At 45.1% G+C, this 72089-nt stretch overlaps 1 protein-coding gene across 1 annotated transcript; it reads left to right on the top strand.

The window, feature by feature from the left end:
• Nucleotides 1–54421: 54421 nt before the first annotated feature.
• Nucleotides 54422–65468, top strand: LOC139008183 (uncharacterized). The gene is made up of 11 exons (XM_070411539.1): nt 54422–54502; nt 55561–55708; nt 56243–56378; nt 56561–56818; nt 57453–57624; nt 62385–62440; nt 62735–62801; nt 63739–63883; nt 64357–64486; nt 64648–64905; nt 65238–65468. Exons 1-11 carry the CDS (start codon nt 54442–54444, stop codon nt 65397–65399), a joined length of 1593 nt encoding a protein of 530 aa, XP_070267640.1. The 5' UTR covers nt 54422–54441; the 3' UTR covers nt 65400–65468.
• The last annotated feature ends 6621 nt before the right edge of the window (nt 65469–72089 follow it).

Raw genomic sequence — 72089 nt, 5'->3', positions numbered from 1 at the left:
CTTGGAAGTGCGCGAGCACCTTGGAACTGGTCCCATGTAGTGCCCACTTCAGGAGTCCTGGGCTGGGAGCAAAAGCGCGAACACCGGGAATTTGTCCCACGTAGTGCAGGCCCAGGGACCCCGATTCTCTGGGCAGGAGGCAGCACCAAGCACCAGTGATTTGACTGTGTTTCTTATCACCTGTGCCTGAGATCCTTGACTCCCTATGCATTCATACTAAGAGCCAGTGACTCCAATTCTTGGTGCAAGGGCACACAGGGACGCTGATTCTCAATGCGAGGTCCAGCGAAGCAACAGAGACTCTGATACTGGATTCTTGGGGAACTATGACTCCAGGCACATGCTAGGGGGCACTGATTTTCAACACGCTCCAGGGGGGTCTCTGTTTCAGCACGGTGCAAGCAGGGTTTCTGATTCTAAGGGCACACACCAGGCCACATTGAGCGCTGGCAACACTGACTCAGAGCGAGCCTGTTTCCCACCAACCCACAACAACAACACATCTTAGTGTCAGAGCTCTTCAGTGACACTAGGGTGGTGTGAGGCTCCCACTGCACATGGCCCAGGCCCATGCAACTCGACATTTGAACCATCGGGAGATAATCAGACTGAAGAGACGATACAACACCCAGAGGAAAGACAATGAGGAGTCGCCAAGAAAGGAAATTAATGAAGTTGAAGCATGCAACATGACAGAAAAAGAATTCAGAATAATGGTTGTACAATTCATTCACCAGATGGATGAGAAAATCAACAACCTATGCAAGAATTAGGAAGAAATGAAAAGTGATATAGCTACAATCAAAAACACCATGGAAAGTTTCAACAGCAGACTAGAAGAAGCAGAGGACCGAATTAGTGAGTTAGAAGATAAGGCAGAGAAACAAGCTCAATCTGAACAGCAACTGGAGAAAAAAATTAAAAAGTAGGAAGAGAGCCTAAGGGAGCTTTGGGACAACATGAAACGAAGTAACATATGCATAATAGGTCTGCAAGAAGGACAAGAAGAGCAGCAAGGATTAGAAAATCTATTTGAAGAAATAATGACAGAAAACTTCACAGATATGGGGAAGAAAAAAGTTACACAAGTACAGAGAGTCCCAAGCAAGATAAACCCCAAAAGACCCACACCAAGACACGTCATAATAACGATGGCAAATGTACAAGACATAGAGAGAATCTTAAAGGCTGCAAGAGAGAAACAGAGAGTTACCTACAAAGGATCCCCCATCAGATTATCAAATGATTTCTCAACAGAAACACATCAAGCTAGAAGGGAATGGAAGGAGGTATACAAAGTGTTGCAAAGCAAAGGACTGAATCCAAGAATACTATATCCAGCAAGACTATCAATCAAAATTGAAGGGGAAATCAGGAGCTTTGCAGACAAAAAAAAAGGCTAAGGGATTTTATCACTACCAAGCCAGCAATGCAAGAAATGCTAAAAGGAATACTGTAAAAAGAAGAAATATAGAGCGAGGGAGACTCTGTTGCACAGCTGCTCGCCGGCACTGGGGGACACAAAGCCCTGGCAGAGAGTCAAGGGGCCGCGGAGACTCAGCCAGTGCTATTTGCTCCGCCATGGCGACTCCCTGAGTCTCAGCCCTAATCAATTTACATCCCCATCCAAGTTGTGCCAGGTGCACAAAAAGACCCACCTGCGCTTTTGCAGCCTATCCCAACAAATTGCAGACTTCAACTGCTCGCAGCCATGAGAGACACACTCAAGAAGCAGACCCAGGAGAACCAGGATGGCGGCATAAGGAAGAGACCTGTGCGTGCTACCTCACACAACAACATCGAAACTACCAAATATCAGACAAACACCTATCATACAGAACCATGGGAAAGTTGGCCCAGTGGAAGCTCTACAACTGGAAGGAGAGAAAGAACATTGAGACTGAGTAGGATGTGACACCAAGTACAGAGCCCAACCCAACAAACTGCAGATTTCAACTCCTCGCATAGAAAGAAGCGCATTGAGACTGAGTAGGATGTGCAGAGGCACCAAGTACAGAGCCCATCCCAGCAGGCTGCAGATTTCAGCTCCTTGCATCTGGGAGGGACGCAATCGGGGGGCAGAGTCGGGTCCGGGGCCGGCCAGGGCTGGGCCTGACTCGGCTGGCACTGTGGAACTGCTGTACCAGCAAGCGCACAAACATGCCCACTGGTCCCAGTCTCTTGTGGGGCGCTGGGGGACAGCAGACAGGCAGTCTGTGCACTTGGTGGAGGGGAGGAGTGCTGGATGTTCAACCACCAGGAACCCCTGGAGATTTTGTCTAGTGGGGAGCCGCCGGCAGGGGACAGAGGGCCAAACTTCCTGTTTCCCCGGTAAGGCTGGGATGGCCCCGGTGATGTCGGGATGGCCCCGGTGAGGTTGAAACGGTCCCGGTGTGGTAGGGACGACCCCGGTCAGGTCGAAACGGCCCCGGTGTGGTAGGGACGACCCCGGTGAGGTTGAAACAGCCCCCGTGAGGTAGGGACGACCCCAGTCAGGTCGAAACGGCCCCGGTGTGGTAGGGACGACCCAGGTCAGGTTGAAACAGCCCCGGTGTGGTAGGGACAACCCCGGTGAGGTTGAAACGGCCCCCGTGAGGTAGGGACGACCCCGGTGAGGTCGAAACAGCCCCCGTGAGGTTGGGACGACCCCAGTCAGGTCGAAACGGCCCCGGTGTGGTAGGAATGACCCCGGTGAGGTTGAAACGGCCCCCGTGAGGTAGGGACGACCCTGGTCAGGTCGAAACGGCCCCGGTGTGGTAGGGACAACCCGGTCAGGTTGAAACGGCCCCCGTGAGGTAGGGACGACCCCGGTGAGGTTGAAACGGCCCCCGTGAGGTAGGGACAACCCTGGTCAGGTCGAAACGGCCCCGGTGTGGTAGGGACGACCCCGGTGAGGTTGAAACAGCCCCCGTGAGGTAGGGACGACCCCAGTCAGGTCGAAACGGCCCCGGTGTGGTAGGGACGACCCCGGTGAGGTTGAAACGGCCCCCGTGAGGTAGGGGCAACCCTGGTCAGGTCGAAACGGCCCCGGTGTGGTAGGGACGACCCCGGTGAGGTTGAAACAGCCCCCGTGAGGTAGGGACGACCCCAGTCAGGTCGAAACGGCCCCGGTGTGGTAGGGACGACCCCGGTGAGGTTGAAACAGCCCCCGTGAGGTAGGGACGACCCCAGTCAGGTCGAAACGGCCCCGGTGTGGTAGGGACAACCCCGGTCAGGTCGAAACGGCCCCGGTGTGGTAGGGACAACCCCGGTCAGGTTGAAACGGCCCCCGTGAGGTAGGGACGACCCCGGTGAGGTTGAAACGGCCCCCGTGAGGTAGGGACGACCCTGGTCAGGTCGAAACGGCCCCGGTGTGGTAGGGACGACCCCGGTGAGGTTGAAACAGCCCCCGTGAGGTAGGGACGACCCCAGTCAGGTCGAAACGGCCCCGGTGTGGTAGGGACAACCCCGGTGAGGTTGAAACGGCCCCCGTGAGGTAGGGACGACCCTGGTCAGGTCGAAACGGCCCCAGTGTGGTAGGGACAACCCCGGTGAGGTTGAAACGGCCCCCGTGAGGTAGGGACGACCCCAGTCAGGTCGAAACGGCCCCGGTGTGGTAGGGACAACCCCGGTGAGGTTGAAACGGCCCCCGTGAGGTAGGGACGACCCCAGTCAGGTCGAAACGGCCCCGGTGTGGTAGGGACAACCCCGGTCAGGTTGAAACGGCCCCGGTGTGGTAGGGACGACCCCGGTGAGGTTGAAACGGCCCCCGTGAGGTAGGGACGACCCCGGTGAGGTTGAAACGGCCCCCGTGAGGTAGGGACGGCCCCGGTGAGGTTGAAACGGCCCTGGTGAGGCTCAGACGGCCCTGGTGAGGTTGAGACTACTCCAGTGAGGTTGGGACAAATAAAGGAGACCAGTATGGACTGATGAACAGGGGTAGATACAGAAGCAGAGCAACATTGAACAGAATGTTAAACTACAGTGGGAAGCCTGGGGAGGGTTGGGGGGGGGGGATTAAGAGACCAACTGAAGGACTTATATGCATGCATATAAGATTAACCAATGGATACAAGACACGGGGTGGGGGGGGGGCGGGGGGTAGGGGCCGGGGGAATGTCAAGGGGGGGAAAAAAGGAGACATATGTAATACTCTTTGTAATACTTTAAGAAATAAAAATTATTAAAAAAATAAAAAAAAAAAGAAAAGAAAAAAGAAGAAATATAAAGGTAAGAAAGAACACAGGCATGAAAATAGAAATGAATCCAAGCACATACCTTTCAATAATAATTTTAAATGTAAACAGACTAAATGCTCCAATCAAAAGATATCGAGTGGCTGAATGGAAAAAAAGACATGACCCATATATATGCTGTCTACAAGAGACCCACCTCAGAAAAAGGGACTCACACAGACTGAAAGTGAAGGGATGGAAAAATATCTTTCAGGCAAATGGAAATGAAAACAAAGCTGGAGTAGCAATACTTATATCTGACAAAATAGACCCCAAAGTGAAGGCCATAACAAGAGATAAGGAAGGCCACTTCATAATATTAAAGGAATTGATACAACAAGAGGATATAACCCTTATAAACATATATGCACCCAATGCAGGAGCACCCAAATACATAAAAAACCTCCTGGAAAATAACAAGGGAGAGATCAACAACAACACAATCATAGTAGGGGACTTAAACACACCACTGACATCACTGGATAAATTCTCTAGACAAAAAATCAGCAAAGAAACAGCAATCCTAAATGACTCACTAGATCAGATGGACTTAATTGACATCTTCAGAACATTTCACCCCAAAACCACGGAATATACATTCTTCTCAAGTGCACATGGGACATCTTCAAAAATAGACCACATATTGGGTCACAAGCAAAGTCTCCACAAATTCAAGAAGATTGAAATCATACCAAGCATCTTCTCAGATCACAAGGGCATAATATTAGAAATAAACCACAATAAAGACAATCCAAAAAACTCAAACACTTGGAAGCTGAATAGCATGTTACTAAATAATGATTGGGTTACCAGTGAGATCAAAGTAGAAATTAAAAACACCCTGGAAACTAATGACAATAACAGTACAACAACCCAAAATCTATGGGACACAATGAAAGCAGTCCTGAGAGGGAAGTTTATAGCACTACAAGCCTACCTCAAAAAAACAAGAAAAAATGATAGTAAATCATTTAACTCTACAACTCAAAGAATTAGAAAGAGAACAACAAAAAAGCCCAGAGTGAGCAGAAGAAAGGAGATAATAAAGATCAGAGCAGAAATAAATGACATAGAGACCGAAAAAAAAAAAAAAAAACAATACAAAAGATCAACAAAAGCAAGAGCTGGTTCTTTGAAAGGATAAACAAGATTGATGAGCCTCTAGCCAGGCTCACCACGAAGCAAAGAGAGAGGACTCAAATAAACAAAATCAGAAATGAAAGAGGCGAAATAACAACAGACCCCTCAGAAATTCAAAGAATTGTTAAAAAAATACTATGATCAACTCTACTCTAACAAACTAGACAACCTGGAGGAAATGGACATATTCCTAAAAAAAAAAAAAATCTTCCAAAACTCAATCCAGAGGATTCTAAAAATCTCAACAGGCCAATAACGATGGAAGAAATTGAAGCAGTCATCAAAAAGCTCCCAGCAAACAAAAGCCCGGGGCCAGACGGCTTCACAGGGGAGTTTTACCAAACATTCAAGGAAGAACTAAAACATATCCTCCTCAGACTATTCCAAAAAATTCAAGAAGAAGGAACACTTCCCAGCTCATTTTATGAAGCCAGCATCACCCTAATACCAAAACCAGATAGAGACAACACAATGAAAGAGAACTATAGGCCAATATCCCTCATGAACATAGATGCCAAAATACTCAACAAAATTCTAGCAAATCGGATCCAGCAATACATCAGAAAGATCATACACCATGACCAAGTAGGATTCATCCCAGGGATACAAGGATGGTGCAATATCCGCAAATCAATAAACGTGATTCATCACATAAACAAATTGAGAGATAAAAACCACATAGTCATATCAATTGATGCAGAAAAAGCTTTTGACAAAATTCAACACCCTTTCTTGATAAAAACTCTCAGCAAGGTAGGAATAGAAGGATCATACCTCAACATAATAAAAGCCATATATGACAAACCCACAGCAAACATCATAATCAATGGGCAAAAACTAAAACCATTTCCCCTAAAAACAGGAACAAGACAGGGATGCCCCCTCTCACCACTCCTGTTCAACATGGTAATGGAAGTACTAGCCATTGTGATCAGACAAGAAGAAGAAATAAAAGGCATTCAAATTGGAAAAGACGAAGTAAAACTGTCCTTATTTGCAGATGACATGACACTGTACATAGAAAAACCTAAATACTCCATCAAAAAATTATTAGTTAATAAATGAATTCGGCGCCGAAACCGGTTTGGCTCAGTGGATAGAGCGTCGGCCTGCGGCCTGAAAGGTCCCGGGTTCGATTCCGGTCAAGGGCATGTACCTGGGTTGTGGGCACATCCCCAGTAGGAGATGTGCAGGAGGCAGCTGATCGATGTTTCTCTCTCATCGATATTTCTAACTCTCTATCTCTCTCCCCTCCTGTCTGTAAAAAATCAATAAAATATATTAAAAATAAAAAATAAAAAAAATAAATGAATTCGGCAATGTAGCAGGATACAAAATTAATGCCAAGAAATCTAAGGCATTTCTTTACAACAATAGTGAACTTACAGAAAGGGAGAATAAAAAAGCAATCCAATTTACCATCACACCAAAAAAATTAAGATACCTAGGAATAAACTTAACTAAGGAGGTAAAAGACTTATATGCAAAAAACTACAGGACACTGAAAAAAGAGATAGAAGAAGACATAAACAGATGGAAGAACATACCGTGTTCATAGATTGGTAGAATCAACGTCATCAAAATGTCCATACTACCTAAAGCAATCTATAGATTCAATGCAATCCCCATTAAATTACCAACGGCATATTTCACAGATCTAGAACGAACATTCCAAAAATTCATCTGGAATAAAAAAAGACCCCAAATAGCTGCAGCAATCCTGAGAAAGAAAAACAAAGTAGGTGATATCTCAATACCAGATATCAAACTGTATTACAAAGCCACTGTTCTTAAAACAGCTTGGTACTGGCACAAGAACAGACATGTAAATCAATGGAATAGAATAGAGAACCCAGAAATTGACCCAAAGCACTATGCCCAATTAATATTCGACAAAGGAGGCAAGAGCATACAATGGAGTCAAGACAGTCTCTTCAATAAATGGTGTTTGGAAAATTGGACAGATACATGCAAAAAGATGAAACTAGACCACCAACTCACACCATACACAAAAATAAACTCAAAATGGATAAAAGACTTAAACGTAAGATGGGAAACCATAAAAATACTAGAGGAATCCATAGGCAGCGAAATAGCAAACATATGTCGAAGGAATTTCTTCTCTGATAATGCTCCTAGGGCAATGGAAACTAAAGAGAAAATAAACAAATGGGACTACATCAAAATAAAAAGCTTTTGCACAGCAAAGGAAACCATCAACAAAACAACAAGAAGACCCACTGCCTGGGAGAACATATTTGCCAATGATATCACCGATAAGGGTTTAATTTCTAACATTTACAAGGAACGCATGAAACTTAATAATAGGAAGATAAACAATCCAATCAACAAAAGGGCAATGGACCTAGATAGACACTTTTCGAAAGAGGACATACAGAGGGCCGAAAGACATATGAAAACATGCTCAAAGTCACTAATTATAGGAGAGATGCAAATCAAAACAACAATGAGGTACCATCTCACACCTGTCAGAATGGCTATCATCAACAAATCAACAAACAAGAAGTGCTGGAAAGGATGTGGAGAAAAAGGAACCCTTCTGCACTGCTGGTGGGAATGCAGACTGGTGCAGCCACTGTGGAGAACAATATGGAGCTTCCTCAAAAAATTAAAAATGGAACTCCCATTTGACCCTGTGATCCCACTTCTAGGAATATATCCCAAGAAGCCAGAAACACCAATCAGAAAGGATATATGCACCCCTATGTTCATAGCAGCACAATTCACCATAGCTAAGATTTGGAAACAGCCTAAGTGCCCATCAGCAGATGAGTGGATTAAAAAACTGTGGTACATCTACACAATGGAATACTATGCTGCAGTAAAAAAAAAAAAAAAAGGAACTCTTGCCTTTTGCAACAGCATGGATGGAACTGGAGAGCATTATGCTAAGTGAAATAAGCCAGTAAGAGAAAGATAAATACCACATGATCTCACTCATTTGTGAAATATAGAGAACAACATAGACTGATGAACAGTGACAGATCCAAAGACAGAGAAACAGCAATCAGACTATTAATCCCCAGAGGGAAAGTAAGGGAGGGTGGGGGTAAGGGGAAGAGATCAACCAAAGGACTTGTATGCATGCATATAAGCCAAACCAATGGGCATGGCCAACAGGGGGATGAGAGCATGAGTGAAGGGGGTGGGGGGGAGGATAGGGGTTAATGGGTGGGGAATGAGGACCCATTTGCAATTCCTTAACTAATCAAGAATTTAAAGATTAAAAAAAAATAGCCCCAGAGTCATAGAAGCATGAACAGACTGTTGAACCTCAGAGGGCAGGCAGGGGAAAGTGGGTGGGAAGAGATCAACCAATGAACTTGTATGCATATATGCATGACCCATGGACACAGACAATGGGGTGGTGAGGACCTAGATGGGGGAGAGGACGGGAGCGGGCTGAAAGAGGTTAATGGGGGGGGGACCTATGTAATACTTTCAAAAATAAAGATTTTATAAATTGCAAAAACAATGCCATCAATTTCTGGGTGTTAATTTTGTATACTGCTACAATGCCAAACTTATTTATTAAATCAAAGTTTTTTGATGAGTCATTAAGGTTTTCTATGTACAATATCATGACATCTGCAAAAAATGAGAGTTTCACTTCCTCCTTTCCAATTTGGATGCCTTTATTTTTTTCCTCTTGTCTAATCACTGTTGCTAAGACTTCCAGAACTATTTGAATAAGAGTGGTGAAAGCAGACATCCCTATCTTGTTACTATTCTTAGGGGAAAGATTTTAATTTTTGTCCTTTGGGTATGATGTTGACTGTAGATTTGTCATATATGACAAATCTATGTTGAGTTATGATCCCTCTATTCACACTTTTCTAAGAGTTCTTATGAAAAATGGATGTTGTATTTTGTCTAATGCTTTTTCTGTATCTATTGATATCATCATGTGATTTTTGTCATTCAGTTTGCTTCTGTGATATCATATTTATTGATTTGCAAATATTGGAACAGCCTTGCATCCATGAAATAAATCCTACTTGGTCATGGTGTATGATCTTTTCAATATATTGCTGGATCCCATTTGTACCTTGTGGCTTAGCAGTGGGAGTGCAAAATGTGACAGTACCATTGTCACCGAACCAAGCTTGAGAACTTCCACAAACACCTGGTGTGATGACACCCAGCAAAACTAGAGGGGCGCAGTCAAGGAGGTGCGGGAAGTCACTGAGCCACACTCACTGCTCCCCTCAGGGGTTTGTGTCTAGACACAAGCAACACCAGCAGCTCTGACCTGGGCAGGCCTTTGGGGTAGATGCAGCCACTCCTGTTCTTGTTTGTCTTTCTTCTGTCTCCCTCCCTCCTCTAGGCTGGGACTGGTAAGTGACCATCCCCATTCCAAAGGCCTAAGCCCACCCCATCAAACCACCTGTACTTCTGCCCCTTCTGCCCAGCACAGGCAGAATACTATATCTGACATCAAGAATATACTGAAAGGGCCCAGGCAGTGTTGCTCAGTGGTTAAGTGTCAACCTCTGAACCAGGAGGTCTCTCACACAAGAATACAAAACACCTGGTCTTTTCCTCATCTTGAAAGTAAATGCAGGCGATGCCCAGTAGACTGGGATTCTGAGGCTTGAGGTTCAGAGAGGTTCCTGGGATAGAGGAGGACCTAAGAGTACCCACCTTGTCATTAGGGCACCTAGACCACCACCTTAATCATTACCTCCCTAAGCCTTCCCTCCTGGGCACAGACACCCACCTTCAAGCTTTATCCTTCAGAGCAGATCATCAGGGGACATGAAGCCAAGCCCCACTCCCACTCCCACTCCTACATGGCCTACATTCACAGTCAAAATGCAAAGGAGACTAGGTGTGGCAGTTTTCTAGTGAGTGAACTTTGTCCTGACAGCTGGTCACTCCTGACACCATTGCAAGGACCCTGTCTTTCCCCACAGGCTGTAGGCTAGGTCAGCTCCCCAGGCTCCTGGTAACTCAAGCCAATAAGAGCTCATCAGAGAAGCCACCTGAAATCATGACTGGGGCAATGAGAGGATTAAAAATAGTACAAGTAAGATCTGGGTTAAGAGGGTCAGAGGTAACAGCAAGTGACACAGTTGAGAAGAGAGGGAGGAGGTTCCACAATGGCAATAGATTAAGTAGAAGCTACAATGAAACTCTCCCAGTACCAAACTGGAATTACAACTGAAACACTGAAGAACCATCCTGAATAATCAACTGAAGACTAGCTGGAGAAAACCCTGATAGCCAAGTATGAAAAGTGGAGACTGCATAGAGACTGGTAGGAAGTACAACGGCACAAAAGGGTTGGCTGAACTACCACAGACAGGAGCTGAAGTTCTGGACAGATATCTCAGCTGTGGTGGGTGGGGGGTTCCCACTGAGAACTCTGTGGTCTAAACCCCAAGATGGGCCCCTAGTCCAGAGCACCAGAACTGAGAAAGGCTCCCACATAACATCTGGCTGTAAAAAGCAGCAGAGTTGCTGTCTGCTAGCAAGAGAAAGCTGAAAATGCAAGCCAATGCAGAAAGTTTTGTATGGAACCACTCACCGTGGGCTCTGCCAGAAGGAGGACACAGTGGACTAGAGCTGTATGAGCAGAATTCACATTTGGGGCCACTGGAGTTGGAGCTCAGAAAACAGCAACCCCAGGTTCCTGTGCTGAGACATTTCTTCATACTGCAGAGGATCTTTCTCTGGCAGGCATTTACCATCCAGGCAGCTTTTGCCAGGGGTGGGGGGAGTCATAGCTCCACCCTGTTGGACAACCTATTGTCCTATCCTGTGGTCAATAGCCTGAGCCTAATCAAGACTGAATAATAATCAGACTGCAGGCAGAGGTGGAACTCTGGAGGCTTTGAGTCTTGACCTGGTCTCCTTCTTGTCCCAGGGCTAAAAAATACACAGACCTTGATGCACATCTTGGTCCTTTCCAAAAACGCCCAGCGCCAGCAGAGGGAGCCACAAGCTATGGATTGTTGATAGCTCCAAACACCGTACTCAGGGCCAGTCACAAACAGCATCTGACATTGTATTGCACTAGAGATTGAAAGTCATAGCAGATCTACCTAATACAGTGACACAAACCCAAACAGGCAGCCAAAATGGGAAGCCAAAAAACACAACAAGCCCCAGTTGAAGGAACAAGAGAATTTTCCAGAAGAAGAGCTAAATGAAATGGAGATAATAAATTTATCAGATAGAGTTCAGAATAATGATGGCAAGGATGCTCAACAGCAAGGAAAAATATATAGTAACTATGAAAAAAGACCAGTCAGAAATGAAGAATGACATACCAAAAATAAAGAACACATTAGGAAGAATACAGATTAGGGGAAGCCAAGGATAAAATCAGTGAATAGAAGACAGGGTAGAAAAAATCACTCACTCAGAGAATCAGAAAGGAAAAAAAAATAATTATAATACAGGAGGACAGCTTAAGGGAGCTGTGGGACAACATGAAATGTAACAACATTTGCATGATAGGAGTACCAGAAAGTGAAAAACGTGAGCAAGGATATAGAAAGTTTTTGAAGAAATAATGGCAGAAAACTTACCTAATTTGGTGAAGGGAAAAGTCACACAAGTTCAGGAGGTTCTGACAGTCCCAAAAAGAAGAACCCAAATAGGCCTATGTCCAGACACATCATACTTAAAATGCCAAAAATTACAGACAAAGAGAGAATCTTAAAGACAGCAAGAGAAAAAAACAGTTAGTTACCTACAAGGGAGCACCCATACAACTGTCAGCTGATTTCTCAACAGAAACAATACAGACCAGAAGGGTGTGGCAAGAAATATTCAAAGTGATGAATAGCAAGAACCTACAACCAAGATTACTCTACCCAGGAAAGCTATCATTTAGAATTGAAGGTTAGATAAAGAGCTTCACAGACAAGAAAAAGCTAAAGGAGTTCATCATCACCAAACCAGTATTATATGAAATGCTGAAGTGTATTCTTTAAGAAGAGGTAGAAGAAGAAAAAGGTAAAGATAAAAATTATGAACAACAAAGTGACAATAAATACCTATGTATCAAGTGGCATTCACAAAGGGCATTCACACCAGATGACTATTGTGTTGGCTGTTGTCATTTTTTTTAATATAATTTTTATTGATTTCAGAGAGGAAAGAAGAAACAGAGAGAAATGAAACATTAATGATGAGGAAGAATCCTTGATTGGCTGCCTCCTGCATGCTCCACACTGGGGATCAAGTCTGATACCTGGGTATGTGCCCTGAACAGGAGTTGAACCGTGGCCTCTTGGTTCATAAGTCTATGCTCAGTCACTGAGCCACACCAGCAGGTTGTTGTAATTTTTTAATTTGATGATCTAAGGGAAAACAGGTTAGTGCTCCTGACTAAATAGTCTGGTATTGCATGTTTTAAAAGTTCTTGTGGGACATTAGTTGAAAATTGCTGCTTTAGAGAGAGGTGGCCATCTGGTGGGGGAGATAGAATCATCAGGAAGCAGAGCACTGAGTGGGGAGGGCTATGGGAGAGTGAGGCAAGGGGAGGAACAGAGCATCACACCATCTACTACACTGACATAGCAACCCATTCATCATCACAGTTTCCTGGCGAGGGGTTTCATTTACAAATGTTGCATCTGTCTTGTCAACATTTTAAGCAAAAGTACTGTCCTTGACATGTAGTGGCCCAGAGTAAGGAATCATTGTCGCCCTTGCAGTTGAACCCACGGATTGACCAAAGCCTAGGTCATCTTACTTTGGGTTGGCAGTGGCCAGTCCCACCCAAACCAGGGGAACTAGGAGTGGAAAGGGCTGTTTCCCCAAAGGAAGTTCGGGTTACTAAATTGTCCATATCAAATGAAGTGAGAAAGCATGTTTGACAACCAAAAAGCAATAATTGTCCTTTCAGTATCCTCTGTGCTCTGTGCAGAGCCACACTTCTGCTAGAGCAGGCTTGGCACATAACAAGCTCACACTTGCTAAGCAAATTATGCTGATGAGCTCACTACACTATGAAGGACCGTTGCTTCTAAACAGCCTTTGCCCAATTCTATTCAAAGATTGACTAAGCTTCTCTGAGTGGTTAGAGTCTGGTAATTGAAATGTCCACCCTTATGTTTTTTATATTTTACAATTTTTCTATGAGGAACATTATGTATCAAAATACATAATTTCAGTATAAACGTCTTCCTTGTCATAGCACATACGGTAGACTCCAAACCTCTATGTTTTTTGAATTCAGCCTGCCTCATATAGACATTTACAAAATAAACTACCTTTCTGATGACAGTGGTAAATATGCTCATTAAGAAAATTTGGCCTTGTGTCCTACAGAGAGCGCAGGTGTCTGTTAAGGCAGCTTAGGCAGCAGCCTCTGGTCATGTCCTTGTTTCTTCTTTTGTCCAGCTCCCGTTTTGGAATTTTTCTGCTGAGACTAAATCTTCTGCTTCTACTCTCTCAGACCTTAGTTGACACACCAGCAACTGCTTTTTACCAAACTGTTGATCAACAAAAATAAAGGGGGTACAAGATCACTCATTTTTATGCTGTGACCTTTTGGGCTTCTAGCAAAGACTGTTCTGTGTAAATGGACAGTTGACTCTAATTTGGAAATATGAAAATCAGTTCATTGTTGTCATAAATCTTTTTTTCCAATTATAATTATACTAGAGGCCCAATGCACAAAATTTGTGCAAGGGGCTTGGCTCTTGCAGCCGCAGCGGCTGCCTTGACCCTTGCAGCCCTGGCTTCATCTGGAAGGTCGTCCGGAAGGACGTCCGGAAGGTTGTTGGGCTGTCCAGTGTATCTAGCATATTATGCTTTTGTTATTATAGATTGATGTTCATATCATATAAAGTGACTAACTTGATAAAGCAGTACTTTGATTTAAAAAACAAGAAAAATTGGGAAAGTAAAAAAGAAAAATGTCACTCATTTGCCCAACCCCATCTCCCACATATAGTGTTACCATAAGACGTGCATTTTAAGTATGTGGGATCATGCTATATATAAATTGTTATATTTATGTTATATGTACAGTAACACTTTTTTTTATCTTAACTTAACCCTATGATGTAAGAATTTGCCCCATGTTCTTAAAAATCTATTATTCAACTCCTCTGTAGCTTCTGCTTCCTATTATTAAAAAACTAGAGGCCCGGTGCACAAAAATTTGTGCACTCGGGGAGGGGGGGGAGAAGGGGTCCCCCCAGCCCGGCCTATGCCCTCTCTCAGTCTGGGACCCCTCAAGAGATAATGACCTGCTGGCTTAGGCCTGCTCCCGGGTGGCAGAGGGCAGGCCCAATCCCTAGGTGCAGCCCCTGGTAGGGCTCAGAGCAGGGTTGATTGGGAGTTGGGGCGCTGCCCCCTGTCATGCACAAAGCAGGGCAGATCGGGAGGTTGTGATGCCACCCCTAGTCACGCTCAGGGTACAGCCTATTGGGGGGTTGGGGCACCGCCCCCTGTCACACTCAAGGCAGGGTCGATAGGGAAGTTGCGGCACCACCCCCTATCATGCACAGAGCAGGGCCCATCAGGGGGATTGGGGCTCCGTATCCTGTCACACACAGAGCAGGGCCGATCAGGGGGTTGAGGAGCTCCCCCCGTCACGCACAGAGCAGGGCTGATCAGGGGGTTGAGGAGCTCCCCCCTTCCATGCACAGAGTAGGGCCGATAGGGGAGTTGGGGCACCGCCCCCTGTCACACACAGAGCAGGGTGGATCAGGGGGTTGGGGCGCTGCACCCTGTCATGCACAGAGCAGGGCCCATCAGGGGGTTGGGGAGCTCCCCCCTGTCACTCACAGAGTAGGGCCAATAGGGGGGTAGGGGCGCCACCCTCTATCACCCAAAGAGCAGGGCAGATCAGGGGGTTGGGGCACCGCCACTGTCACACTCAGGGCAGGGCCGATGGGGAGGTTATGGCTCTACCCCCTCACACACAGAGCAGGGCCCGTGGGGGGTGGGGGGGGTGGGGGCGCCACCCTCTATCACCCACAGAGCAGGGCCAATCAGGGAGTTGGGGCGCTGCACCCTATCACACACAGAGCCGCAGGGCGATCAGGGGGTTGGGGCGCCGCACCCTATCACACACAGAGCCGCAGGGCGATCAGGGGGTTGGGGCGCCGCACCCTGTCACACACAGAGCCGCAGGGCGATCAGGGGTTTGGGGAATTCCCCCCTATCAGGCACAGAGCAGGGCTGATAAGGGGTTGGGGCGCCTTCCCCTGTCACGAACAGAGCAGGGCGGATAGGGAGGTTGTGCCCCCACCCCCTGTCACACACAGAGCCGCAGGGCGATCAGGGGGTTTGGGCGCTGCCCCCTGTCATGCTGATCCCAGTGCTGGGATGCCTCGCAGCTCTGCTGATCTGGTGCCAGGAGGCATATTACCCTTTTACTATATAGGGTAGAGGCCTGGTGCACGGGTGGGAGCCAGCTGGTTTGCCCTGAAGGCTGTCCTGGATCAGGGTGGGGGTCCCCACTGGAGTGCCTGGCCAGCCTGGATGAGGGGATGATGGCTGTTTGCAGCTTATCATACCCCCTTCAGGGTGGGGGTCCCCACTGGGGTGCCTGGCCAGTCTGGGTGAGGGGCTGAGGGCCATTTTCAGGCTGGCGGGTGACTGAAGCTCCCAACCGCTCCTTTTTTTCTTTTTTATTCTTGGCCAGCTTTAGCTCTGAGGCCTCGGCTGCTGAAAGCAGGTTTCTGGCCTTTGTTTACCTTCTGTATTTGATACAATGTTGCGGTCCGGCTGGCTGAAGCCCGGCTGACTAAATCAAGTTTCTGGGGTTTTTGTTTAGCTTCTATATTTGCAACATATTTGCTTAGAGTTGCAGCTGAGTGGCCGGCAAGTCAGGCGGGGAAGGTTGGAGTCCGCCGTCACTGGAGCAAGCAAGCCTCCCTGTTCGCTTCAAGCTGCCTGGCTGCCAGCCGCCATCTTGGCTGGCAGTTAATTTGCATATCTCACTGATTAGCCAATGGCAATGGTAGCGGCCGTACGGCTAATTACCATGTTTCTCTTTTATTAGATAGGATTTTAACATGCTGTTAATTTTTGAAGTTATTGGAAAATTTTAAAAACAATTTAATCATAAAGAAAACAATCAAAATTACCTGATTTCAGATCGTTCATTGATAATCATCTTCACTGTATTGAGGTATGAACTAACACATTTTACTCTCATGTATAGCTGCACTTTTAAAAACTAAAAGAGGATTATGTTTTTTTTTTGGTTTTTTTTGTTTTTTTTAATCTTTATTGTTCAGATTATTACATTTGTTCCTCTTTTTTCCCCCCATAACTCCCCTCCTTCCAGCTCCCACCCCACCCTCCACCCTCACTCCCCACCCACTGAGTTCATCCATAGGTGCATGATTTTTGTCCAGTCACTTTCCGCATCTCCCACACCCCTTTTCCCCCAAGAATAGTCAGTCCATTCCCTTTCTATGTCCCTGATTCATTATAGTCACCAGTTCATTCTGTACATCAGGTTATTTATTCACTTGATTCTTAGATTCATTTGTTGATAGATGCATATTTGTTGTTCATAATTTGTATCTTTACCTTTTTCTTCTTCTTCCTCTTCTTAAAGGATACCTTTCAGCATTTCATATAATACTTGTTTGGCGGTGATGTACTCCTTTAGTTTTTCCTTATCTGTGAAGCTCTTTATCTGACCTTCAATTCTGAATGATAGCTTTGCTGGATAAAGTAATCTTGGTTGTAGGTTCTTGGTATTCAGCACTTTGAATATTTTTTGCCATTCCCTTCTGGCCTGCAAAGTTTCTGTTGAGAAATCAGCTGACAGTCGTATGGGTATTCCCTTGTAGGTAATTGAGCCTCTTTCTCTTGCTGCTTTTAAGATTTTCTCTTTGTCTTTTGCTCTTGGCATTTTAATGATGATGTGTCTTGGTGTGGTCCTCTTTGGATTCCTTTTGTTTGGGGTTCTCTGCGCTTCTTGGACCTGTAAGTCCATTTCTTTCTCCAGGTGGGGGAAGTTTTCTGCCATTATTTCTTGAAATAGGTTTTCAATATCTTGCTGTCTCTCATCTTCTGGCACTCCAATGACTCTGATATTAGTCCGCTTAAAGCTGTCCCAGAGGCTCCTTACACTATCTTCACACTTTCGGATTCTTTTTTCATTTTGCTTTTCCAATTGGGTGTTTTTTGTCGAATCTTTGGTTTGATTCTTGTGTTCCTCTGGTCTGCTATTGGGTATAATATTCTTTATTTCAGTCCGTGTATGCTTACTTTCTAATTTCTTTATCGTAGCATCGAGGGTCTCATTAGTTTTCGTGAGGCTCTGCACAAATTTATGGCAAGCCCTCAAAATTGCGATTCTTAGCTCCATATCCTCCATTTCTGTCATGTTTTTTTGTCTCCGCATCTTTTATGCTTTCTTGGTGCACCCCCTTGTGGTCTCTGTGCGCAGTCTTGTTCTAGCCAAGCCTTAATTGTTGTAGTTAACACTAGAGGGATTTGACCACCAGGCCGACTGGCGGTGGAAATCAGCTGTGGGAAAACTTCAGTCCTCAGGGGAGGCGCTAGTCCAGCCCTTGCCTGAGGCGATCGGCAAATGGCTGTGCGCAGGGTTTGGGCGGGGCGGGCTCAACAGGACGGGGGGGAAGGAGCAGCTATGGCCGCTCTCAGTCCGTCCCCAGGGGCTCTGCCTCTCTGTCCCAGCAATCGCTGCAAACCTCGGAGGGGCCGTAACCAGACAGTCCCGCTTCTCCCGTTTGAGTCTGGGTCCCTAGAGACTCGCCTGGATCTGTAGCCCAGAGTCTGAGACTCGCTCCTGATTGAAAACGACAATCGCGCCCTCAGCCGCCAGCCCGCTTTGCGCGCGCACCCTCACCACCGCACCGCCGTACCTTTAAATTTTCCACACTGCGCCTCCGCTGAGCGTCGGAATGCTGTTGTTTTTGCTTCTAGTTGAAGAGACTCTCCTCAGCCAGCCTTCCCGTGGTTCTGGTTGATGTCCGCTCCGACTTTTAGTTGTATTTTTGAAGTGGTTGTCCACGGCGGCAGTCTCCGGTGTTTACCTATGCCGCCATCTTCGATTCTCTCTCTAAAAGAGGATTATGTTAAACATAATATTATTTTTATTAAATATTGAGGTGAACGTCACATAACATAAAATTAACTATTTGAAAGTCTACGATTCAGTGGCATTTAAATGTGCAACCACTACCTCTCTCTAGTTTCAAAGCTTTCTCATGACCCCAGCAGAACATTTTATTTATACCCATTAAGTTGTGTGTACCCACAAATTAATTGGTACTTAATCACTTCCTATTCTCCCTCTACCAGCAACACCCTACCCTGACCTCTGGCAACGACTGGTCTTATTCCTGTCTCTGATGGATTTGCATATTCTGGATATTCCATAGGAAAGGAATCATGTAATATGTGAGCTGTTGTGTTTGGCTTCTTTCACTTAGCATGATGATTTTGAGGTTCATCCAAGTTGTAGCATATATCAGTATTATTTTATGGCTAAATAATATTCCGTGTGTGTGTGTGTGTGTGTGTGTGTGTGTATGTATGTATCTCAATTTATTCCTTTATTTCAATAGATATTTGGATTGTTACCACCTTTTGGCTGTAGTTATTAATGCTTCTAAAAATATTTGTGTAAAAACTTCAGTGTTGAGGATATGTTTTTATTTCGCTTAGCTATATACCTCGGAGTGGAATTGCTGGGTCATATTAGGTTTAAATATTAGAGGAATCAGTAAACTGTTTATTGCAATGGTTACACCATTTTACATTCCCACCAACAGCATGTAAATACTTTCATTTCTTCACTTCCTGCCAACACTGGTTATTATTTATTATTATTTATTATAGCCATCTTAGTGGGAATGGGATGGTATCTCATTATAGTTTGGGTTTACATATTTTTAATAACTACTGAGGTTTAGCATCTTCCCTGTGTTTTCTGGGCATGTGCGTGTCTCCTTTGGACCTTTCTCACTATCCTCATTCCTGCCTCCCAAACTATTTGGGTTGGTTTTTCAAGAATTGGTCTGGAATCTTGAACATAGCCACCTTGACATGCTATGCTGATTAGGCTGAAAATGAAAGGATAGCCTTTTCTTTTAACTTCTATGGCTAGCAAATGACCAAGGCAATGTAGGAAAGTTCTCTCAAGTCCAGAAGTAAAAATATGAATTAAGGGAGGGGAAATCTTACTGAGGTGGCAGACATGTGGAAAGAGTGTGAAACAGGTACCTTCCTAAGAAAGAACCCCATCTGGGGAAAGCCCCACTGGAGAGATTAAATTTCTTTCTAAATGTGACCAAAGTTGAATCAAACTAAGAGATAGTGAATTTCATCTGTGACTTGTAATTTTAAGAATCTGTGTCTAAGTATAAATTAATAATAAACATACCTGGAAAATAAGATATAATTAGATAAATATGATATGATTACTATAAATGAGAAAATAATAGCTAACATCTTCACACTAGCTAATATTTATTGATCTCTGACCATAGATCCTAACTGCACCCTTTGAGTTAGCTATTGATATTTCTTACATTTCACAAATGAGCAATCTAAGGCCCTGAGAAGGTAGGGGGCTTGCTCTATATCACTCAGCTCATAAGAGGGGGGCCGAACAGTGCAAGAATGTAGTTTCATATTCTGTGATCTTATCCATAGCTCTACAAACATCATCATTTATTGTATTGTACCAGGAATCTGGGGGAAAATTAAAGAGGTGTTGAAGAATAAAAGTTTTGTCTATATGTCTAATCTGGGGCTCTTGTTCTCTTAGAAGAGGAAGGTATCTCAGTGGCTACCATATTGTGATCGAAAAGTTCATTTGGATCATGTATTCCCTTTGCTCTTATCCTTTATTCCCTGATGTTCTTCCCCAACACGCGGGAGAATGTCATGCCTGGCCCATGATGGGCAATCAACCCCCTTGGGCCTTAGCCTCTCACCAAATCACATCTAGTGCTTATTGCATATGGCGGGGCCATTCCTTGTAGGCAATGACAATGGCACAATGACATGACCTTCCCACACTCACACATGGCATTTGAGGCTGCTGCTATAAACCCATTTCCCTGAGCCTGATCATTCTCAAGTTATGTTGCAATTAGAACCTTCTGGTATAATTGGGCCAGAACTTGGATGATCTTATCTGTCCATGAGACTCCACTGTGTTGTTGAGAACAGATTCCTCCCTCAGTTAGGGTTAGCTCTACATTCCTATTAGAAGGGTGGGATGGCAGTCAGAGTTTCTGGAGTGTTTACATGACATCAAAAACAGTTTTGAGGGAGAGACCGTCAGTGAAGGAGAACCTGGGCTATGTGTTGGAGTGGAGAAGATTGTGCTTCCATCTGGCCCCTGTCGTAGTAATGATGGGGAGAGAGGGCAGGGATGGGGAGAGAAAAACGTCTACAGGACAGACGCACATCTATGAGATTTCTAGACTTTTGGCATCTACTAGAACACTCTTTAATTTTTCCTATGGCCCACCCAGCAACAAAGAGCAAGGTTTGGATGTTGGGTTGGGGATAATTCACTAAAACTCTGGAGTGGGTAAATGTCTGGGGTCTTGAGTAGAGAGGACTACAGAGAAAACGGGAGGAGAAGTGAGCTTGGGTGAAGACAGTGTGCTCATCCTCACCAAACTGGAGTAAGTATAACAATAGAGAGCCCTCCACCCCCAAATCAATTGGTGCTGACTGTTTTCCTGGGTGGGAGAGAGTTGGAATGGAGCCATGTTCTGAGTTGTGATGTTGCCTTTGATGTGACCTTGGATCGCAGCACCTACCCCCTCCAACCCCATGCCCCACCTGAGGACCTTTATCTCCCCAGGAACTTCCCCACCAAGGCCATTTCTTTTCCCCAAAGCATTTAGTTCCCTCAAGGCCTGAGGGTCACACCTCACCCTTCCGGAGTGAATGGGTTCTTTGTCTTCCCATCTCACTCAGGGTGTGCACTTTCTTACCATGTCTATACGTGATGTGACCAATGGTTTGGTTTGGGATAGGTAAGAGGGATGCTACTGAGTCATTTACCAGAATCTCTAATATATGACTGAAAAGCCAGTGGGTCTTTCTCTCTATTTCTCATATCAGGGCAGATATAACAAAGTGTCATGTTTGGAAAATCTAATTCACACCTAAGGATGCATGTGTCACATCCCCATGTGTCCCCCAGTCTTGGCATGACACCTCCTAGTTGTAGATATTCCCCCTGCTGTTAAGTTCCTCTGTTTCTGATCAAATACCAGGGAGCAACACTGGAGCCATAAGTGAACAAAGCAGAAGATCTGGAGCATCCCAGCCAGCCCTTCAGAGTCTGCCCAGAACTCAGGTATTACAGTAACCTTCTGGGCCTCTGAGAGCCATGTACCCGTGGAACTGTGGCAGGAGGATTGACTATGCTAGCAATGAAGTAGGAGGAAGAAATAATAAGAGACAGCAGAAGTTAATGAAGCAAGTAAACATACAACAGAGAGTTTTAATAACGCAAAAATTATTTGAAAAGGCTAATAAAATTGACAAATGTCTGGAGAATATAATCAAGAAAAAAAGAGAGAAGGTACATGCCGGGAGCCGGTCCATCCTTGCTGTTTCAAGGGACCTGGCATATATGGCATACTGTTCTTAATATGTTTGCTCACCTTCTTGGTGCTATGTGTTTTAACCAAAGTCACCTCTCCGAGAAAGGTTGTTTCCCCAGGTGGGGATTTTTCCCTGAGGTTAGGGAGGGGATACTTAATTAAGTGCCAGGCGGGTAGTTAAGCTACATAATCTTTACTCCCTGGAATGGAGATGAGAAACGCCCTAACCTTTGTAATAGAAATTGACAGGATTAAAATCGGCTGATATAAATACAGATGTAACAAGACAATAAACATCAGATCCTAACCAGAACCTAGCCAGAGAACATGGCAAAAGATCCTGGACAGAACCTGGCTACAGAACTTCACTGAAGAACCTAGACAGAGAACCTAAAGACAGAACCTATCGAGAGAACATGGCAAAAGATCCTGGACAGAACCTGGCTACAGATCTTGGCTGGAGAACCTAGACAGAACTTGGCGACCGAACCTGGCTAGAGAACCTGGCTAGAACCTGGCTAGGATGCTGATCAACTGAATGCTGTCTCCATGTCATTCCTTCTTGGCTGACTCTGTCCACACCTTTGGGGACCCCTGGACCTGCTGGGGATGGACCCCAGCATCTGGCGCCCAATGTGGGGCCCTTAGGTAAGCCCCCAATTCCCCTAGGTAAGCCCCACTCTCGGGACGGATAGGACTCCACCGTAGAAAGAGGGTGGATAGTCTTCGCTGACTCCGTCCACACCTTTGGGAACCCCTGGAACAGGATTCCCCTAGGTAAGCCCCCACCCACATTGAGAACCCCCACACTTGGGACGGATAGGACTCCACCAGGGTGCTACAGACCCCCCTATAGAGGATAAGTAGGGTAAGAAGGTGGATAGTACAGAACTTAGATTGAGAAGATGTGCCATACTGAGTCCAAAGAAAGAAGACTCTGTATTGTTCTTTAGATTAAGAAGATGTGCCATACTGAGTCTAAAGAAAAAAGACTCTGTATTGATCTTTCAACACATATGCTTGCTAGCAGAGAAGTTAAGGTTACTCCCAGTCAGACGGAATGTTTTATACAAGAAGTATGTCCATGCTTTTCTGAGGAAGGAAAGGTGCCGGAAAGGTAAATGTAGAGGCATGGGAGAAGATAGGCCCAAGGAGCCTTATCCTTAACTCCACTGCAGCCTTTCCACCCCGGAAAAGTGCAGGATTGGAAAGCTCTCCCTGGGGTGATAGATCAGCACTCAGGTAATAGAAGAAAGTGCCAATCCTACTCTCAAAATGGATACAAGAGAGCATTTGGGGTTTTTCTTTTTAATGCCTGCCTTGGATTGAGTAAATGCATTACATGCATCACCACAATGGACCCAGAGAAGCTCCTTGTCCCATCGTTCCAAAGACTTAGAGTTGCCCCGATGACTGAAAAACAGAAAAAAGAAGAAAAGAAAGCTATGGAAGGGACTGAGGTGCCAACATGGGGTCAGCTGAAGAAGTTAACAACTGAGGCCCAACAGATGGTAGAAAATCAAGAAGTGGAAGCTACTCTCTCAGCTAAGTCCGAGGACTCTGAGTAAATCAGCAAAAGAAACTTTCATTTAGCAGAAACTCACTTATTTCATCAAATGGAAACACTTACTTACTGGAGCCTGAAAGGGACCTGATGTACTTTTAACCTGGGGGAGAGGAGATGCTTGTATATTTCCATAGGATGCAGACTCATCTGTGTGGATTCCAGACTGTCTAATCTGACCTTATGTCACACCACCCTCCATCTCCGCCTCATCCTCCTCCCCGGTATCATCCATATGGTCCGACCCAGAGACCACAGCTGACTCCTCCCTGGACACCAACACCACCATCAAGCACGGCCCTGATGGACCCTTTGATGTAGCCCTTCAACTCGCTGACACTTCGGGAAGCCCGTCACCAATGACGTTACCCGCTAGCCAGATCAACAAGGACAACCAAACCACCAACTTGAGGACAGCTGAAATCCCTTGACTAAAAAGGTCAGCAACCTTCTACAGGAACAAGGCTCCTTGTGCGCTCCATCCACTGTGTTTATAGCTATGCTCGCTATCATTGCTTGTCAGTCTTCTTCCGAGTCTTAAACAACCCAATCCGAGAGGTGGCTGCTGATTTACATGTGCTATCATTTAAAAAATAAAAAAGGGGGAATTGCTGGGAGCCGGTACATCCTTGCTGCTTGACACAGTCGCTGCAGGGAAGAAACATCTGCACAGCATATGTTTCAAGGGATCTGGCGTATATGGTATATTGTTCTTAATATGTTTGCTCTCCTTAGCACCATGTGTTTTAACCAAGGTCACCTCTCTGAGAAAGGTTGTTTCCCCAGGTGGGGATTTTTCCCTGAGGTTAGGGAGGAGATACAACCCCTTAATTAAGTGCCAGGCGGGTAGTTAAGCTACATAATCTTTACTCCCTGGAATGGAGATAAGAAACACCCTAACCTTTGTAATAGAAATTGAGAGGATTAAAATCGGCTGGTATAAATACGGATGTAACAAGACAATAAACATCAGATCCTCATCAGTTCCTAACCAGAGCTCCGACCAGAACTTTGGCTGGAGATCCTGGCTATAGGTCCTGACTAGGCTGCTGATCAACTAAAGGCTGTCTTCGTGTCATTCCTTCTTCACCGACTCCGTCCACACCTTTGGGGACCCCTGGACCCGCTGGGATTGGACCCCAGCAGGTACAAATATTTATTATAAGGAACTAATAAGGGAATATTTTTTATAAATACTGTAGGCCAGTGGTCAGCAAACTGCGGCTCGCAAGCCACATGTGGCTCTTTGGCCCCTTGAGTGTGGCTCTTCCACAAAATACCACGTGCAGGCGCGTATGTACAGTGCAATTGAAACTTCGTGGCCCATGCGAAGAAGTCGCAGTTTGCCGACCACTGTGTAGGCCATTAAAAGCTAAGCCAAGAATATTATAAAAAACTTATACTAATACATTTAAAATTTAATCAAAACAGAAACATTGCTGACTAACACCTACACAGAAAAAATTGCAAACTTAGATAACACTAGAACCATCAATGAAATTGCATCAACAATCAATAAGTTTCCACATAGAGAACTGACCTTGATGGCTTTACTGTTAATTTCTACTGAAATTCAAGAAAGGAAAACATTTCAGCTGTAACATCTTGCAGAAAAGAGAAAAAGAAGGAACACTATCTCATTTTATAAGGCTGGTGTAACCTTGATACAAACAACAGAATAAGAAAGGAGATTTATAGCCCAATCTTATCACAATTTATAATCACAAACAGCCTACACAAAGTATCAACTGTCAAAATTAGCTCATCAATATATAAAAAGTTAATACAATATGAGCAACTAAGGATGTAGATATCATTTGACCTTAGAAAGGTCAAGTAACAAAATTTGCTACACAAATTGGAGAAAAATCTTATTATCTCAATAAGAGAAATATAAGAGAGAAAACTTATCTCAATAAACATTGGATAAAATTCAACATTCACTGGGGGGATAAGGACACATATCTAATAACTGAATCAATAAAGAAAAAAATTCAACATTCACACATGATAACAAACATAACCTTTTGGCAGAACAAAAGGGGAAGAAATTTCCTTAATATAATGCACATTATCTATATAACCCTGGCAGGGTTGTTCAGTTGGTTAGAGCGTCGACTCAAACATCAGAGTGTGTTTCATCCCTGTTCAGGACCCAAACGTAGGTTGGGGGTTCCATCTTCCCGGAACATCACAGAGGCAACTAATAGATGTTTCTCTCTCTACCCTTCAGCCCCCCACCATTCATCTCTCTCTAAAATCATTAACATATTCTCAGGTGAGGATTTTAAAAAAAAGACTGCATAAGCTACAAAAATTATTTAATGAAGCCCTCATCTAGAAAGAAAACCAAGGTTTCCATGTTTTTCAGGAGAAAGTTAGAAAGCCCTTCTCTCCAGGTGCCTTACACACGAAGTGTGTGATACAGAGTCTCCTCCCAGCTCTCCTCCTTGGGAGGCTTGTGTTTGGAAATGACCCGAAATGGGATCCTTTCAGGGATGTCTACACAGATGAAAGGGGGAGATGATGAGGAGTAGATCTGAGGGGGAACCCAGGTCTGGGCAGAGATGGAGAGGGTTTGCAGGTCTATGGGCACTTTTCTATCTTTAATAGCAGGCCCCTGGACAAGGTACTCTAACTGTGCTGTCTGCCTCTGTGTTTGAGGCCCTAGGGTTCTCTTGTCCAGGGGAGATCATCAGGGCACAGAGGCCAGGCTGCAGTTTTGCCCTGATAGGCACTCCTGCAAATTGCTGTTCCATGGTGGGTCCAGGTGCAAGAGAGGTTGTGATGACCCCTCACTGAGCTGGATGGTGAAAAATATTTGTTTTCTTCCCCATGTTTTGGGCAACCAGAATCAGAAATTTATGGAGCCAGTATGGAGGTAGCAGTTTGGGCTCAAAGGATCTATTTATTTTTTAAGAAAAACTGAAAAAGAAGATGCTATTCTGGGATGTTATTACCTGTTGATAATTTCTTCTTGGTCCTCTTACTAGGTAAAGTTTGTGCCTTATCCTTGCTGTGCATAGCCAGGTTCTCCAGCTCACCCCTCCAAGAGCCCCCCCCACCCACCACCACCACAAACCTTTTTTTGTTTTGTTAATCCTCACCCGAGGATATTTTTTCATTGATTTTCAGAGAGAGTGGATGGGAAGGAGGGAGAAAGTGTGTGCATGAGAGAGAGAGAGAGAGAGAGAAAGAGAGAGAGAGGAGAAATATTGATGTGAGAGAGACACATTGATTGGTTGCCTCCTGCACCCATGCTGACAAGAAATGGGGATTGAACCAGCAACTCAAATACTGTCCTTATGTGCTCTTGACTGGGAATTGAACCCATGACCCTTTGGTGCAGTGCAGATACACTAACCACTCAGCACACAGGTCAGGGCTACATGTCCCTTTTTAAAGTCCTCACCCAAGGATATATTTAGTGATTTGAGAGAGAAAGAGGAATGAGGAGGAAAGGAGGAAGGGAGGTAAGAAGGGAGAGAAAAAGAGAGAGATGGGAGGGGAGAGTGAGAGAGAGAGAGAGAAATGTGAAAGAAAAACATCAATTGATTGCCTCCCAACATGCCCCTACTGGGGATTAAACCAGCAACTTACTTATGTCCCCTGACCTGAAATCCAACGCACAAACATTTTGGTGTACCAAGCGACACTCCAACCAACTGAGCCCCCTGCGGGGGCTCCACGTCCCTTTTTATGACTAAACAAGTTGGGCTGCTTCTCTCTCTCTCTCTCTCTCTCTCTCTCTACTAGCTATTCTAGTTCCCCCTTCATTGGCTTTCTGGGGGGTAAGGACAGCAGCCAAATAGCTATAATTTCCTGCTGGAGCCCATTCATGGTCTTCACTAGCTGAGTTTAGACAGAGACCCCCCAAAAGCTAGTAGCCATTGAAAGTCCTAGCAAAGGTCAGGGCTGTGCACCACCCAGTTAATCTAGGAACCACCCAGTTAATTTAGGTAATAATAGTTGAAGCATCCCCACCTTAGTTCCCATAATTCCTTAGATACTTATGTAGATCCTTGTTGATTATTATTAATCAGATACTCCCGGAAATCTATTGATGAGTTAATCAGATACTTTTGTCTACTCCTGAAAATTGTCTGCTAATCTGTGTGTCAGTGAAACTTCCTTACCCTAAGGGCTACTCCAGATCAATAAAAGATTGGAGCAGCCTGAGCATGGGTGGAAGTCCTTCGGGACTTGCCCGCCTGGTCCCCCAATATTGCAAAATTATCTCGTGTCTTTTTCTCTCATTTGTTGTGCGGCTCCACTTTCAGATACCAAACCCTACTCCACGCAGAACGTGGAGGGAGTGTTACTCGACAATTTCCCACAATCCCACAGCTAAAATTCAGTCAGTCCCCAAACATTCCTATATCTGAACATCCATGAAATTCTGGACTTCCCATTTCCCAGATCCTGTATAAGATTAGCTTTTGCTGGGTTCAGAGACACTGTTCTTCACAAGTACAACTCTCTCCTACCTCCTACTTAGCAAGCAATACATTCAGATTTTAGTCTCAGACACCAAGTGTTCTCCCTTTCCTGTGACACTCCTCCCCTTTCCTGTGACACTCCTCACAATGGCTCTGGAGAAGTCTCATATACTGAGTGACCAAGCTTGCTGAGCAACTTGCCTTGCTCTTACCAACTTGCTGTGAAGTAGTGACCAGCTGTGGTAATATCACTATCTTGTGCACTGCATCTGACCCTGACCCATTCTCTGTCCTCCCTGTCACTGCCTGGGCTTGCACCTCCTAAATAAATGGTTGCCACTGTTATCCTTGCTCAGGCTCTGTTTCTATAGGGGTCAGGACAGGTCAGAGCAGGGAAGTACGATTTGGGATATTTTCTCCTTGTATCTCAGGCTAGAAGTCATGTTCAGAGAATCTTCTCAGAAATTATAAACAAGATACCCCCGCCCCCCTGGATATTTGTCCATTGAAATATTTTCTTCTCATAGTATCCCCTCCTGGCAATGTTTGGATATTTCTCCCCTCAGTTTAACCAAGGTTTATGATGCACTTTCTTCTTGCTTTTTACAATGAGTTTCTGGGGGACTTACCAGGAATTTCACCTAAATACTGTCTGCTGGTAAAGCTGGCATGGCAGCCTTATCAGGAGCAATCTGAGATTCTCTGCGCCCCTGAGGGTAGGAGGCTTATCCTGTGCTTCTAAAGGCAAAGCATCTCATGGGGAAAATGGGATGTGCACATGGCAGATACTTTAGTAACAAAGGAAGAGCTGGGGCTCAGTCTTACAAAGTCCCCAAGAAAAACTGCTGACCTCAGAAGAGGTGGTAATTTCCTTCACTCTTCCACATTTGTCCTGTTTTACTGTTGTGTGGTGATCGAACCAGACAGTGACACAGCCAATGAAGAATTGAATGTGCACTATCCTGTGCTCAGTGGCAGCCTTGGGGACAATGCGCACACAGAGCTTCATTTCATGCTGTCAGGGAGTGATGGGGATGATAAGACATGGTGCAAAATAGAGAAAGTGTGGTCTTTAGGGAAAGGATGAACATGAAGGTATAAGGAGAGGCATAGTGAGATGTAATAGCTCATAAATTCCTTAGTAGATAGGAGACTGTTGAAGAATCAAGGATAGAAAAGAAATGGCTTTTCAAGAGCTTCTTGAGATCCCCAGGGAATGGGGTTTGGAGGAATTTTTTAGAGCTGATCAGTTGTCACCAAGTACATTTTTCTCAATCCAACAAAAAGCTTTATCTCTTCCTTTTTCTGTCCCTGTATTTCATTTCTGACCTTTGATCTCATCCCCTTTGCCATTTAAAAATTACTTTTAAGTGCTGTTATATGTAGCCCCCTTCCTGCATATCACTACCTTTCCCCCATTAAGTAACCTTTCTAGGAACATGACATTCTAAAAGTGGACAACAAAGTAGGATTTTCAGTGTTGCCTTTTCATATGGAGAATGAATTTCATTTTTCTCACTAGACTCTAGGATTTGCATTTAGTTTTCCATCATTATATAAAACTAGTGGTCCAGTGCATGAAATTTGTGCACATTGAAAGGGAATTAATTAGAGGAAATATTTTAATATTACTATTTGCCCTTTCTCTATAATAAAAGTGTGAGAGATACAAGGAAATGAGTACAATGTATATGAAAATAATACATAATTTTATTAATAAATAAACAATAATAAAATGATATAACAACAACAAACTCATGATATAAAAACAACACTGATGCAAGTAATGACTGATAAAGTGATTAAACTTATTCTAATATCTCCCTGAATACCACATTAAGAGTAAAAACACCTTCTGAGTGCTTGAATAATTTCCCTTGGGATAAAGTATCTACAACTTTAACTTTAACATCACACGCTCTTCAAACTCCAGAGAAAGGAACATATAACCGACCATGTGCAAAAACGGGTTCAGGTAGGAATATTCCTACTCTGTCTAGAGTTTGTTCTTGTGATTTATTAATAGTCATTGCAAATGCTGGCATCACAGGAAACTGTCGTCGAATTAATTTAAATGGGAGACCAGTGTCAGATGGGGACAAATCAATTCTTGGAATCAGAACAACCTCTCCCTCTGCAGATCCAGTTAATACTTCAGCTTTGATAATGTTAGGTAGTAATCTTTGGATAATAAATCTGGTACCATTACAAAGACCCCATTTACTTTTGAGATTTCTCAATAGCATGATGGTTGCACCCACTTTCAATTTTAATTTATGACACAGCATTCCCGAAGGAGTAAGACTATTAAGAAATTCAATGGGAAAATTTTCCTTTTCAGCATCATCTGTTGAGTCAACGGAATCATCACTCAAATATGTGTGAAACTCTCCATCTAGTATATCCAAAATTTCTTCATTTAAGTTTTGAACATGCTCATTTTTTTGGACAAAGAATTGCATGTTTAGATATATTTTTAATATTATCTATAGATATACTATTTCCAAAGGTGGCTTCAATAATAGATCTGTTATAAATCATTTCACTGGGGGATTTCAATGATATCCATTCCTAAATGAAAACTGCTATCAAGTTTGCCATCCCAAAGTTTTACTAACCATTCATTAAAAGCAGAATCCTCTGATCTCATATTTGTTTTAAGAGACAACTTTCTGAAACATCCCCAAACACTGCAGTACTTTAAACTCATTTGTACTATGGCCGATCGCATAGCATGCGGTACAATACTGAGACATTGTCGAAAATCCCCTCCAAGAAGGAGAACTTTCCCACCAAATGCAACATTCAAATTCATAATTTCTCTTAGTAATCTATCTATGGCGTTTATAGCATGACTGGATGCCATGGTGCATTCATCAATAATAAGAAGTTGGGCCTTTTTAATGATTTTAGCAACTTCGCTCTTTATATCAAGTCTAGAAATTGAAGTTTCATTTAATGGAATTGGTAATTTATATTGGGAATGAAAGGTTCTTCCACCAAGAAGTAAATTTGCAGCAATTCCTGTATACGCTGTGGGTAAAACAGTACCACCATGACCTCTAATATAATGTGTTAAAACTTTATACAGATATGTTTTTCCACTACCACCTGGACCATCCAAGAAAAAGCATTTGGAGTGTACGGTTTGATTTTCGATGGCTGAAGTTATAGTCTGAAAGGCTGCCAACTGTTCATCATTCAGAGAATTTATCAAAACCTCTGCCCTTTGTTGCTCATACAATTGATCACATGTATTTGCATTCGTTAATAAAGGATAGTCTGGAAGTTTGAAATGTGAACATTTCATTCCATGCAATGTGAATACCTCCTGAATTTCATTAAGGGCATGCGTTTCACAGTTTACACAGGCACCTTCTCTTCGGTGTAATTTCCAACAGAACTCTTCAATAAAATGAGATTTATTCTCATCCCATAATTTGTCTGCAGCAGAAGGATATCCAAACACACATATATATGCAAAAAGTTGCCGTAGTTGTTTGGGCATATTAAGGATGATTGCATCGTCAATTGTATCTTTCCAGATAGTGTCATCAAGTAATAATCCCCGGTGTTTAGCAGCTTCACGAAATGTATCATAAGTTACACCTCCTACAGTTCGCAGATCCTCAAAACTTACCTCACCTTTTACATGCAGAAGCAAAAGTCTAAGGTAATATCGTTCTGGTTCTCTAAAGCTCACAGTAAACAGTCTACCTAATACTTTATTCCCACCCTTTCGGCGTTTTTTCCACAAAGAATTATTAAACACGCGCCCTGACCGGTTTGGCTCAGTGGATGGAGCGTCGGCCTGCGGACTGAAAGGTCCCAGGTTCGATTCTGGTCAAAGGCATGTACCTTGGTTGCGGGCACATCCCTGGTAGCGGGTGTGCAGGAGGCAGCTGATCGATGTTTCTCTCTCATCGATGTTTCTAACTTTCTATCCCTCTCCCTTCCTCTCTGTAAAAAAATCAATAAAAATATTTTTAAAAAAAGATTATCTTAAAAAAAATTAAAATAAAAATGAACACGTAATGCTGTGGAATCTCCCAATAATAATAATTACGTGCATCAGAGTCTTCTCTATTCAATAAGAACCAAGCCATCAAAGTTGAGTTATGCCTTTTAGCCCTATCTAAAACTTCAGTAAAATCATCTGCATGAAAATACAAATTCTGATCGTTTGGCAAATAAATAGCTAATCTTGTGATTGCATGAGATTGGTCATGCATTCGCATTCCAAAAAATCTCCAAACAGCCTCAGGAGCGCTCACATACCTGGAGTCAATGAAGTCCTGTACTTCGTCATGATTGATAATATTTTTTTCAGAAATTTAAATATTTGCACAGTCATGTCCTTTAAAGATGTATTTAAATAAATATTTGACACTTCTAATTAATGCACAGACTTCAACATTTATATGACAGTTATACTTGAGGCACAAATACGGGTTATAAGGGACAATCCAAGTATTATCGACAATTTTATTTCCAATAGAAATGGTGCTACCAGATCTTCGTTTGTATTTGAGATATCCATCAATATTTGCAATGGTCGCATTTTGAAATTCTTTTGGATATCCCTTTGAACATTTTCCATTTTCCATACATGGACTACTTGGATTTTGCATTCCACATGGTCCATGTACCATATTTGATTTTACAGTTTGAAAAAGTCGAGGACACTGGTTCTCATCTGGAATTTCTGCCTTAACTATACGGTCAATGTCATCTTCTGAACGTAATTTGGACTCATTATCTAATATCAATAATATGTGAGCGTGAGGCAGTCCGCGTTTCTGAAATTCAATGACATGAATCTTAGCTATTACTTTGCCAAATAAATGGAATTTACATATATCATTTAAAAGAGCATTCAGCTTACTATTAAAAACTCTGGCTACCAAGTCAGGTCTGTTTTCAACTTTTTGCCAGCGTTGTAAATTGTTTGTAATATCTGCCCATTTGGGGTTGCATGTCATGGTTATAAATAAATCGGTCTTGCCATACTTCGTTACAATTGCCATAGCATCCTGATATCGCTGCTGCATATTTCTGGGACTACCCTCAAAAGATGATGGAAGTATTATCATTTTACCAATCGGCACATTGTCATTTTCAGATCTACATTTGAGATAATCCATCAAACCACTATATTTTTCAACTCTCAACTTAGATTGGTTTGCTTTGATGAAATTTATCCGATTGGCCTCCATTTTTGAATACAAATCCACAATAAACTGTTGAGTTAATTTTCCTGCATTTAAAATAGGATTAAACGTGTCCCTCACAGAGAGATGAAATCCATAATACTGCATTTGTGTGACTCGTGTCCTTACGTTTTGTCTAGTATTATTGTTGACTACACTGGTGTCTCTGAGTCTTAATGCAATATCTGTTCCCCAGCCTTTTTCACCATGTGGAAAAGCAATAGGATATGTCATTGCATCTAATGTAGGAAACAGGATACTGATTTGTTTCATTTTAGTGGCACATGGATTATTAGGATATGGTTTACAATGAATGAACAAAAGTCCCTTTCAAAAGGAAATTCTCCATCTTCGTTTCTGAATATGACAACAACTACAGTTACACGGGAAGAATTATATCTACCTGGGTCACTGTTACGATCGTATTTAATTGCCATTGTTACCTCTGTGGGAGCAATACCTTTTGCTGCTGCTTCAGATTGGGCTTCCTTTTCTACCTCATGTAGCATCTTGTACGATTTTGTTAATTCATTGATTTCATGCATGAGGTTGTTGATGTTGATCATGAGTCTTTCTGGGCAGCCCTGGTTTTCTGGCATTGCTAATCTTTTACTTGTAGCTTCAGCTGTATCCAAAATATAGAGTTGAGCAAACTTCCGAGAAACACCATCCGAAGGACGTATAGTTCCAGTACGGTGATAAACTTGTCCGTATATTCTAAAACAGTATGGCCCATATCCTGATCTCAATGCAATATTAAAACCCATGGAAGCAAAAGCAAAAGAACTATTTATGGATCGACTATTTTCCATGAAATTTTTACTGTCAGAATCTTCGTTTGTCATTAATCTTTGTAAATACGCCGGGTAATCTGGAAAATGTATCTCATTTGGACAGACCTCCCCTTTGCTACATCAAGTAAATTTCCCATCAGATGGTTTTTCATCTGAGAAATTTAGGGATAGGCAAAATTCACATCAAACAGTCATTCCACCACAACTATGCTCGAGAATTGCATCCTCATGTACTCCATTTTCTCTGAGAAAGCAGTTCCTACCGGTATTGGTAGTACTTGTTGATGACTGTTCTCTAGACATATTCTGTCATCGCCACCGCCTTCTTTCAATTTCAAAGGCACATTTGTCTTTAGACATTTTTTGTCCAAGACGCCTCTGTTTTTTGGCTTCAGAGCGACGTTTTTCCAGTAGCTGCTCTTCCGATACATTTTGTTGCAGGCACCGCCTTCTTTCAAGATCAGATGCACGTTGCTCTGCAGACATTTTCTGTCGATAGCGCCAGCATCTTTCGGCTGCAGAGCTACCTTGTACCAACCGTTTTTCTTTGGACATACTCCTACCTCTCTACTGACACGGTCTGAGATGCAGGTGAATGAGAGTCCTGCCTGTCAGGCCACTGAGAGCTGTGTGACTAACAGCTGATTCTGGATGAGTCTGTGGGGGTGGGACTTCCTCCTCCCTGCTGTCAGTTTCCACAGCTGTGATGAGGAAGCTGGGGTGATAGAGGAGTCATGCTGCACCGGCTGCCTGGGTCAAAAGAGGGAGGGTCAGATGGAGGCCAGGAGTGTGGCAGATCCGCAGTCCCGCCCGCCACCCCGGGTGCAGATAGCAGGCCTGGATGGCGGCGACGGGGCAGGCAGGAAGGCACTGTCCCACCTTGCCTGCAGTATGCAAATTAGCCGCCATCTTTGTTGGTGGTTAATTTGCAAATTGTGCTGATTAGCCAATCGGAGGCCGTAGCGAAGGTACAGTCAATTACCCTGTTTGTCTATTATTAGATAGGATGAGAGTGAACCACATACCAGATGCTGCACACCAATATTATCATCTCACATCTCACCTCCAACCCAAACTGCAGCCAGACTGAGAGGAGGAGGGTACACACGATGTACTCAGGGAACCTAGGACAGGCGTACAATGGGAGCACTAGGGGTGGATCAAATGTGATAAACCTGTGCCATGGCTTCCTGATGGGAAGTAGACATTCCAACTTGACTTAGTCACAGTATAACCTTGACAATCCTTTCATTGCCTTAAATTGAATAAAAATAAAATAGTCTGTCATAGAAGAAAGAAGGGAAATGCTTGGGGGATGAGTTAAGGCTGAGAACTCATTTTGATTAGTCAATAACCACAGCCTTGCAATTAACTGCTCTCGCCACAAACCAACTTTCCGTGGTTCACTGTTTCTCAAGAGCAGTTGACTCCTTAGTCATTTAGCCACGTGAGAACCTCACTGAGAGATGACTGTGCCCCTGAGATTAAAGTCGGAAATGTTATTTTCTGAAAATGCTGAGACTCTTCATTGTTTCAACTGACATGAGGGAGCCAAATCATAGGAACACTAGAGAAAAAGGCCCCAAGGGAAGGGTTTTTACATACTAGAGATGGAGATGGAAAGTCCATGCCTGGGCAATTGTTTCATTCAAAAAGGATGTGTTAAGCACTTCCTCTGTGTGTGACATTCTACCAAATAAATGGTGAGAAATAACAGATTTAGTTTCACATCTTGAGGAGTGAGACATACATTAGCCAAATAAACACACAGGCATGAATGGTATCACGTATACTGTAGGAAAAAATTATGAGAGGATGTGACCAGTTAACCTGACCTTTTATAGGGTTGGGGGAAGACTTTTCTGAGGAAGCAACACTTGCAACACATCATGCAAACATACAGTTGAAGATGGAAATGTTTCCTGATATGTTCAGGAATTTATTTTAAGGTAATTACACACCTGGAGGTTCTGGAGTTCCTGAGCATTATGAGAAATAATGAGAAATTTTGCCAACAATTAGTTTTTTTTTCTACTTTTCAGAAAACATGCAGAATTCCAAGACAATAGGCAGAAATTGGTAGTTTGGAGTCTTTGAAAATTTAAAGCTTCTATTTAACCAAAGGCCTCATAACAGTGATGCAAAAAACTTGGATTGGTAGATGATATTTACAATAACCTGCTGAAAAATTGGCATCTAAAATATATAAAGAAGTCTTTGAAAACCTTAAGGAAAATAAATCAAATGTAAATGTACAAGGAATGTGGCAGACATTCTCAGAAGAGCAATCTCAAATGACTAATAAGTATCTGAAAGTATAAAGGACCTCACCAGTAGTTAGGGAAATGGTAATAAAAAGCACTATGGCTGAAACCGGTTTGGCTCAGTGGATAGAGCATCGGCCTGTGGACTGAAAGGTCCCAGGTTCGATTCTGGTCAAGGGCATGTACCTTGGTTGCGGGCACATTCCCGGTGGGAGATGTGCAGGAGGCAGCTGATCGATGTTTCTCTCTCATTGATGTTTCTAACTCTCTATCTCTCTCCTTTCCTCTCTGTAAAAAATCAATAAAATATTTAAAAAAATAAAAAATAAAAAAAATAAACAGCACTATGATTTACCACTTCACACCAACTAGACTGACAAAAATTATTAAATTTTACAATACTAAGCATTGTTGGAAGTATTAATTGGAACGAAAACTTTGTCAAGCAATAGAACAATACCAAAGACAGCTGAAGGCATGTATATTCTATAACATGGCCATTCCACTTTAAGGACATACCCAGCCAACATTCCTGTACAAGTAAACATAGAAGCATGATAAAGAATGTTCACTAGAATTGTTTTTTATTATAAAAAAAAATTGCGAACTACCTAAATATTCTGAGAATGGATAAATTGTGTTATTTGTATACATTGGTATGTTGTGCACCCATTAAAATGAATGAACTATTCGTACATGTATTAACAGATAAATTTCAAAAATATATCATTGATTTGTTTCTTCCAGGGAGGGAAACAGGATGACTAGGAGTCAGAATTAAGAGCAGTATTTTAGGGGTTTTTTTATGCTTTTGGAACCTAAATTTTCATCAAGTAAATCTATTAAAAAACACAATTTTTAAAATGTTGAATAATAAATGGTGAAAAATAAAAATGTTGCAGAGGGCTGGTATATAACTTTTTATAAGTTTTAATGCAGACCAGATAAAAAGCTACCACATCACTACTGCTTCCCTCATCGTTTATACCACCAAACTCTCCTAGTTTAACTCAGATAGAGTCCAGACTCCTCCCATGGCTTCTCAGCCTGGCCACTGCACTGCCTGGGAAACAAAGCTCTTGGTTTCTTCCATTATTTGCTTCTGACAATAGAGACAATAGGGGAAGAACAATACAGCAAGGAGCAGTGAGGTGTCAGAACCTATACAGCTGGGAGAGGCGATGGGCACCAAGCTGTCACTCTCCCTCCACCTCTGGGGATAAACCCGCATGTGCAGAGCAGCCCCTGCCCTGGGCAGCCTTCTTGGGAAGCCCAGCTCCTCTGGCTCATCTTGTCAGCTGTTCTTCCTTCATCAAAATAGTTTTCTTCCTTCTGTCAGAAAATTATCACACTGTGTGTGTTAAGTTAGATCAAGGTACTTTGCTGAAATCCGTTGTATACATTGTCAGAATAAATATGTAACTTGGCTGATGACTACCATGTGACTCGCTCAGATTTGTAAGTCCTGGTGACTCTGAGTTCAGCTCTCTGATGAGGGGGAGCTGACCCTTCCCTTGTTCCCCTTCAGCTGGATGCCAAGGACTAAGCTTTAATGCTCAGTTGACAGTGTCTCAGATCACTAGTTCAATCTCTTCTCTCTTCATTAAGTTCCTCTACTTGGCCTCCGACTAGCCTAGATTTTCCCTGTCTTTGGAGACTGACCCAATCTTCAAACTTCTTAGAAAAGCTAATGGAGAAGAATATTGTCCTTTTCTTAACTCACTGAAAGCTTGTTGCATATCTAGACCTTCTGCTGATATCTGGTGATCCTTAAGGCCCTGGGCCACTCTATCCGGACCTCCCAGGTCAGACAGGTGAGCCTTGTTCGTAGGTTCCCCATGGCCTACTCATAGGTCTTCCTGCTCAGGAACTTGTTCTTGCTTCTATCAAGGCCTAGGTGCCTTCTAATTGGGCTGATGTTTATGTTTGAGTGATTTTGAGAGTCTGAGTGATTTTGAACCCAATACAGAGAAGGACTAGTGAGGTATCCCAAACTCAACTCTCCAGGTGACTTTGAGCTGTCCCTGCCTCACATTTCTCCTCAGCTCCATTTAAAAGCTTTGTTATTATCACTTCTGGAGTTTGTGATATTTGTGGTAGGCAGAATCCTAAAAGGCATCCCAGTGAGCCTCACCATTGTATAGTCTCCTCCTCTTGGATTGTAGTTGTGTTAGAGTAGGCAGATAGAAAGAAATGGTCAGGGAGAGCTGCGGGGCGCGGGTGAGGCAGCTGGGGCTTGTAGGAAATAAGTGCGAGATGTGACAATCTGAAAATAGTCAATGGACATGTAGGCTCTGAGGAAAGATTCAGAGCCCTCCAGAATGTGGTCTAACTAGTGTCATAACACATAGATGAAAGAACCTGATAGCTTATTATTATTATTATTATTATTATTATTATTTTATAGAGAGAGAAGTGAGAGGGATAGAGAGATAGAAGCATCGATGAGAGAGGAACATCATCAATAGGCCGTATCCTGAACACCCCCTACTGGGGATTGAGCCAGCAACTGGGGCACACATCCTGATCGGGAATTGATCCAGGGACCTCCTGGTTCTTGGGATGATACTCAACTTCTGAGCCACACCAGCTGGGATAAAGATGTATTTTTTGAGACAAGAAGAGGGGGTGACTTGCTCCTTGCCTAGGGTTTTTTCAGGCTAAGCGTAGAAATCCTCTAAACTCCCAAATACCAGCGCACTTGGTTCAGTCTCAGCCAGATGAACTGCCTGCGCAGGGTGCACTGTTCGGTTTTGGATGGCTGAGTTGCCTGCGCAGGTCCTATGTCTTTCCTACAAATAAATCCTCACCTGCTTTTGCTGCCATTTGTAATCTCTTGTTTGAATTCATTCCTACAAGCCAGACAAGCACTGTGGGCATAGAGTACTGTCTCTGGCCAGAGATTATTCCCGGCCAGAGACCCCCATTGCAAACTGTTCTCATTAGGTGCCGTGGCTCAGCTTTCAGATTTCAAAACTGTAAGTCCTCTGATCACAAGGTCAGAGAAGAGGCGATTTTGCTCTGCTTTATGTCCAAGATTGTTAGGGCAAGGCAGTAATTGTGGTTAACTGGGGAGAAAGGACTGTGAGTGAAAAACCAAAGCAACACTGAGCATCTGATGATGAACTAGTGCTGAAGACAAGAGGCACAGCTTCCTTCTGATCTGTGCAGAGGACACCCTCAGGTCCCCCTTGAGATTTGTCAGGGCCATATAAGGGCTCCAGAATACACTTGTACTTAAACTTTGATCCAGCTTGCGGGGGGGGGGCGGGGGGGGGGGGGGTGCATATGAAGGTTGGCCACCTAGCACTCTGGGTCCTCACAGTTGCTTTAGACAGCCAGTGAGAGAAACCGAGACACGTAAGAGGAGTGAGGATGACCAGCCTTTGGGACCCCCTTCCATAACCAGCACACTTTGACCCACTGCAGTGACCTCTTAGGGATTCTGCTCACAATCATGACTTCCTCACACCCACACTCTGGATCATTTTTTTGTCACACCTGCCTTCTTATGATTTAATGTACCTTGCCAGCTCACCTGGTCTTCTGGATCTACATTCTGACCATCCTGCCAATGGAGCCCCTTTGTTCACACTATCTCTGGGCTGCATGGGACTCGGGTCTCCATTATTCCACCCTATAGGTTACTGATCCCTGACTTTCACACTCTTAAGAGCTTTTCCTGATATCTAGAAAAGGCAGATGGGGGCAGTAAGAGATCCTTAATTTGCAACTGTAGGGAAATCTTTGGAGTCACTCCTGAGTCTAGGCTCCCTACCCTTCTTTTGAGTAAACATGGCCTCCTTCATTTCTTTAGGCATTTAACATGCATGAGACCAGTGAGGCCCAGAAATAAAAGTACAGGGGAAATAATTCAGACTAAGTGGCAAGTTTCTCTTTCCTTCAGTGCCCACAACTAATGGGTTACATTACTTTCCTCTCATTATAAAACCTACTGGGAAGCATGATCAAACCCATCTTTAAGCCAATTAGCTGGAATAGCCATCCTTCCATTTTTACAAGATCATGGGCTCTGGCAAGCCCAGAAAGCATATTTGAGGGAACAGTACCAGGCCTGCAAGAATAGGGGTATATCCCACAGGAGTCCACTTTAGAGAGATACAAAATTATGGAGATGCCATCATAGGAAAAATAGAGAAGGCCTCCTTGTAGGTCAGCACATGGACCATGAGGTAAGGCATACTAGTCTGAGGTCTAGGGTGGCTAGGAGGTAGGGATGCCTACTCCTCAGCAGAGAAGAAAAAGTCCCCTGCCTGACAGAGTAATCCATACTCTCCATAACTAGTCAAATGGAGATCGTTGGTAAGCCTGCCCTCATAATACAGACAGGGTACACAGACGCATGGTAAGGCTAGCTAGTCTGAGGTCTGGAGTTAACTAGTACTTTTCTTGTTTAACCTCATACAGATGGGAAATACCACCTCTATTCTCTAAGACTTGCCTTTGTGATGCATTTTGAAAAAAATGGGATAAATTTGACCCCTGAACTCTAAAAAGAAATAGATTCATCTTTTTCTGCCACACAGTTTGGCTCATAAATTAGAGGATCATGAAAAAGACAGTCTAAATTACAGTACAATTTTACACTTGATTTATTTTGCTGCTGACCGAGCAAGTGGACAGTAGTGCCCTATGTCCATACTTTCATGGCTCTACAAAATGACCCAAGCATATGTAAGGGTCTCAAACTAGATGCTGCCATGCTTGCTGTAATGACTCATGGTCCCAAACCCCACCTACTCTTCAGGGAGCCCAGCCCCTCCATACCCAGGAATCTCACCCAAGGATCTCTTCCCATTACTAGAGGCCATGGGACCTCGGGATGTAATTAGAGCACAAGTTCCCTATACTATGCAAGATTTAATGACAATCAAGAAAAAAGTAGAAAGTTTCACAGATGACCCTGACAAGTTTATAAATGAATAGAGAAAAATCACCCTCAATTTCAATCTAACTTAGACATTAATCTCTTTCCAAATGAGTCATTAACTGGCTCTGAGAAAGATATGGTTTGCAGAATTGGAAAGGAATATGCTACTGGATTAAATGCTGAAAATCCAAACTACCCCTTAGGAAATGAGGTTATCCCTTGGGATGACCCAAACTGGGGCTATGATTCTGAAAAAGACATACAGTCTCAGGACCATATGTTACATTGTTTACTTCGGTGACTGAAGGGAGCAAAGGAAAAACCAGTCAATTATAATACATTGGCTATGATTGACCAGGAACATCAGGAAAATCCTACAGCCATTTTTAGAAAGAGAGAGAGGCAATTGTTAAATTCACTGACCTGGATCCCAATGACCCTGTGGCACGGTCCATAGTGCTAAAGGACAGATTTATAACCCCATCCACCTCAGACACAAGGAGGAAACTACAGAAATTAGGCATGGGCTCGTCCACTCCCCTTGCTGATATTTTAACAGCCAGCACGGTCTTTTACAGTGGAGACTAAGAGGAGGAGGAGAGCGCCCAGACAAAGGAGGAAAGTGAGGAGGAAAAACAGGCACAATTATTAGCTGTATTATAAGAATACCGGCCACTGCAAGGAAAGCTCCGCCAATGCTCAGGCCAGAGACAAAAGGCCCTCCTGGCCCTCCTGGTGTTTGTCACCAATGCGGAAGCCTGGGCACTGGAAATGAGAATGCCCACAGAAGGGCTCCTGTGGGCCTTGCCCTCTATTATCACATGATAGGCCATTGGAAATGGGACTGCCCCGAGGGCTGGAAGGCCTGAGGGTCAGATCCCCACTCCTTAATGACCTTGAATTGATGGGGCCCTCATTAACTGTTAGCTCCTGCTGAAACCATGGACATTACCTGGATGGAGCCAAGGGTCACCTTAGATGTGACAGGTTGGCCTGTTAATTTCCTTCTTCATATGGAACCGCTTAGTCTCTCCTAACTTCCTACTCTGGGAAACTTTTCTCACAAACTAGACAGGTAATGGGAATGGAGGAAAAACCATCTTCATATATTCATTTCTAACAATACCTGAATGCCTCACCCCTTTGTTGGGGAGGGGCATATTAACCAAAATGAGAACTAGTATAATCTTTTCTGGTCCTGAAGAAACAGTAAGCCTCTTAATGTTAGAATCAACAATTAAGATAAGCTATGAGGAAAAGCCTAGACTTAGACATAGATCCACAGGTTTGGGCTGCAGGCACACTGAGTCAGGATACATATTACAATTGGTCATGATTAGATTAAAAGATCCTACAAAATTTCCTCAAGAAGCAGTGTCCCATTAATTCAAAGGCAAGCACAGGCCAACGAGAAATTATATCCAGATCTAGAGGCTGGTGCACAAAAATTTGTGCACTCAGGGGGTCCCTCAGCCCTGCCTATGCCCTCTTACAGTCTGGAACACCTCGGAGGATGTCCATCTGCTGGCTTAGGCCCGCTCCCTGGGGGATCGGGCCCAAGCTGGCAGTCAGACATCCCTCTGGCAGCCCGGCAGCCCTCGGGGGATGTCCACTTACCAGCAGGGAGCAGACCTAAGCTGCAGTTGGACATCCTTAGTGCAGCTGAGGAGGCAAGAGAGGCTCCCGCCACCTCCGCTGTGCTGGCAGCCATCAGCTTGGCTTGTGGCTGAGCAGAGCTCCCCCTGTGGGAACGCACTGACCACCAGGGGACAGCTCCTGCATTGAGCATCTGCCCCCTGGTGGTCAGTGTGTGTCATAGTGACCAGTCATTCCCAGTCGTTCTACTGTTAGGGTCAATTTGCATATTACCCTTCTATTATATAGGATAGAGGCCTTGTGCACAGGTAGGGGCCAGCTGGTTTGCCTTGAAGGGTGTCCCAGATCAGGGTGGGGGTCCCCACTGGGGTGCCTGGCCAGCCTGGGTGAGTGGTTGATGGCTGTTTTCAGGCTGGCCACACCCCCTTTAGGATGGGGGTTCTCCACTGGGGTGCCTGGCCAGTCTGAGTGAGGGACTGAGAACCATTTTCAGGCTGGCCAAGCCCCCCAGCGATGGAGGCTCCCAGCCTCTCCTTTTTTTCTTTTTTTTTAATTCTGGGATTTATTTACCTTTTATAATTGAAACTTTGTAGCCTTTAGTGGAGCTCAGAGCTCACCAGGGCAGGCGGGAAGCTTGGCTTCCTCCATCACCAGGGGAAACCCAAGCCTCCTGCTTGCTCTAGCTCCGTGGCCATGGCCGGCTGAAAGCAGGTATCTAGGGTTTATTTATCTTCTATAATTGAAACTTTGTTGCCTTGAGTGGAGCTCAGAGCCTGCCACAGCAGGCAGGAAGCTTTGCTTCCTCCATCACTGAAGCAACCAAACCTCCTGCTTGCTCCAGCTTTGTGGCTGCCAGCAGCCATCTTTGTTGGGTTAATTTGCATATAGTTGCTCTGATTGGCTGGTGGGAGTGGCTTAAGGCATAGCGAAGGTATGGTCAATTTGCATGTTTGTCTTTTATTAGTGTGGATTCCTTGAACATGGCCTTTTAATCCCCTGCAATTCTCTCCATAACACTCTTATTCTACTGATAAAGAGAAAAGATGGGAACTGTTGATTTGTTTGGGACTTAAGAGTAATTAATGAGGCAGTAGTTCCTATCCACTTTCTTGTTCTAAATCCCTATTCTATTCTCAGCAGAATACCATGAGGAAATAATGGTTTTCAGTGCGAGATTTAAAAGATGCCTTTTTCTGTATGCCATTAGACCCAGCCTGCCAATTTTCATTTGTCTTTGAATGGACATACACACAAGGGTTTCAACAACAACTTACTTGGACCGTCCTTCCTCAAGGCTTCAGAGATAGCCCCCTTGTCTTTGGGCAAGCCTTAGCAGAGGATTTAAAGGACCTATCTCTTAAGGGGGGGCATGGGTGGACAGATCTTGCAATATGTTGATGAACTTATCTGTTCCCCCAGTGAAGAATTAAGCAGGAACATTTAATCCAGACTTTAAATTTTTTGGCAGAAAGGAGATATAAAATCTTTAAGGAAAAGGCACAGCTCTTAAAACAAAAGGTAAATTACTTAGGCTTATTTCTCATACCCAGAGAAAGAATTTTATCTCAAGAGAGAGTACAAATAATATAAATATACCTGGACCCATCATGGCTAGACAACTAAGGGCCTTTTGGGAGACTAATAGGACAATATAGGCTTTGGAAGTTGGAGAATGACGAAAAGGCCAAACCCCTGCATAATACTCTCTAGGAAACATAATTTGGGGGTGGGGGGGGGAAAGGAAAGGGCCGTATACTGGTACTTTTGTGCTTTCTACTTCAACAGCCATTAAAGTTCTGGGCACTGACAGTTGGATACCCCACACTCCAGTAAAGATGTATTCCAACCCAGATAAAGAACAAACCATAGAATCATCCTCCAAAACCTGGACAATAGAGCCATTAGAAGATTTAAAACTACCCTTAAAAAAAGAAGTTACCTTTCAAGAAAATTTCACAAAAGATACGGATTAATAACAGGATTTTAAAGCAGCCTCTATTCTAGCTTGTTGCTTTTATAGGTTTGTTTTATAGTGTTTGACCCATGCATGTAGCTTTGTACTTTTCCTTCAGGCTGGAACTAGAATTCTCTTAAATGGCTATATAATCATTCCCCTCATTCGCTTGTTCATCTACACACCACCAGCCACCCCATTTGAGGCTTGCTTTAACCCTTTCTATACTTTATGTTAATCAATCCCTTCAGGTACAAGATAACATCAGAAGCCCCATCACATAAGACAAGGACTTCAAAAACAGATAGAAAACCCCTGTTGGTGGAATCCCCTCACTTCCACCATCCTCCAATGGACAACTCCTTTTATCCTAATACTATTGGGACTCTTAGTAACCCTAATTTTATACCCTGAATTCTAAACACCCTTGTCTCCTTTGTTTCAGAATGACTTCAATTATATTGGCTCAACGATTTCACCCAGGCCCAGGAATACACCTATCCTCTTTCAATTAGCCCATGCCACCAAACCCACCAAGTCAGGCTGCGTAACGCTTCTACTCCACCCTAACCAGCCACTCCCAGACAGAGAGTTAGGGGTATCTGGCCAACTCACCTTTATGTCTAGATTCAGTGGGGAGCAGCTCCAGAAGTCAGAACTATGCCCTTCAGCCTCCCAAATGAAGTTGGCCTATGTCTCTTGAGGGGGAAAAGCCTGGGAGAAGCAGCTGGGGCTTGGAGGACATAAATGAAAAAATGTGACAAACTGAAAATGGACAAAGTAGGTGAACAGGAAAGATTCAGGGTCCTCTATATGAGCAGGAAAGATTCTGAGTCCCCCAGGTTGTGGCCTAACAGGTGGCATAGCACCTAGATGCAGGAGCCTTATAGTTTAAAGAAATATTTTTTGAGACATGAGGGAGGGGGTCACTTGCTCCCTGCCTAGGGGCATTCCAGCCCACAGGTATAAATCCTCTAAATTCCCAAATATTAGTGCACTGGGTTGGTTTCAGCCATCTGAGCTGCCTGCTCAGGGTGCTCAGTTTGGTTTTGGCCAGCTGAGTTGCCCACTCAGGTCTTATCTGAGTGTATCTCTTTCCTACAAATAAATCCACCTGCTTTTGCTGCCATATGTAGTCTCTTGTTTGAATTCCTTCCTACAACAAGACAAGAACTGTGCAACAGGGTACTGTCCTTGTCGACGGCTGACAGTTGGAATCTGTGAATATAATGAGATAGCACTTCTGTGATTACTTTAGAGTGTATGGCAAAAGGGAGATGATCCAAGTGGGCCCAACCTCACCACATGAGCCCTTCAAAAGCAGAGAGTTTTCTCCTGCTGGTTGCAGAAGATGAAGTCATAGGAAACCCAAGCATGGAGAGGAAATGCCCCATTGCTGGCTAAACGATTGAGGGGGCTGTGTGGCAAGGAGTGAGGGCAGCGTTCAGGAGCTGAGAGCTGCCACCTCCACCACATGACAGACAGCAAGGAGATGGGGCCCTACAACTGCCAAGAACTAAGTCCGGCCAACATCCTGAATAAGGGTGGCAGCCAATTCTCTTCCAAATCCTCCAGATGAAAGCCTAGGCTGGGTGAAACCTTGATTTTTGCCTTCAGACACCCTGAACAAAGAACCCAGTTGAGCCTGCACAGACTTCTTATAGAACTATGAGATAACAGTTATTTTAAGCTGCTAAATGACTTAAATTATATTTTCTGTTACCCAGTAATAGAAAATAAATAGAGCATTTGTCAGAGATAATCCACTTGACATCTTTTTTTAATGCTCACCTGAGGATATGTTTTTATTGATTTGAGAGAGAGAGAGAGAGAGAGAGAGAGAGAGAGAGAGAGAGAAACATCAGTGTGAGAGGGAAACATCAAACCGTTGCCTCCCATATGTGCTCTGACTGGGGATGTAACTGCAGCTTCAACCAACTGAACCACCTGCCAGGGCTGTAAGTTTTTCATTTCAAACGGCAAAGCTGCACAAATGGCATGACTATGTATTTGGCTGTCCCTTTGCTCCTTTCCAGTTATTCATAACTGGCTTCATTACAATGGTATAACCCTCCCCCACCCCTGAGAAAAAAATTGCCAGGAAGCTGAAGTTTAGATGAATGCCCTGTAGTCTGGTGAAATGAGGACATGTCTGTCAGTGACACCTGGGAACAGGTCATTGGCCAGAGTAGGCATGACCACTGCAAGTGTGGGAAGATTTCTGACACATAAGGTCCTAAACAAAGGAGTTCCCTCTCTTGGCCCTTGTTCTCTTGGGACTCTTGTTGCAGGGGGTGCACACTCTGGCTGCTGCATTTGCCCACACAGCCCACAGTCATGTGGACCCCACACACAATGGACTAATGGACTGCAGCTAGCCTGCTGCTGTATCAGACCCAGCTGCATCAGGGAATGGAAACTCTGAACTATGGCTCTGTTTTCGCTCTGTCGAATCCTCAGCGGCAGATATTCAGGACTGTATTAAGGGGGAGGGTCTTAAACACCAAGGGATGTAATTCCATGAAAATAAACTTTCTACCACATCTCATTCCCTCATGGGGCCTCCAGAAATGCTTATTCCACCAGCACCACAAGAACTCCACTCACACTAACATGGAGAAAGGCCATCCATGCATTTCTCCAATAACAGATGGATCTGAAAGAATGCATGTGGGGCTGGCGCTTAGCATGGAGAAGGAACCCATTAACCAAAGTGGGTGCCAGCTCTGAGGAGCCACCAGGTACAACTACTGCACAAGCAAGCAACAATTTTCTAACCACTGGACCCCAGCATGGGCTGGAGTGTTGCAAATTCAACCTCTGGAGGAGCACTGTGTTTACAGTGACCATAGGCCCTTGTAGGCTCTCAGAAATGCTATTTCTTCCAGCTCTGGCAGCTCCCCTCTTTTCTTCCTGGGAAGAAATATCACAGCCTAGAGCAAGCATGTCAAACTTTCTGCCCACAAAGAATATTTTTGCTGCCCAGCCAATATAACGGTATGTAAGAAATGTTTTAGTAAAAATTTCATAACTTGATTTTTACAATATCCTGTTATACATAACTAGAGGCCCGGTGCATGAATTTGTGCATGGGTGAGGTTCCTCGACCTGACCAGCAATCAGGACCAATGAGGGCTGGGCTGACTGGGGCCTGCCAGCTGGAGGGGAGGAACAGGGTACGGGAGGTTGGCCACTGGCCCCTGGGAAAGGGGACTCATCCACCACCACCCATCCCTGGTTCCCTTTCCCAGCCTAGGGCCCGAAGGCTGCCATGGGGTTGGGAGAAGAGGTGACGGTTGCCGGGTTGGGCACGGAAGGAATAACACTGGATGCTGCTGTCTGGCCATGGGAGGTTGGCTGTGGGAGCACACTGACCACCAGGGGGCAGCTCCTGTGTTGAACATCTGCTCCCTGGTGGTTAGTGCACATCATAGGGACCGGTCGTTCTGATCATTCTGGTCTTTCCGGTCGTTTGGTCGTATTGGTTGCTTAGGCTTTTATGTATAAACCAGCATTGGGACAACCCTCTTGCAATCCGGGACCGCTGGCTCCTAACTGCTCACCTGCCTGCCTGCCTGATTGCCCCTAACCACTCTGCCTGCTGTCCTGCTTATCCCCAACTGCCCCCCCTGCCAGCCTGTTTGCCCCCAACTGCCCCCCCTGCCAGATTGATCACCCCCAACTGCCCCCACTTGCCAGCCTGCTCACCCCCACTGCCCTTTCCTATGCCCTGCTCACCCCCAACTTCCCCCCAAGCCTGCCTGCATGCCCCCAACTGGCCCCCCTTGCTGGCCTGCTCAACCCCAACTGCCCCTTCATCAGCCTGCTCACCCCCGCTGCCCTCCCCTGCCAGCCTGATTGTCCCAACTGCCCCACCTTGCCGGCCAGGTTGCCTCTAACTGCCCACACTGCTGACCTTCTCGCCCCCAGCAACACCCCTTTGCCCCCAACTGCCCCCCTGTTGGCCTGATCACCCCTAACTGCCTCTGCTTTGTCCCCGCCACCATGGCTTTGTCTAGAAGGACTCCATAAGGTCTCCTGGAAGGTCTCCCTGTCTAATTAGCATACTACCTTTTTATTAGTATAGATTATTAATAATGAACTACTACATTCACTAATGACTGATTACTATAATCGTGTTGCATTCACTTCCCTTATGCGCCTTATGCGCAGGCACACCATTTCTCTCCACTAATACTAGCAGCAAATATTTTAGCAGCTGATAGCCACATCATTAGTCTTGGACTGACTTGTTTGATGTGTGCAACAGGAAATATTTCGCTTTCAGAGAACAAGATAAATAGGTTTATTTGCGTTGTGCTTATTTATTTGTGCAGTTATTCAGAGTCTGGTAAGTTAATGTTCAAGAAAAAATATTAATTTTTAATGAAATGTTCTATTATTTTATGTTAACAATGACTCATTTATTTCAGCCCTTTGTATTCAGTATGTGTTTATCGAAATAAACCTACGTTTCTATGAAAATTGAAGCTTTTGTTTTTTTGCAGCCCACATAAACTTAAACCTTGTTTATTTGGCCCGTGTTAGCCATTGAGTTTAACATGCTTGGCCTAGAGAGTGAAGGAGCCCCCTCCTGCCTGGGTCTCCAAGTCCCAATTCTTTTTATTTTATTTTATTTTTTTAATACATTTTTATTGATTTCAGAGAGGAAGGGAGAGAAAGAGAGAGATAGAAACATCAATGATGAGAATCATTGATCAGCTGCCTCCTGCATGCCCCCTACTAGGGATTGAGCCGGCAATCTGGGCATGTGCCCTTGACTGGAGTTGAACCTGGGACCCTTCAGTCCACAAGCTGACACTCTATCCATTGATCCAGACCACCTAGAGCTCCAAGTCCCAATTCTTACCCAAACACCCATGTCCTCACAGCCAAGCTGGGAAAAAACTCAGTATCACCTGCAAGGAAATTTCTTTTCTTCCGGGTTTCCCCTACACAGTTGAATGGCCCAGTAGTAACAATGGCACAAGTGGCATTCACACTCTGTGTCTCTGGATCTATTCTTGTTCATCAGTTTATTTTGTTCATTAGATTCCACATATGAGGGAGATCATGTGATACTTGTCTGTCTCTGACTGGCTTATTTCGCTCAACATAATACTCTCCAGTTCCATCCATGCTATTGAAAATGGTAAGAGGTCTTTCTTTTTTGTTGCTATGTAGTATTCCATGGTATAAATGTACCACGGTTTGGGGTTTTTTTATCTACTCATCTACTGATGGGCTCTTGGGCTGTTTCCAGATCTTAGCTATTATAGATTGTGCTGCTATGAACATAAGGGTGCATACATTCTTTCTGATTGCTGTTTTGGGTTTCTTAGGATATATCCCTAGAAGTGGATCACTGAGTCAAATGGCAGTTCCATATTTTATTTTTCTGAGAAAACTCTGTACTGTTTTCAGTAATGCTGTGCCAGTCTGCATTCCCACCAGCAGTGTAGTAGGGTTCCCTTTTCTCCACATCCTTGCCAGCAATTGTCATTTGTTGATTTGTTGATGGTAGCCATTCTGACAGGTGTGTGGTGATACCTCATTGTTGTTTTGATTTGCATCTCTCAGATGATCAGTGACTTTGAGCATTTTTCATATGTCTCTTGGCCATCTATATGTACACTTTGGAGAAGTGTCTATTTAGGTCCTTTGCCCATTTTTTAATTGGATTGTTTGTCTTCCTTTTGTTAAGTTGTATGAGTTCCTTATTTATTTTGAATATTAACCCTTTATCAGATGTATCATTGGCAAATATGTTCTCCTCTACAGTGGGCTCAATTTTCATTTGGTCGATGGTTTCTTTTGCTACACAGAAGCTTTTTATTTTGGTAGTCCCATTTGTTTATTTTCTTCTTAGTCACCTTTGCCCTACGAGATGTATCCAAAAACATATTGCTACAAGAGATGTCTGAGATTTTGCCGCTTATGGTTTCTTCCAGGATTTTTATGGCTTCATGGCTTACATTTAAGTCTTTTTTTACCCATTTTGAATTTATTCTTGTGTGTGGTGTAATTTGGTTGTATAGTTTCATTTTTTGCATGTACCTGTCCAATTTTCCCAACACCATTTATTGAACGGACTGTCTTTATTTAATTGTATTAATATTAATTGAGCATAATGGCTTGTGCCAATTTCTGTAGTCTCTATTCTGTTCCATTGATCTATATGCCTGTTCTTGTGGTGGTTTTGAATACAGTGGCTTTGTAGTATAACTTGATGTCTGGTATTTTGATCCCTCCAGCTTTGTTCTTTCTCAAAATTGCTGCAGCTATTTGGGGTCCTTTTTGGTTCCACATAAATTTTTGCAGTATTTGTTCTAGGTCTGTGAATTATGCCATTGGTATTTTAATAGGGTTTGCACTGAATCTACAGATTGCTTTGGGTGGTATGGACATTATATTGATGTTAATTCCACCAAGAACATAGTATGTTCTTCCAATTGTTTTTAATTGATGTTAATTCCACCAAGAACATAGTATGTTCTTCCAATTGTTTATATCTTCTTCTTTCTCTTTTTTCAGTGTCCCATACTTTTCTGAGTACAAATCTTTTACCTCCTTGGTTAACATATTCCTAAGTATCTAACTTTTTATTTTTTTGCAATGGTAAATGGGATTGTTACTTTAGTTTCTCTTTCTGAGAATTCATTATTGGTGTATAACAATACCATAGATTTCTGGGTGTTAATTTTGTATCCTGCTACATTGCCAAATGTGTTTTTTTAAATCTGGTAGTTTTTGTGGGGTCTCTAGGGTTTTTATGTTCAATATCATATCATCTGCAAATAATGAGTTGTACTTCCTTCTTTCCAATTTGGATACCTTTTGTTTTTTCTTCTTGTCTGATCATTCTGGTTAGGACTCCCAGTACTTTGTTGAATAAGATTGGTCAAAGGGAACATCCCTGTCATTTTCCTCTTCTTAGGGGAAATGTTTTAGTTTTTGCCCATTGAGTATGATGTTCGCTGTATGTTTGTCATATATGGATTTTATTATGTTGAGGTATGCCCTCTATTCCCACTTTGCTGAGAGTTTTTATCAGAAATGGGTGTTGGAGTCCTAACTGGTTTGGCTAAGTAGATAGAGCGTTGGCCTGTAGTCTCAAAGGTCCTAGGTTCGATTCCAGTCAAGGGCATGTACCTTGGTTGTGGGCACATACCCAGTAGGGAGTGTGCAGGAGGCAGCTGATTAATATTTCTCTCTCATCAATGTTTCTAACTCTCTATCCCTCTCCCTTCCTCTCTGCAAAAAAAATCAATAAAATATATTTTTTTTAAAAAGAAAAAGTAATGGATGTTGGATATAGAATGCTTTTTCTACATCTATTGATATGATCATGTGATTTTTGTCTTTCAATTTATTTAGGTGATGTATCACATTTATTGACTTGCGAATTTTACCAGCCTTCCATCAGTGATATAAATCCTACTTGGTCATGGTGTATGAACTTTTTAAAAAAATGCTGGGTCCCTTTTTCTAATATTTTGCTGAGGATTTTAGCATTTATGTTTATCAGGGTTATTAGGCTATAATTCTCTTTTTTTTTGTAGTATCTTTATCTGGTTTTGGAATTAGGATAATGCTGGCTTCATAAAAAGAGCTTGGAAGTGTTCCTTCTCTTGTATTTTTTGGAATAGTTTGAGGAGTATAGGTCTTATTTCTTCTTGTAATGTTTATTCACACTCCCTGGTAAAGCTGTCCAGATAGGGCTTTTGTTTGTTGGAAGTTTTTTTATTACTACTTCAATTTTATCAATTGTTATTAGCCTATTTTGATTTTCTGATTCTTCCTGATTCAGTTTGAAAAGATTGTATTTTTCTAGGGATTTTTCCATTTCATCCACATTGTCCAGCTTGTTGGCATATAGTTGTTCATAGCATTTGCTTACAATCCTTTGTATTTCTGTGGTGTCAGTTTTACTTCACCTCTTTTGTTTCTGATTTTATTTATTTTGGTCCTATCTCTTTGTTTCTTGATGAGTCTCATTAAAGGTTCATCAATCTTGTTTATTTTTTTCAAAGAACCAGGACTTAGTTTCTTTGATCTCTTGCATTGTCTTTTTAGTCTCTCTGTCATTTATTTCTGCTGTAAACTTTATTATTTCTTTCCTTTTAGTTACTTTGGGCTTTCATTGTTGTTCTCTTTCTAATTCTTTAAGTTGTACAAATAAATATTTCGTTTATTATTAATTTTCCGTGTGTGTGTGTGTGTGTGTGTGTGTGTGTGTTGAGGTAGGCCTGTAATGCTATGAACTTCCCTCTCAGGACTGCTTTTGCTGTGTCCCAGAGATTTGGGGTTTTGTGTGTTCATTTTCATTTGTTTCCAGGAAGTTTTTTATTTCTTTCTTGATCTCATTGGTAATTTCTTCATTGTTTTAATAACAGTATGGAGTTTCCTCAAAAAACTAAAAATGGAACTTCCATTTGACCCAGTGATCCCACTTCTAGGAATATATCCCAAGAAACTAGAAACACCAATCAGAAAGGATATATGCACCCCTATGTTCATAGCAGCACAATTCACCATAGCAAGATTTGGAAACAGCCTAAGTGCCCATCAGCAGACAAGTGGATTAGAAAACTGTGGTACATCTACACAATAGAATACTACACAGCGGTAAAAAAGAAGGAATTCTTACCATTTGCAACAGCATGGATGGAACTGGAGAGCATTGTGCTAAGGGAAATAAGCCTGTCAGAGAAAGATAAAAATCACATGATCTCACTCATTTGTGGAATATAATGAACAACATAAACTGATGAACAAAAACAGATCCAGAGACACAACAATCAGGCTGTCAAACCTCAGAGGGAAGGTAGGGGAGGGTGGGAGTAAGGGGGAGAGATCAACCAAAGGACTTATATGCAAGCATATAGGCTTAACCAATGGACACAGACAACAGGGGGGTGAGGGCATGAGTGTGGGTGAGGGGGCAATGGGGAGATAAGGACACATATGTAATAACTTAATCAATAAAAAAATTTAAAAACAAAATGACAACAGCCAACACAACAATAGTCATCTGGTGTGAATGCCCTTTAGGAACCATAAATAAATAGGTCCTATAATAGAATTGCATTTTATTGGTCATGGTGCATAATATTGTTGTGTCTGATTGTTTAATCATATATACAAGTACAGGCACCTGATATTTTTCTAAGTCACTTTGGAACAAAAAGGGTAGTTAATTACTTTTTTTGCAAAAAAAATCAAAAGTATACCTATTTTTTGTGAGATATACAAAAAATACATTTTTTAGTGTGCCACAGAATTTTAGTAGTTTATGTGCCATGAGAAGAATAAGGTTGAAAATCACTGCTCTAAAAACAGGAGACATATCTCCACTATGTTTGTCCATAGGACAGAGATGGACCTAAACAGACACATGCAAGAGAAATTACCCTGATGGACTTAGTAGCATGGAGATGAGGCACTGGGGGTTCTCTCACTGGGGACTCAGGTTTCTGGGCTCCGGTACCTCTGTTGGTCAATACCACATTCCACAGGCCCCACCTTGTAACCTTGGGTTCCTGCTCAGGGCTGGAGTCTGCTTAGGGTCTGCTCTGAGTCATCAGCTGTGGGTACTGATGAGGTCACTGCATACTGTTCACACAACCACCCAGAGACCATCATCAGGCAGGAGCTGTGGGGGCAGAGATGCTTCATAGAAAGCCTTCTGGGATGAAGCTCTACAAAACCAGAGGGGGACTCAGGTCACAGAGCCCACCCACACTTCCTTCCTCTTCTGGGCGTGAAAACAGAGCAAAGAGAAACACCAGCAGCTCCGACCTGAGCAGCCTTCCTGGGAAGATGCAGCCACCCCTGCTCGTGCTCCTGCTGGCCTTTTTCCTGCTCCCCTCGGCAGAGGCAGGTGAGTGACCATCCCCACCCTCACAGGCCCAACCCATCCACAGTGGGCACAGACCTCCTGGCCCTTCTGCACAGCCCAGATCCAGCTCTCCACCAGGAATGCTCTGAACTCCAGCTCCCATCCCATCTCAGACCCACACACATGATGCTGGATGAGCTACACACAGAAATGACAGGACAGAAGCCTATTCTCAAGAAAAGCCAATGGGTACAATGCCCTCCCCAGGCCCTACCTGTGCCAGGTGGAGAGTGGAACTTCCTAGAAGTGCACGGCAGAGGCTGGGAAACTGCAGAGGGCAGAGCAGTCCTGGCTTCCATGTCTGTGATGAGACAGGTGTTGTCCTCAGGGTCTGCTTAGGATAGAAGCCCAGAGCTCAGCAGACCTCACAGTTGGTGGGGTCACTGTCCCCAGAAGACCGCTGTTTCCTCTGCTCCATCTCAAGGCCCCTCAGTCCCTTTCTCCAGCTCTGCTTTTCTTCCCAGGCCTTTAGCAGGTCCTCTCCTTAAAGGATGAGCCAGTGAGGTTGGCAACCCCAGTCTCCTCTGCTTTCCAGAATCCCACAGCACTGGCATTACCAACCCAACTCCAGAGGCCCATTGGGGGCCAACATTTCAGGCAGTCAACAAACACTGGCAACTCCCCACCTGTCAGGCCCTGGGACAGCTCTGCAACACCTAGATCCCTGAACCTAAATCTTGGACACTGCAAAGTGCACTGCCTGGACATCACAGCACCTCAGAGGCTTCAGAAGCTCACCCAACACCAAGCGAAGTCAGAAGAGGAATATTTAGGAACCTCCAGATCTTCTCTATCACTAAGACCATATTCTCACCTGCAACTATGTGGCAGGCCAAGTCACAGACCCAGCCTGTTACTCTTCCCTTTTCCAGAAGAGAAAGTTGAGTCTCCCACTCCCCCGACGCCCTCCCAGATCTATGCCACCCTAGGCCCCCAGGTGCCCAGCCGCATGAGTCATCAAGCTGATGCCTGCCTGGTGCACGGGGTGGGGGGGACGGGGGCGGGGGCGGGCACACAAACACAACAGAATTTTCCTTCAGGGGAGATCATCGGGGGACATGAAGCCAAGCCCCACTCCAGACCCTACATGGCCTTCCTTCGAATTGAAGATGAGGAGGAGGAGTCCATGTGTGGCGGTGTCCTTGTGCAAAAGAAATATGTTCTGACAGCTGCTCACTGCAATGGAAGGTGAGAGGCTGCAGCCAGGCTACACCTGCTGAGACCCCTATAGGGACCCTGTCCTCCATCCCAGGAGCTGCAGTCCAGGGCAGCTCCCCAGGCTCCTGGTAACTCAAGCCCGTGAGATCTCATCAGAGGAGCCATCAGGGATCATGACGGAGCAATGAGAGGCTGGGAAATAGGACAGGTAAGCTTTGGGCCCTGAGAGTCAGAAGTGACAGCGAGTAACCGTGGAAAAGAGAAGTACCACAATGGCCAAATAAAGCAGCGGTGGACCATGAACACATGCATTAGGGTCAAAATGGAAACGCATGCAATTTTATGATATTTCCTAAAGGCAAGAGAGAGCTCCCACAAGCCCTACACTCCATGTCAGTGGGATCCAGAGTCACTCAGCCCCTGGACCCTGTGACCTGGATATCCCTAGTCTGTAGCCCTGCTCTGCTCCAGCTGTCAATAGCTCTTCATGGCTCCTGGGACGTATCTCCTGTGACTCTACCTACCCCACCCCACACACACTCATCCACTCTGTTCTCTGTGCAGGTCAATCAGTGTCACCCTGGGGGCCCACAACATCAAAAAGCAGGAGAAGACCCAACAGGTCGTCCTGGTGAAAAGAGCCATCCAGCACCCAAAGTATAATAAGAGGAAAGGCTCCTATGACATCATGTTACTGCAGGTGAGGAAACCTCCTGCTGCTCTTGCAGTTTGGGATCTCATTGTATCTCCTCTCACTGTGAACCATCCCGTCCTTTCCTCCCATTCTGGCCACCTAACCAGTCCTAGTGACTCAAGTGTCCCTCAGTGTCCAGGCTCAGAGACCACTGGCTGACCTGGGCTCCCTTGCCTCCTCCCCACCAGCTGGAGAGAAACATCAAGCAAACTGATGCTGTGAAGCCCCTCCCACTGCCCAGGAGCAAGAACACGTTGAGGCCAGGACAGAAGTGCACTGTGGCTGGCTGGGGGCAGGTCACACAGAGGGGCCCTGGCTCAGACACTCTGCAGGAGATAGAGCTGACCCTGCAGGCGGATTTGAAGTGTAAAAGGCGCTTTAACCATTACAACAAGAACATTGAACTGTGTGTGGGGAACCCAGGAGAAAATAAGACTACCTTTCAGGTGATACTGAACATCTGCCTGGCTTGGTTCTGGGGAGAAGGGTGTTTGGGTAGAGAGTAGGACCTGGGGACCCAGGCAGGGGGTGGAATCCTTCACCCTCTAGGTTGTAATTTTTCTCCCCAGAAATCAAAGAGGGGAGCCACCAGAGCAGGGAAGAATAGGGCCTCCAAGAGCCTACAAGGGCCTCTGGTCACTCCAAACACGGTGTGGATATCCCTAGTCTGTAGCCCTGCCCTGGGGAGGGGGATGTGTAACACTGTGGCCCAAGCTGGGGCAATGCAGTTAGATCACTATCCCCTGGGTGTGCAGAAGTTACACCTGGTGCCTCCTCAGAGCTGGTTAATGGTGTCAGCCCCACCTGCCTGTTCTCGGGTCCTTACACAGTAGGCTGCAGCCACAGTCCTGCAGCACCTTCATAGCCAGAGGATCAGGGACCTGGGGGAGCAGAGGGAGCCACCACTGGGGGTGAAGTGAAGCAGTGACAATGTCCAGGCTGAGAGGACCACTGGGGACCCGCCTGCCTGCTTATCTCCAACTGAACACCATGCAAGGCAGCCTTCTCCGACGGGCTTGGGGTGGCAAGGAGGGCAGGGCCAGGAGAACTGGCTCAGTTCTTCCCTCTCTCTGTCCACAGGGGGACTCCGGGGGGCCTCTCCTGTGTAGAAATGGGATCCAGGGCATTGTCTCCTATGGAAGCAAGTATGGGGAACCCCCAGTGGTCTACACCAAAGTCACCAGTTTCCTTCCCTGGATAAGAGAGACCATGAAAAGCCTCCAACTGCAGGACCCAGACCATCTTCTCTGGAGCTAATCCAGGACCGCACTGCGGGGAGGGAGGTGGTGCCAGCAACTGAATAAATGTCTCTTAGCTGATGGGAAGAGCTGGGTTTTTGTTTATTCTTTGACCCTCATTCACGGGCACCAGCTCTGTGCTCAGAAGGCCAGTAGCACAATTTTTCTCTGTTCTACTTCCTCCTCTTCCCCTTCCACCAGGACTCCGCCCCCTCCCCTACCCCTGCTCCCCGCTCCCAAACCCCATGCAAAGCTGTTACCAGCTCCTTCTTAGCCACACCTGCACCCACAGGACCCGCCCTTCTGCCAGGGCAGAGAGGAGCACCATTAGCAAAAAACATGAAACTCTCAGGTCCTGGGCTCAGTGTGAAGGTCTTACTTCCTCCTCTGTGTTACGAGCTGAGAGGAAAGGACTAGCACGTGGGTGCTGGACACCAAGCAGGCACAGCCTGGGCTGCAGCTCAGGAGGCCCCACCGCACAGGGGAGAGGAGGGCCCTCCTGAGCAGGACATTGTTCTCCAGCAACCAGGGGGTGGCAGGGTTGGGGTCTGGGGGCTGGTGAGGAGAGACGGGGGTGGAGGAGGGAGGGAAGTCCTGAGAAGCTCCTCATTCCCTCCTGGTCTGAATTTCTCTCCCTGCCCTTTTCTGCCCTCCTCTGAGCTCAGGGCCTAGCTTGGCCTCCAGTCTCCTGGCTGCCCCTCCTTCTCATCCCTGCTGACCACTGAGCATCCTCAGAATCCACCAACCCTGCGCCCCACAGACCACACTGGTCTGAGCTCCCACTTCTGCATATCCCTCCCACCGAGGACACCCAGAGTGCCCAGGTTCCAGCTGGGCCTGGTCACTGAGCTGCCACCCAGCTTATGCCCTGGCAGAGGGTTACCCCATGTGTTGGCCCCAGGCAGGGCCCCGGAGGACAAGGCAGCAGGGTGTCTGCAGAACACCTGGCCCCATCTCTCACTGGGCAGAGCCACCTCTACCCTCACAGCCAGCCCAGTGTCCCCACCATGTGCTCAGAGTCCACTGACTGCTGGTCACTCAGGAGCCTTAGTCCCCTGCAGCCTGTTCCTCACTGCTGGCCTCAAGGCTCAGGCTGCGTGCTGGCCACCATGAGCTCTACCTGCCTTTTGAGTTAGAAAGGGCTGCTCTCTGCAGTAGGACTGGAAAGCAGTTTTTCCATCAATCAGTGAACAAATGCTAATTGTGCACCTACTAAGTGCCAGGCATTGGTAATGTACAGTGAACATAATACAGGTTCTGACACCTGAACACAAGTGAAACTGACAGTGTTGACTTTTATCTGAATGGAATTTCCTCTCCCTCCTTCACATGAACCCACAGAGCTCAGATCCCACAGGAGTATTTGTGTTTTATTTTTATTGCTCATTACACTCTGCTTTAATTGTATCACTTGAGACTCTAGAACAGCATTGTGTGGGCTTTGGAAATGACTTTATTTCTTTCGTTTCTAGACGTGCAGCCCCCAAACTGTTCACTGACTCATCCTCTTCACCTCGGGGAGAGGGCAGCAGGTGGGGAGCAGGCAGGACGGCAGCCTCATTTCCATGAGCCATAACAGTAGCAGATACAATTGGTGACAGCATGGATGGACCTAGAGGGTATTATACTCAGGGAAATAAGTCAGACTGAGAAAGACCAATACCATATGATTTCACTTATATGTGGAATCTAAAGAACAAGTTAATGAGCAAGCAAAATTGAAACAGACTCATAAATAAAAAGAACAGACTGATGGTTGCCAGAGGGGAAGGTGCTAGGGGGACCAGGCAAAAAAAAGTGAAAAGATTAATAAGTACAAACTGGTAGTTAGAAAATAGTGAGTAGGATGCAAAGTACAGCAAAGGGAATACAGTCAATAATATTGTCATAACTATGCGTGGTGCAGGAGGGTACTGGAAACATCGGGAGAAACACTTTGTACAGTATATAATTTATCTAATCACTATGCTGTACACCTGAAACTAATACAAAATAATATTGAAAGTGGATTGTAATTGGAAAATACAATTTAAAATACAGTAAAAGTAGCAGGCATGAATGTCACTGTGATACTGTTATAATTATCCCAGTTGTTAATTAATTGACAGGAACAAAGCAAAAGGAAGGCCTGATAATATAGGCATGACATTTGTGCCAGAAACTGCAGTTTCACACTCTCCAGGTCTGTTCCCCACAGATCCTGGGGGAAGGGAGTGGACAAAGTGAGAATAGAAGCATACCCAGTAAGTCTGAATGCCATAGGAGAGGTGGTTACTTGTCAGTCATACCTGGGAGCAGGTCATTGGCCAGAATAGACGAGGCCCCTGCAATGGCACCAAATCTGAGCTACATAAGCTCCAGGAAAAACAGAGTTCCCTCTCTGGGCCTCTTGCGCTCCTGGCTCTCTTATGGCAGAGGGCCTGCTCCCCTGCATTGGCCCACATGGCCCACACTCAGTGAACTAATGGATTACAACCAGCCCGATGCTCTGCAGGACTTACTCCATCGTGGAATGCAACCTCTGGACACTGGCTTTGCCTCTAGCTCTGCTGAATCCCCAGCTGCACCTTTCCCAGATCCAGTTTAAAGGACATGAGAATTTTGCAACTGAGGGACATAACTCCATGCAAATAAAATTCACTCATTCTCCTGTATAAGTCTTAGAAAATTCCTTTTCTAAAGCTATCATAAGAACCCTACCCCCAGCACCCAATTGGGAAAGGCATCCCCCACTTCCACCATTGGGCACCCCATTTTCACCCATTAACAATTGTACAGAATCAAATGGCAGGACAATCCTACAATGTATCTGCTAATGGCAGTTAGAATCTACCTCTGAGCACCATTCAATTGGACATGGTCCCTCTCATTACCAAAAGCTCCTGCCTGTGCACAATCCAATTCAAATTAGGGAGGCTCCCGTGGTCAGGAAAGTGGAGACTTGTAAAACTTATTTTTTATATATCAAAATGTATTTATCAATCACTTCTTTTAAAGTTTTTGTATTTAGAATCATTGCTAGAAAGGCTTTACCCCCTTCTAAGTTTATATAGAAATTCATCCATGTTTATTCATAGTGCATGTATGGTTTTTTTTTGTACTAGAGGCCCGAAGCATGAAATTCACGCAAGGGGCTTGGCCCTCGAAGCCCCAGCTTCATCCAGAATGTCCTCCGGATGGTTGTTCTGCTGTTCAGTCTAATTAGCATATTAGCTCTTTATTATATAGGATATGTAAGTGTCTTACCTATTTGCATTTCATTCTGGTGGTTTATATGAAATATGACTCCAACTTAATATCTTTTAAAAGTGACTTTGTCAACTCTGATTGGAAAATAAAACAAAGAAAAAATATTTTCTAGTTGTTCCAATATCATTTATTAGAAAGTCTATCTTTTTCCCAATAATTTGAAATGCCACCTTATGATAAATTACATATCTTTATGTACTTGGGAAAGTTTCTAGGTTTTCTATTCTTTTTAAAGGGCCTCTGTCTACTCATGAACCAGGAAGGAAGTTTTATGTAATGTTTTTAATATCTGATAAGGCTTACCCTCTCCCTTACTGTCTTTTTTTATTTTGTCAAAATTTTCAGAGCTATTCTAGCATGCTTATTTTCCACATATATTTTAGAAATTGTCTAGAACTTGTGTAACACTGGAAGAAAAATGATATTTTTATTGGAATCAAATTAAATACATATATTAGCTTGGTATAAAGATATCCGAAATGATATAGTCATCTGGACTGTGCTGGGAGAATATTATTTGGCTTCCTTGTATTCTTTCCCACTTCACAAAAGAGTAACTGTTGGGACAGTCAACCCTCTTCCATTCTCATACACGTGGTTTGGACAGAGCAGACCCCAACCTCTCCAAAGGCTGTGGCCGAGGCTTATAGGGGTCCATGGTTTCAGCTCCTCTCACTGACTCTACATGTACCTCAGCAGGGGGCCGATTGTGCGCTGCTTTGACTCCCACCATGTATCTCCCATCCACAGGCTCTATTACATGACTGCAATGCTCTTTCCTTTTTCAATCTGGGTGAGGGCTTTTGATTGCCCCCACAGGGTAGACTAAGGTAGAAAGGATACCATATGGCTACAAGGCCTAGGGGGGGAAAAGAATACGTCTGCCAGGGTTGATTTGGAAGGACAGGTAAGCTTTGCAGGTAAGCTTCTTTGTGTGAGCTGCCGGCTGGGGGCAGGTCACACAGAGGGGCCCTGGCTCAGACACTCTGCAGGAGGTAGAGCTGAACCTGCAGGCGGATTTGAAGTGTAAAAGGCGCTTTAACCGTTACAACAAGAACATTGAACTGTGTGTGGGGAACCCAGGAGAAAATAAGACTACCTTTCAGGTGATACTGAACATCTGCCTGGCTTGGTTCTGGGAAGAAGGCTGCCAGTGCACATTAAAAGAATACGTCTGCCAGTGTCACTCTGCAGAAGCCACCATCATGCTGAAAAGAAGACTGAACAATCCCATGCAGAGACTACATGACAGACCCTCACAGAGGGGAACAGAAATGCCCACCGACATCTGGCTTCAAGCCTCCTCTGCCATCAAGGGGAGCTGAGGGGAGATATCCACACTAAACCCAGTCCAAATGCAGATTCCTGAGCAAAATAAATGTTAGTTTGTTAGTTTTGTTAAGCCATCAGCTCTTTTGTCACTAGAACAAGCCCTCTTCGGCATCACTGCCACACCGTTTGTCCATCCCTCCACCCACAGCCCTCACTATCATTACCTGATCACTGATGGCTTTGTCTCCTCCAGCAGAAGCAAGAAATCTCATCTCCAATATTGCTGACTCTCACAAAAAGGGGACCTCAGTAAACAATCACCCGAACTGTCAAGAGAGAACCAAGGAAAGGCGGGGTCCTTGTGTGTGTTATGAGATTCGGGTTCCTGGGGCTCGGGAACCTGCTACTGGTTGATGCAGCATCACGAACCGCCCTATCTATAGCCTGTGGTTCCTGTTTTCAGCTCGAATAGTCACCACTGAGTCAATGGCTGCCGGTGCTTATGTGGTTACTGAGAGGGCCATGGGTGATAAAGGCCACAACACTGAAGAACCCTGGGCTCAGAAGACCAGGAGGAAGCACTGGCAGCTCTGACCTGGGCAGCTTCCTGAGGAGATGCAGCCACTTCTGCTCCTGCTGGCCTTTCTTCTGGCTCCCAAGGCGCAGGCAGGTGAGTGACTGACCCCCACCAGAAGCCCAACGCCCTGTGGCACTCGCACAGCCCTGCTCACATGCTACACTCAGACACATCCTGGCTCTGGTCCATCCCCAGGCCTTTCTCAACTCTAGATCCCACCTCCCTCGAAGACCAGCAAGACTAATGCTGAATTAAAACTCAACAGGAATGGGAGGGCACAGGGCTGCTCCTGAGGAGGGCCCATGGGTGCTCTCCCCATCCCTTGCCATCTGGAAAGTGGGCTCTTTTTCAAGGACATTTGAAAGAAGGTTGTACACTTGAAATGAGAAATAATTCCACAGAAAATCACAACTTGGCGAAGGGACAGGCTTCCGTAATTGAAGCAAGGCCCACTAATGTTCTAACGCAATGTCTTAAAATCTATCCTCAATCTCCACCCCCTTCTCCAAGCTTTGTAAAGGAGCTGGGGATCCAGTTGATCCCAGAGTTGGTAGCATCCTGGTCCCCTGAGGCTGCTTTGATCTCAAATTCTCTCTGGTAATTTTTCAGTCCCAATGTTCTGAATAGTACAAACCAGCAATGGCTCTGAGTTTGGGAAAAAGAAGGGAGAGAGGACCAAGGAACATGGGAGGAAGGATTTTCCAGGCTCTACAGGCACTAAATTGCTTGTTCCAGATACAAACCCCATTGCCCACACGCATAGCTGCAACAGGAATGAAGGGATTAGGATTGCTCTTCTCTTTGTCAGAGGGAGTATCTCAGTCTTGTGGGTCGGGTCAGGAATGTTGGGTAGCAAGCCAGGAATGTTGCCCAAGGAACTTGCAGGACGTCTTCTTGGTTATGGCTGATGACTACAGACATCACTATCTGCCACCCAAGTCCTCCCCGTTTGCCCCTGTCTATCCCAGTCTTCTCCTCTCTAGCCTCTGGCTCCATGGGCACAGCAGGCACAGTAGAATTTTTCTTGCAGTGAAAATCATCGGGGGTCATGAGGTCAAGCCTCACTCTCGTCCCTACATGGCATTTCTTCGGATCAGGACTTCAGACAGAAAAAGATGTGGGGGTTTCCTTGTGCGCGAGGACTTTGTGCTGACAGCAGCTCACTGCTGGGGAAGGTAAGGAGCACAGCCTGGGCCCCACCCTTCTGCAGGCACCTCACAGGGAACCCTCTTCTCAGGGGCTGCAGACCTAGGGGCACAGAGGAGCACTTCAGAGCACAGGTCAGCTTTGGGGAGAGAGGGACAGGTCGATGCAAGTGGCCTGTTGAAGACTGGAGGGACTGATCAAAGGGGCTTAGGAAAGAGGCCAAGGTTGTGCCCTGAAGACCAGGGTACAAATGTGAGAAATTCACAGTTTTGCTTAGAGAAAGGCAAGCTCAGGGTGTGACTGAGCACCCAAGAACCGCTCCAGGAAATGACACCTAGCCTGAGCTGGCAACAGCACAGGGCACAGGCATGCTCAGTGCCCAGCCCCAGCCCTTAGAATTCCTCCCCACTCCAATCCTGCACTGCCCCCAGCTGTCCTCTTTTCTTCCTGGCCCCTGGGCTGTATCTGCTGTGCCTCCACATCCCTGGCTGTCTCTGTGCAGATCCATCACAGTCATCCTGGGCGCCCACAACATCAGGAAGCATGAAAGGACCCAGCAGGTCATCCCGGTGAAAACAGCCATCCGCCACCCAAACTATCACCCCAAAGTCAATGACATCATGTTGCTGCAGGTAGGGCTCATCGCTCCCCTGGCTCTTGAACACCTTAAGCCTGGGGTTTCTCATCTCATGAGTCCTTCCTCCCAGTGTGACCCTTTCCTCGTCCCAGGGCTATGACTGTCCTGGAGTCCCTGGGCCCTTGCTCAATGAGAACTCCTGTCCTCTGCCTTCAGCTGCAGAGGAAGGCCACCCTGACGGCCGCCGTGAGCCTCCTCAGGCTGCCCAGGAGGGGAGAGCAGGTGAAGCCAGGGATGGTGTGCAGAGTGGCCGGCTGGGGGCGACTCGACCTGAACACCAGCACAGCCACACTACATGAGGTAGAGCTGGAAATCCAACGAGATGAGCAGTGCATCTCTTGCTACAGACGCCGTTACAACAGAACCACAGAGATCTGTGTGGGGGACCCAGAAATGAATCAGTCTACTTTTAAGGTGAGATCCCCAGCATCATACAGGCCCAGCCCTGGGCACACCCAAGCTTGCAAGCAACCTGGCGCAGTGGGAACTAGCCATATCCCTATGTCCAATCTCTGGTCCAGTCTCTCCGGGGAGCAGAGAGGCTGTCCCATAGCCACTAGCGGGCAAAGGCTTCCTAGAGGGGGAGAAAGACCATCAGAGTCAAATGGAAAACCCCTAGGGAGGAGACAAGGCTTGCCCTGACCCTGATCTCCCTGCAGCTCCTAACAGGGACCACACACCCCAGGGCAACGAGGAGGGCAGGGCAGGGGAAGGCCCAGCTCAGTGTTTCCTCTCTCTGCCCACAGGGAGACTCTGGGGGCCCCCTCGTGTGTGACCACATGGCCCAGGGCATTGTCGCCTTTGGGAAAAAAAATGGGAAACCACCTCGTGTTGAAACTAAGATCTCCAGCTTTCTGCCCTGGATAAAAAGAACAATGAGACGTTTCCAACTGCAGAGACCAGACTGAGGCACCCAGAACTGATCTATTCGTCTCCTCTGGGGCGCAAGCCAAAACTGCTCTGTGCAGAGGGGTTGACGGGAGACTGCCAGTCTCCTAATAAACTTGCATCTCTAGAGTGGAAGTCACTGATTCCTCCTGTGTTCACCAAAACATATGTTAGTTACCTGCTGTGTGTGTGGCAACCATCTGTTAGCGCTTCCCCTTCATGGACCGCACCTTCCATGTCTAGAATAAAATTCATGCTGCCTTGCTACGCAGCTCCTTCCCAATACTCCTCCCAGTGCCAACTCCCTTGCCGGGCCTAATGTCAGCTCCATCAAGAAAAGGAGACATCTGTTCCCAAAAAGTGACCCTCTTCTAGAGGACTCTCTTAACTCATCCACATTGCCCTCCTACTTCAAGCCACACTTATACCCTACCCCACGCAACCCCAATGCCAATATGCAGCATAAAAGAAAGTACATCTAATACATGGGTAAAAACTCAAAGAGACAACTAAAGTGGGGAGGCAAAGAAACAGCCCCTAAAATAAAGAAATGGAGGCATCGCCATAAAAAGACCTAGATGAGATGAAGGCAAGCAGGTTATCAGCACAGTTATGTTATAAATATGCACAAGGAACTTGGTGAGAACTCTAAGAAACTTAATTGGAACTTCCAGGAATTTATTTCAAACTAGGAGGAACTTAATGAAGCCTAACATCAGCATGAAAAATGATATAGATATTATGAATAAGAACCAGGCAGAAATGAAGAATACTATATCTGACATCAAGAATATGCTGAAAGGGCCCAGCTGGTATGGCTCAGTGGTTAAGTGTCAACCTCTGAACCAGGACGTCTCTCACACAAGAATACAAAACACCTGGTCTCTTCCTCATCTTGAAAGTGAATGCAGGCCATGCCCAGGAGAAGAGCCAGGTGTGACTGATCTGAGCTGTGGCTGGATGACTGCACAGAAGCTCCCTGGCTGCCTTGGCTTCACCACAGCCTGAGCTACCCATGTCCAGCCCCACCTGCCCTGCTTCCCAGGTCCTCAGCTGCTCCACTCTCTCAGGCTGTGCCCTCTCCCATCCCTGTGGCCTTGAATCCCATCAGACATCAGGCAAAAGCTAATTGGATTCCATCATTCATGCAGCCAACAAATGTTTACTAAGAACTTAGGATGTATTAGGCACTACGACAAGAGGACTTTAGAAAATCTGACTCCATGAGCTCATGGGTAGGTTATTAGAAACAGCACCAATGGGTGTCAACACAGGCTCAGAGCATCAGGGAGACTCACTGAGCCCTGTTCCACCCCTTGAGGCTCCACCATCTGCAAGATAGGCCTTGTCTCCTCCATTCATGTGTCTGAGGAGGACTTGGAGAGCAAGCACTGTACCCTGTTCTTAGAGGAGGGTTCTGAGGCCTGAGGTTCAGAGAAGGTTCCTGGGCTAAAGGAGGATCTAAGAGACCCTCCCTCCAATGTCTTTTGAGCACCTAGACCACCCAACTCAATTATCTCCTTCCTAAGCCTTCCCTCCTGAGCACAGACACTGCCAGTCACCTACCTTTAAGCCTTAACCTTCAGGGAAGATCATCAGGGGACATGAAGTCAAGCTATATTCCCATTCCTATATGGCCTTCATTCACATTCAAGATGAGAAGGAGACCACATGTGGTGTGTCCTTGTGGGAGTGAACTTGGTCCTGACAGCTGGTCACTCCTGAGACCACTACCGGGACCCTATCCTTTCCTCACAGGCTGCAGCCCAGGGCAGCTCCCTAGGCTCCTGGTAACTCAAGCCAATGAGAGTTCATCAGAGAAGCCCTCTGAGATCACAACTGGGGCAATGAGAGGCTGGGAAATAGACAGGTAAGATTTGGGCTCAGAGGTGACAGCAAAGTAACATAGTTAAGAAGAGAGGGAGGGACCACACTGGGCAAATAAAGCAACAGTGAACCAGGGATGCATGCATTCGGATCAAAATGCAAACTCAAGCAATTTTGTGATATTTCCTAAGTGCATGAGAGTGAGCTCCCAGCTCCCTAACCTCAGTGTCGTTGAGAGGCTGAGACACTCAGCCGCTGTCTTCCTGTGGCTTCCATTTCCCTGAGCCGCAGCCCTCCCTCAGCTGTCACCTGCCTTCATGACTCCGGGGCTAATCTCCTATGACTCTCCCTCCCGCCCCACTCACCACTCTCCTCTCTGTGCAGGTCAATCAGTGTCTCCCTAGGGCCCACACCATCAAGGAGCAGGGGACAACCCAGCCCCCTCACATGTAACAACAGGCCCAGGGAATTTTCTCCTGTGGAGAAAAGAAGCCTCCAGGAGTCTTCATGAAAGTCTCATACTTCCTCCCCTCGATACAGAGAACAATGAAGAGCCTCTAACAGCAGGCGTGAGGCTGGCCTTCCTCTTGGCTTGACCATCCGTCTGGGGGCAGAGGCAAGAATCCATGGGGCGGGCAGTGTGGAGTACAGGGCCTAATAAACACATCTCTAGAGCCAATGCCACAGAAGTCTTATTCAGTGACACCCCTTTCAATAGGCAACAACACTGCTCCATGCGCCCTCTGCTGGCAATTCTGGGCTTGCTTCCTCCTTTCTCCCCCCAGCCTCCATCCTCCCTAAACCCCATACAGTATAGTTTCTCATCCATTTTGCAAGCACACCTCTTTGGTGCCTAACTCTCTGGAAAGCCTGATTCTAAGCTCCATTATTAAAAAAAAAAATTCTCTCCCAAGAAATGGCCCTCTTTGGGCCTCAGAAATTTCTTATCTTCTCTAAGCCAAAAACTATCACCAACGCCCTCTCCTCCAACAATTTGGCTGAAGGAGAGTAACTCCAGGACCTAGAGGCCAGAAGGCCATGCCATGGACACTGTTTTCTGTTTCCAGGGCCTCTCTCTCCAGTGGGAGCAGGATTCTCAGGAGGCTCAGATGCTCCTATGATGGCCCTCAGCCTACTCAGGTCCCATTTCCCTGCCCGGCCCTGGGACAGCAATGAGCTCAGTCAGCCTCCTTTCTCCCTGGCTGACCTTCCCAGCCCCTGTTTTCCATCCGAGTGCCCGGACACCAGCTTCTTCCCCAACCACCACCACCCACACAGACCATTTATTTTGAGCCAGCCTCTCTCACATCTACCTAACACAGTTCTGAATATCCAGCGTGAATTCTCCTCTATTGCTTCCTCACCAGACCTGAACTGCCAGCCCACCTGATGCCTATCAGAAGAGCCAGAATCTACTTCCCACCTGGGCAGGACCAGCTCAATGCCTTCCAGCCCAGCATCCCCCAAGAGCTCAGCCCTTTCAGCCTGGCCTGGCCACAGGTCCTTCCTTCCCCTGCTGGCAACCTGGGTTATGGCACCTTTGTGAGCCAGAGGGCTTCAAGCTGCATGGCTGCGAAGTGTCACTTTGCCATCCAACAATAAATCAAATGTCCCTCTCTCTTTGTGGGAGGAACAAACAGGCTCTGTCCCTGCCATTGGGACACTTGCCATGATGAGGAATTTCCTCTAAATTTTCCTGGTTCCTCTCCTCCACCAGGCAGATGGGTTTAGCACAGATTGGTCTGTACTTGGAATCCACAAGAAATTTTGTCTTGAAAATAATTAAACACTCTGTTTTCTCTTTTTTAATTTATTTATTGATTAAGGTATTACATATGTGTCCTTATCCCCCCAATTACCACCCCCCTACACACACTCATGCCCTCACCCCCCTGGTGTCTGTGTCCATTGGTTAGGCTTATATGCATGCGTACAAGTCCTTTGGTTGATCTCTCCCCCTTAACCTCCACTCTCACCAACCTTCCCTCTGAGGTTTGACGGTCTGGTCGATGATTCTCTGTCTCTGGATCTGTTTTTGTTCATCAGTTTATGTTGTTCATTATATTCCATAAATGAGTGAGATCGTGCGATATTTCTTTTCTCTTTATTGCACATAACAGTTTCACATGCCTGATCATGTTTGGTTCCAGATGACAGTGTGAAATGGACGCCTACTGTCCTGAGTTTTCCAATCCACTCAGTGGAGTCCATGTCGGGAGGTGAGGGAGGAGGCAGCCAGGGCAGCCTTATCTTTACTTACAGCACAGGTAGGGGGCATTAGCCTCAGCCCGCAAAATGCCACATTTCAAGTGCAAGGCAGCTCATTGTGACCCAGATGACCCTATTTCAGAGGCCTGTATCCTCCAAACAGCACCACCCGCGGCTGGAGTGACAGAACACAACAAATTCACAACAGCTGCACAAACAAGGAGTCAAGTGGGACCCACATTGAAGGAAAAACAGCTTCCTTAAAAAGAATAGCAAATGAACCACAAGCATATGAGGAACAAAACCCAGCACATTTAAGTGTAAGCTAGAAAGCAAATAAAAGCTCATTTTTCACCCTAGACCGTCCCTACATCCATGTGCCAAGTGTTCCTTGGGGCTCCCAGCCCTGGCAGAAGCACAGGTGAGAGAAGAGCTGAATGCACCTGTGAGATGAGCAGGTGAAGGTTATATGGTGCAGGAGCTAAGGGGCCACTTCAGTCAAACACGACCCCCAGGAGGGGCCGTCACACAAAAGAAATGGAGCCCCCAGACCGTCAGCCATGAGGAACTGGTCGGGACCCCAGGTGTAAGGCAGAGCCAGCAGCAGAGAGTCCACGGGTATCCAACCTCAAGGGCAAGGTGTGTGCCTTGAAGGACAGCGCCTGGTGGGTCTGCCTTCCCCTGACACCTGATAGGAGCACTTGACACAGGATGATGTACATTAGGAAGAAAAACTATTAAAATGACTGAGCATCACGAGGACAGTGCTGCTCTTTTTTTAATTTTGTTTTATTGCTTAAAGTATTACAAAGAGTATTACATATGTCTCCTTTTTTTTCTCCCCTTTACCTTCCCCTGGCCTCGCCTCACCTCCCCGCCTCCCCCCCTCGCCCCCCCCGCCCGTGTCTTGTGTCCATTGGTTATGCTTATATGCACGCACACAAGTCCTTTGGTTGATCTCTTACCCCTTCCCCCTCCTCTCCCACCCCTGCCGCCAACCCTCCCCGGCCTTCCTGCTGTAGTTTGAAGCAACATCGAACAGACTGTCAGACAGGGCTGCTCTTGACAATACATGTTTCCTTAAAATGATTTCTAAGTATGTTTGCATTTATTTCTCCCTGTTTGATGTAATGATTTTTATTTCTAGAACTCTTATTCTATGGAAGGTCTAAATTGTGTGTGTGTGCGCGCACACGTGCACATTCGGAGGTAGTTCTTCATAAAGGTACTTACCGCATCATCTATATTTATAAAAGCCTAAGCAACCGAATGACCTGAACAACTGGAACAACCAGTCACTATGGCATGCACTGACCCCAAGGGGGCAGACGTTCAATACAGGAGCTGCTCCCTGGTGGTCATTGTGCTCCCACAACAGAAGCACCGCTCAGCTGTCAGACCCATCCCAGCAGCCCACAGGCCTGATGGCAGTCACTCCCTCAGTAAACCTGCAGGTCCAATCTCCAGAAAACAGATCAGGCACCTACGAAACAGCACCACCAGCAGGATCCTGCCAGCCTCCTGGAAGTTGGCCTCAGGCACCGAAGCCACTTCCCCTCCCTAGACACTCTGCAAGGAAGAAAGGATATAAAAGTGGCTGCCAGGTGGCTCCCAACAACCGGTGCAAATGTCAGCAGGACGGATCCGAATGCCAGGCCTGCAAGGGTGTCCCACCACCTGCCTGGAGAGCCGATCATGTCCCGGCCTCCCCCACCTCCCTCGGGACCCCACTCATGCACGAATTTTGTGCACTGGGCCTCTAGTTATTTAATAGGGAAATGGTAGAATATGGCACATCATATTATGTATATATTATGCAAGCCATTCACAGCTGTATTATCCAATGCTCTACAGAACTAGGCTAAGAAAATTTTAAAAAGAAATAAAACTAGGCTAAGAACATTAACTAAAAAAAACTAAATAAACATTGGAAAGTCAAAGCTCACTAACTAATAAAAGCAAATTAAAATAGGAATAATTTTTTACTTTTCTGATTAGGAAGAACTTACAAAAATAATTATACTCAAATTCAGTTGGACATTGAGAAAATGGCATTTTCTTTTTTTTTTTTTTTTTTTAAATTAAATCTTTATTGTTCAGATTATTACATTTGTTCCTCTTTTTTCCCCCCATAACTCCCCTCCTTCCAGCTCCCACCCCACCCTCCACCCTCACTCCCCACCCACTGTGTTCATCCATAGGTGCATGATTTTTGTCCAGTCACTTCCCGCATCTCCCACACCCCTTTTCCCCCAAGAATAGTCAGTCCATTCCCTTTCTATGTCCCTGATTCTATTATAGTCACCAGTTCATTCTGTACATCAGGTTATTTATTCACTTGATTCTTAGATTCATTTGTTGATAGATGCATGTTTGTTGTTCATAATTTGTATCTTTACCTTTTTCTTCTTCTTCCTCTTCTTAAAGGATACCTTTCAGCATTTCATATAATACTGGTTTGGCGGTGATGAACTCCTTTAGCTTTTCCTTATCTGTGAAGCTCTTTATCTGACCTTCAATTCTGAATGATAGCTTTGCTGGATAAAGTAATCTTGGTTGTAGGTTCTTGGTATTCAGCACTTTGAATATTTCTTGCCATTCCCTTCTGGCCTGCAAAGTTTCTGTTGAGAAATCAGCTGACAGTCGTATGGGTATTCCCTTGTAGGTAATTGAGC

This window comes from Myotis yumanensis, unplaced genomic scaffold (assembly GCF_028538775.1).
Source record: "Myotis yumanensis isolate MYYU_CA2020_CCGP unplaced genomic scaffold, mMyoYum1.0.hap1 SCAF_1, whole genome shotgun sequence".
In the NCBI taxonomy this organism is placed as follows: Eukaryota; Metazoa; Chordata; class Mammalia; order Chiroptera; family Vespertilionidae; genus Myotis; species Myotis yumanensis.
The sequence above is the reverse complement of the archived record's forward strand: the minus strand, read 5'-3'. Positions and strand labels throughout refer to the sequence as shown.

Bases quoted from the DNA above. Each gene is read 5' to 3' on its own strand.
- LOC139008183 (XM_070411539.1), top strand. From the start codon at position 54,442: ATGCAGCCACCCCTGCTCGTGCTCCTGCTGGCCTTTTTCCTGCTCCCC. The intron at 56,379-56,560 runs GTGAGGAAACCT...CCTCCCCACCAG, and splicing joins ATGACATCATGTTACTGCAG to CTGGAGAGAAACATCAAGCA. The intron at 63,884-64,356 runs GTAAGGAGCACA...GTCTCTGTGCAG, and splicing joins GCAGCTCACTGCTGGGGAAG to ATCCATCACAGTCATCCTGG.